We start from the raw sequence: 72,089 nt of genomic DNA, 5'->3' as shown, positions 1-72,089 counted from the left end.
AAGGATAAATAAATTGAAATGAGAGAGAAAAGAAGAGGAAAGAAATGAGCAATTCATAATAGGGAAAACTGTGAAAAATATTTAAACTCACTATTAATAATTTTAAACTACAATAAGATATAATTTTGACCTATCAAGTTAACAAAGATAAATGAAAACACTGAGTTTTAGTAAGAATGAAAACAACCAGAATTCTCATATAGAGCTCATTTTAGTATTGTTTTTAAAAATCCTTAGTCATTGAAAAAGCAGTATAAAACCTGTAATTCTCCTGTCTTATCAAATCCAATTGAAGGGATTTGTACTAAGGGTATATTCAGGGACATACTTTAAAGTAAAATCTTATGCTGGTCTAAATGTCTAATATTAGGGTACTGGTTAAATAAATCATGATACATCTCTGCAACTGAACACTTGGCAATTTGAAGCACATTAAAGATATCTGCAAATCCTTTGCACTCCTCTTTTTAAGAAGTGAGATCTAATTCCCTTCACTTTGAATGTGTGCTGGCCTTGCCTAGTAACTTGCTTGACCAATAAAATGCAGTGGAAGTGGTGTTCTCAGACTCTCAAGGTTGGATAAGGAGAAGCCATTAGCTTTTCCTTGGGTCTCTTGGAATACTTGTTCTTGGAGCCCAACTGCCACATAACAAGACCAAGTCTCCTGGGATTGTCATGCTGGAGAGGCCACGTGGAGAGACCAAATGGAGAGGCCCTGAGACCAAAAGAAGAAAGAGAAAGAGATGCTGGGTTTTTCAAGTCCCCAGTTTTTTCAGTCATCCCAGTTGAGGCCACAGACATCAGGGAATGGTACCCAGTCATCCCTGCCAAGTCTTGCCCAAATTACAAATTCATGAGCAGAAGGAATGGTTCTTCTTTTAAGCCACTAAATTTTGGACTGGTTTGTAAGATAGCAATAAATAAAGAACACAATTCGTTATGTGAAATTGCACTTTTCTAAAGTTAAAAAATGCTTTTTGACTGGGCAGTAGGAAAAAGCTGCAAGTGCCTCAAGTCGACTGTTGGTGGAACCTTGAAGGGCCCCAAGGTGAGGGATTGAAGGACTGTGAAAAAATTGTTTTTGGAGGATGGAAAAAATTGGGACTGATTTTATGCAGTATCAGAAAGTTTGGCAACACTGTTGCCCAAGCCAATGTGAAAAATAGAGAGAGAACCTTCCAGGAAGAATACAGAAAATGCCAACCAGCTTCTTGAAGCAAACCTATGAGAAAATATGAGGAGAAAAAGATGAATTAAAGTAGAAACAGTTATGGTTCTGAATGGAATTTAGAGAAAAATTTAAAAAGCCAAGATTTTCTTTTTTTTTTATTGAGTTATTGATAGGTTACAATCTTGTGAAATTTCAATTGTACATTAATGTTTGTCAGTCATGTTGTAGGTGCACCACTTCACCCTTTGTGCCCACTCCCCATCCCACCTTTCCCCTGGTATCCACTAAACTGTTCTTGGTCCATAGTTTTAAATTCCTCATATGAGTGGAGTCATACACAGATTATCTTTCTCTCGCTAAAAAGCCAAGATTTTCTTGATTTGAAAATAAAACTGTTTGCCATTCTCTCTGAGCAAAAGTTTCTTAAAGTGAGAAATGGTATCAGAGCAAAGATAAAACCCTGAATGCCACCATTAAAATATGGAATCAGGTGATTAAACTCGAGGATGTGACTGTGAAACCATTGGAGACCTCAAATTGATTAAAGGGTATACTTAGTAGGCCTTCTAAGTATCTTAAAAGCATACATTATTGTGTGCCAGTCTCAGCCTATCGATAAGCAATGTTGTGGCTGGACCAGCCATTGCAGTTCTTATCATGACTAAAAGACACCCTCAGCAATAGCCATCAGGAAACTTTGAAAGAGACAAGGTTTATTACTTAAAACCTGGCCACACAGGGAGGTCGTGGGGTGAGATGAGGGGGCAGAGGGAGGGAGAGAGAGAGAGAGAGAAAGAGAGAGAGGGCACAAGCCTTGGGTTCTGCTTTCATTGGGGCTGAGGGTGGGGGATTAGGGTTTCCTGGGTCACTCTTTATTAGTGAATTTAAAACATACGAGCAGGATTTTAAAGCATGGGAAGAGAAAAGACTAACAACGTAAATCGTCACTTATCAAAAACAGCTAAGATCTCTAAAACAAAGTGGGGATGAGGGGCACATGTGGCCTGGTTCTTTACCTAGTCGTGTAACTGGCAATGTGATTATTTGGGCTAGCCATCTTTGCAGTGGATGTCTCTTTGAAATGGACACCTTGGCAACCAAAGCTTAAGCTTGTATTACAAAAAGAAAAGCCAACTATCAGGACTTAGGCTACAATTAAATACCCTCTCAGTTAAATGATAAGAGTTTTAGCATATTAATGCTCCACAACAGTGGCATGAGTGGCCCAAGATAGAAAAGGGACAGTCTTGGAAGGAAATACTGGCTGTGAAGTTGATTGTGACTTGATCCACAAGAAACTCGAAAAGGGAGGCAGCAGATTCACTGAGCAGATACATCTCTGTTCTTTCAATGGACGTTGGTACAACTTTTGGTTAGTAAGAATTCTTACACAAACTTTGTATAGGTGAGCAGAATTTGCTACCCCGAAATGTGTCTCTTTGGCTTGATTATTTTTAAGAACAAAAGACTCAGGAAGAAACTTTGACCTTCCCCGTAACTGCCTAAAAGAATTTAAGATAGAAGGCTTGTTTCAGAGAGGAGCTATCATGATTAATTATAGTATAATATAAACTAGATGTGGTAGACCCAGAGGAACCTAGCAAGGCCACTTTGATCAAAGTCCTCTCCATGTCTCATTGTCTTTGCAAGGCATGACTAATAGTTGTTTACTAAACATTTGCTTTCCCATCTCCATGTGAATTGCCTTCCTCCTCTTTGAAATCCCAAGCCACTATCCCCAACATCCTTCTTTATCTTTAGCTGAAAATGGTATTTAAGGTGGTGCCTTCAACCATTTTGATGAGTTACTCAGTTTTCCTGGGCTTCTTCCATGTAAATATGTTATTAAATTTGTTTAATTTTCTCCTGTTATTCTGTCTCATGTCAATTTAATTCTTAGACCAACCAAAAGAACCTAGAATGGTAGAGCAATATTTCTTCTTCCTCTACATTTGCAAATATTACACATTCCATTTGTTGCAATATATATATATTTGTAATCGTTTGTAAAACATGGCTATGTGTCTTGATGGCTCCTTCTGAAAAACAATATGAATCAGTATAATATGTTAATCCTATATCTTTCCCACCAGGGAGGAGACGTTATTCTTTGAGAAGTGAGAATTATTGGGCTTCAAACCTTCAAGCTTCAAACCTGAAAAGAATGTTGCAAAGAAATCTGTATGGAAGACGGAAGATAATTGGAAGATTACCTCATGAGGTTGAATCAGAGCATGGGAACTTGGTTTGCAATTCCCGTGCCTCCATCTCTAGCCAGTAGATAAAGTTCTTGGCTCAAGGAACTCCCAGCTCTAAACCCTGTAAGGGCACTATCAACCTTTGCCTTCTCAAACTCTCTTTCTTCTTTGTTTCTAATTTATCTTCTTTCTGAGGGACACATCAACCTACAAAAACAGAAACTAGTTTAAAGAGCAAAGCGTTTATTTGGGATCAAAGAATTGCTATTTAGGGAGCACAGATTCCGGTAGAAATCCAAATAGTGTCCCAATTACAGAGTGAAAGAGGATAGATTTTGTTTTTTTGTTTTTGGGGTTTTTTTTGAGGAAGATTACCCCTGAGCTAACTGCTGTCAATCCTCCTCTTTTTGCTGAGGAAGACTGGCCCTGAGCTAACATTCGTGCCCATCTTCCTCTACTTTATATGTGGGATGCCTACCACAGCATGGCTTGCCAAGCGGTGCCATGTCTGCATCCGGGATCCGAACCCATGAACCCCAGGCCGCCGAAGCAGAACGTGCGAACTTAACTGCTGCGCTACCGGCCCAGCCCTGAGGATAGCTTTTTATGGGGAAAGGAAAAGAGTAATTATATGAAAAGAAGAGAAAGAGAAAAAGAAGAGAAAGAAAAAAATTATAAGTGCTAATAAGCTAGGTTATTCTTTAGCTAAACATGAATGGTTACCAGTTGTATCTTCAGAAAGAGAGTCCATAATCATCAGTCTTTGCGGTCAGGATGCCTGCTTTTCTCTTACCTTTATAAACAGTTTGAAAGACAATGTTGGTTTGGCCCAGCCCAAAGGTCTGGCCCAGTTCAAACAGTCCAAAACATCAGGGAGTAAGACATGCAGGCAATTCCTCTGAAATGTCTGCTCCAGCTCTCTTTTAAAATGGCTCCACTTATGTCAACTTTTCAGAGACATGCATTTTTCTTCAGGTAGACTGGAACCATTTATTAAGTTATACCAACTGTCATTCTGGTCTATACACCATTCTTTCTCCTTGAAGTGGTTTTGGATATTCTTGATCTCATTTCTGACAGAAGGATTTTTAGGCTTGAAGAGATGAATGTTTTGGTTCTGATTTCCAAAACTTGGAGGATGACTAATAAAGGAAAGAGCAGAACCACTATTGTGATCATCAAAGTGAGCACAGAGTTTATTGACTGGCCAGGCAAGAGAACATACACCAGTGAAAAAATTCAAAGAGTAGTTTTCTAAAGGGAATACTTTAGGGAATATGATGAGCTAGGAAAGTCGTGGGAGTTCATGGTGGTTATGTTAATTAAGGTGTCGACGAAAATAATCCATAACCAATCTATAAATGAAAATTTGGGTGAGTTTATTCTAAGCCAAAATGTGAGGAACATGACCTGGGGCCTTCCCTCCCAAAGGAAGGAAGGGCACCAAAGAAGTGGGGTGTACAGAGTGGTTATATACCCTCAAAGAGGATGTTTCACATATGATTGAAATGTCCCTTTTACAATAGTCATGAGACTGCTCTGTTGGCACAGTGATTTATGGACACAGCACGTAGTAGGTCTGCTGTCTCGGTGGACACAGCAGAGTGGCAGTTCTGTTATCTCGAGTTGGGTGGTCACAGGTAAGCACAGCAATCAGTTCCCTGTCTAAGGGAAGATGCTTATCCTTAAGGAAATGCCAATGTCGGGGGAAGTTGCACCTTTATCTTAAGGCCATTTGTTCTTGTCTTTGGGACATAGCAAATGCCTAAGCAGATATACAATGCATGCTCAGTGGCCATGTCAGGCCCTTTTGGAAAAACAAAGTCAGGCGGAATTAGGTTTACACCAAATGGCTTTCTCATATGCTTCAATATATCCTATTGCTTGTCATTTCTATTTGTCAAAGGATAGATTTTTACTGTCTGGATAGGCCACAAAGGTATATAAGTCTCTACAAGATGAGTTAAAACAAGCCCCATTGTCCACTGGTCAGCAAAGAGTCTTTCTATTTTGTCTAGTGATGGTTACTCAAAGTTTCCATTCATTTATCAGCTATGGCTGGTGAACACTCAGTGTTCATGATGGCTTAATAGCTTCAGTTGTTTAGAACCATTTGTGGAGAAACAGCATTTAGTCTAAATATATCATAGGCAATTACTGCTGTAAGTTGAAAAATTTTTCTTTTAAGTACCTCATTGTGGCCATAATTTACCAATTACTATAATTATGTCCAAGGCTTATATTCCGTCCTGGTAAGACACTTGAGAGCTCATTTGCATTTGTATTTCATTCACAGCATATAGCACAGTGCCTGGATGTAGTAGACGCTCAATGAAAGTTTACTGGATTACTGAATACTCAAATGAGGCAACTAAAATTTTTTACCACATATTTTGTGTTTTATCAAGATTAATGGATATGTATCATGACTAAAAACTCTGTGTAATAGGCTTTCTTAACATTTTATTAGAGTAAGATACCCTAAAGTATCACATAACATAGTAAAATCCCCATCAATAATAACTTTTCTCTGAAAAGGAGTCATTTCCAATTAGAAGTTTGTTAAAAATAAGATCCACTTATACCTTCATTTCTCTGTGCTTTCAATTAACTGGTAAATTAAATAAATGATAAATGGAATATACACTATTCTGTTCACAGCATTTAATAAATAAGACTAATAAGAAATACACTCCCAAATTCATTTGGCAGAATTGTTTTTCAGGACTGACTGTTTTAAATACATTTCTCAAATCATATAATGGCCTTTATAACTTACGTGACTTGTTTTAGTTAAATGCATATATATATACACACACACATATACATATATAGCATGGAGTTAAAAACAGTAACAATTCATAGTAATTAGCAAAACTGATAAATTAATTGCTTAGCAAATATTAAAGACAAACATTTCTACTAAAAAACAGATATATCACACTCCTTTGTATTTACCCAAAGGAGCTGAAACCTTATGTCTACACAAAACCCTGCACATGGATGTTCATAGCAGCTTTATTCATCATTGCCAAAACGTGGAAGCAACCAAGATGTCCTTCAGTAAGAGAATGGGTAAATAAACTGTGATGCCTGCAGATAATGAAATACTATCCAGTGCTAAAAAGAAATGAGTTATCAAGCCATGAAAAGACATGGAGGAAATTTAAATGCATATTACTAAGTGAAAGAAGCCAGTCTGAAAAGGCTACATACTGTGTGATCCCAACTATACGACACTTTGGAAAATACAAATTTATGGAGACAATACAAAGATGAGTGGTAGCCAGGGGTTGGGGAGAAGAGGGATGAATATGTGAAACACAGAAGATACGGGAAATTTCTGAATCTTCCTCTCAATTTTGCCATGACCTTAAAACCACTGTTAAAAAATAAAGTCTTAAAAAACAGATGCAATTCAAATCTCATTAATAAATATGTTTGGCTACCCTTTTGGTTGCAGAAATAAGAAATTACATGTTATAAACAATTTCTGGCTTTTTTCTTGCCAAAATAAGTATATTATGTACTTTAAATACAATAAAATTATCTCCAAAATCTTCCTTTTACTTTTTATTGCATCAGCGTTTCTATATGGAAATCTCCTGCTAAGCAGGTTTTTAGGCTGTGGATATCATACTATGGTTCTCATAGAATAATCGTTATACTGACAGGCCTTACTGGAAAGGTTGCTTTCTGATTGTTATAGGCAGCATCTTACATGGTTCCCGTTGATCCAGGCATCCTGGTATTCCTGCAATGTACAATACCTTCTCCTGAGTGTAGCTTGGACAAGTAACTTGGATCTAAACAGTGAAATATGTTAAATGTGATGGTGTATTATGGCCGTGATTAAGTTATAAACGATTGTGCCTTCTATCTTGCTAGGACGCTCTATCTATTCCTTCATGGCTTGCACACTTTGGGAGAGGCCCAGGTGGAGTGGAACTGGGGGGTCTCCAGTAAACATACAGGTAGGAAATGAGGTCCTCACTCCAAGAGACAGGATCTGAATGCTGCCAGCAATCACTGAGTGAGTGTGGTAAAGGATCCTTCCCAGCTGGGCCTTCAGATGAGACTCTAGTTCAGATGAGATCCTAGCTCAACACCTCAACCGCAGCCTTTAGGTGGGCTGCGAAGCAGAGGACCCAGTTCAGCCATGCCAGGTCTCTGACCCACAGAAACTATGAGATAAGGGATGTGGGTTGTTCTGTAGCAATAGACAACTAATACATTAACCTTGTCAGTAAAACTGCCTTTACATAAGTTCTGGGTTTTTTTTACTGCTTAAATGAATAAACACTCCTCTTCACAAATATCATGCCAATTTATGCAACTCTCATTTTCTAAGAAAATCAGATAATCCATCTGGCAAGCAAACCAACAGCCATTATAATGTATCCTCTTCTGTCAGATATTCACACTATTTCTTCCTAAATTATTTATCATGACAAAGAATGGAGATGGGAGACATTAGATGCATCCAACAAAACTTACATGATACCAGTGGACCTACAACTCATCTTTTTCTAGAGGGAAGAACAGCATCAAGTTTCTCCACTTAGCCACTGAGCTTTGTCTCAGAGATTTCCCTCGTCCTCATTTCCTGCAAACTTGTAGGCTTACATCCAATAAGCTGCCTGCTTCCTCCTGTTTGATCTCAGGCAATTTACTTAGCTTCTCTGCATCTTACTTTTCTCATCAATAAAATGAAGTTTTTGGACTATATCATGTATAAAAATACCTCCTTTAACTACTGAAACATTGCAAATAAGTGCACCTAAAAAAATGCTACACTCAATGTGGCCACCGCAGTAGCTCTGATGGGACACTATTACCTGTGATACAAAACTGCTGATGCACAGCCTGAACGTGCCAACAATTTCTGCTCATGCATTCTATTACAAACTTTACTGCCATCTGCAGAATTCTTTTGAGTAGAGCCTCTAGGCCTTTTTTCCCCTCTTTTGACAGTTGTTTCCTTTTTTCATGTTCCTAGTGCAACCTTGAAAGTGTTTATTCCTCATATTCTTTACTCTAGATGTGACACTTTCTTTCCATAGGAATAAGAAAGAAAAAGATAAGTTCACAACTGCCAAAGAGAAATAAGCACAAAAGGAAATGTCAATCTCTAAGGTAACTCTCTTTCAAATAAATGAAGACTTATGTGAGGTGTTTAATGAATCTAAAACTAATGATAAAAATCAAAGCAATTAGAATATGACAAATTAAGCAGCACTCTACAAGTAATAGTTCACCTAAAAAGAACAAAAAATGTCAGAGGAGCAAAAAATAAGGCAGGTAAGAAGTGGATGCTAAAGTTATTTTCTAAAAGACAAATGAAGTCACTGAGAAATTAATTCCCTTAAGGAGTAAAAACCTATTTTCCTAGGCATTTGTACACTTAGAAATGCACTCGCCTGGATTATTTGAGTCCTTTAATGCCTGTAATGGACATTTACTGCTCCCCAGTATCCACCTCTTTTTTGGTTTCCTGTCGGCACCTACCTTTTCCTTTGGAGAACATTCTACTGATGTGCTGTGAGAGTTACATGGTTCCGATCAGAAGGACAGCACACCTTCTGGTAGACACATTGTAATAACCAAGGTGTCTTTTATTGCTTCCCCTTGTTTAGCAACTGCTGTACATGTTGAGTTGGAATACTTTTTCAGCTTAAACACTTCTAATCTTATGCTTCCTCGTATTTTCTGAGGATAAAAATTACACATTAATATCCATATTAAATTATTTATAAGTAATTTAACGTTTTATAGCAAAATCTGTCAAACTCTTAATGAAGTTCTCTTCTTAAATGAAATACAGATGCTGACTGACATAGCATTTGGAAGAAGATAGAGCTTTCACAGTGTTACTAGTGAAGATGTGAGCTCCCAAACATATGACAGTCCAAGGAGCACAGCCATTGTTGGGCATTCCCTTGGGGTATGGAAGTTATTAGACTGATGAACTAAGCAGCCAGGCTGTTGGTGCGTGAGCAGCACATCATCTCAGCAGGTCAATGACTTTAAGCATCAAACAGGTCCTGTAACCCCAAACAGTAAAAATAAGATGCCAAAGACAAGTCATTTCAGTTATTTCTAGATCCCTGATTCAGTAAGTTTCACTGAGGAATCTGTGAACCATAGCTTTACTTTTGAGATTTTTCTTTTTTTTAATCATTAAGACCAATATCCCATGAAGTTAGAAAGTAGTTGAACTGGTCTTCATCTGACAAGACCGCCCCAAGAGTCTCAACAGTGCTAAACAAAACTAAATGCTGCCTCTTACCTTGTCTTCTTACTTTTTTAAACCAATAGACAATATCTGTGATGAATGGAAATCAGAGACGAGTTAATACATTTCAAGTGCGAAATAGGAAAATCTTTTTTTACCTTGGGTTAGTAAGAGGCAATCACCTCTTTCACATTCTATACCCTTTTTGAGGCAGACTAATTTTACTTTCTAGTCAAATTTCTTTCTTCTCCTTCCACATTACCACTACCCTCACAAGCTGTCATCATTTATCTCTTAAATCTAACTTATTCCCTGCCTTCAAGCTGCTGTCAGAATGACCTACATGAAACACTCAGTTGCCATTTGACTCTCCCTGCCTAAAACCTTTCTAACCTTGCCATGGCTACAATCACCTGAAACATGAAGTCCATGCTCCTCCTTCTATGGTCTGGCTCCTAATTTCCTTCCCAGTTTCATCTCTTTCTGAACTCTATATTCCCAAAACCTAGAAGTGCTGGAAGTTTCCTGCATGTATCATGACTTTGCTCATGTAGGACCTTCTTTCTGGACCTTCTGCCACCCTCCACTTTCACTTCTCAGCCTATTAAACTTGATTCACCCTTTAACACCCAAGTTAAGGGGTATGACTTTGTGGTCAATGGAATGCCAGTGGTTTTGAAATCTATCAGAGTGGTGTTTGAATGTCCCTTTGCTACATATTATCTGTGTGAATTCAGACAAATTATTTAACCTGCCTAAGCCTCATTTTCTCCATCTGTAAAATAGGAACAACAATACCAATCATAGGATTGTTTGAAAATTAATTGAGTAATATTTATAAAGTACTTAGAAGAGTATGTGGCACATATTAAGTCCTTGTAAGTGTGTATAAACATTATTGTCACCTGCTTTGTGAACACTTTTCTGATACCTCCAGCCCTGATTGTAGAAGTTGCCTTGACTCTGTTCTCCTATAACACAACCATATTTCTATCATAGCAATTACAACATTGTCATACAGTTATCTCTTATATAATGACTTTCTCCTCCTGATGCTGAATCCTTTCAGTACCATAACCATATCTACTTCATTTTTGCATCGCCATGACTTACTACTGTGCTCTACTTACTACTCTGGGGAATTTCTGAAAAATGTAAACACACAGCATACATGCTATTCAGTGACTGTGAGGACTGTTTCTCTCATTTCACAAAAGGGTACCCCAAAGCATGTCGAATTCTGTCGACTATTTTATTTCCTACTCTCTGACTTCAAAAACTCACCCAATACCACAATTTTTATTATGTTTTTATATATGGTTTCCAAAATGCTAGCCTGAACTTTTTCCCAAGCTCCATTTATAACTACCTGTTATATATTGAATATCTAAGTTTCACATTCTGGCAAACATCAATTACATTCTCCAGTCTACTAAAGTTGGAAAATTTGGAGTTATCTTGGACCCCTCCTCCTCTCTCTCCATCAAATTAACCCTGTTAATTCTCTCTCCAAAAATCCTACCAATCACTCCCTTATCCTTTTTCTCTGCCAGTGACTCATTCAGGCCCTTACTGTGTCTCACCTAGATTATTAAAATAGGAGACTTTCCTCTCTCTGTCTGTTTCTCTTTCATCCCTTTATTTGCTTTTGCTTTTGTTTTCAATCCTTTTACACACCACTGTCAGAGTAAGCTTCCTAAAGCAAAAACCTGATGTGTTATTTCCTTGCTTACAATGGCTGCTGCACAGGATAATGGTGAAATGCTAACCAGCAAGACTCTATTCAAAGTCTTTCACAAACTTGGCTGAAATTGTTCTTTCCATAGATAACTTCTGCCACTTTTCTCCTCCTTTCCCCAAGCACTTTCGATTTTGTGTTCCAAAAGTATTTATAAAGCCCTAATTTATGTCTAAAATTTGAAAATATATGAAATTCTAAAAAAATAAATCACAAAAGACTTAAACTGACTTAAAAAACGAATTCTAAGCTGTATTTTCCACTGTAGACACACGGTGGCACCATTTTATCTGCCTAACAGCAGTACCGGAGATCCTTTGTCAATATCGCATGGATAAGCCATAAATTTGTGCATGTGCTTGTGATCACTATTGTGAAGTTTGTTAATGGTATGCTACTGTTAAAAATACTCCAAATATCAATAACTTTGAAACATAATTTAGAGGTGATAAAGTTATTATTCATTTTTACATTTTTATTTATTATTTCCTTTGTTATGGGCTGAACTGTGTCTCCCTCCAAATTAATGTTTTGAAATCTTAACCCCTGATGCACCTCAGAATGTGACTGTATTTGAAAATAAGGTCTTTAAAGAGGTAATTAAGTTAGAAAGATGTCATGAAGGTGGGCCCAAATCCAATATGACTAGTGTCCTTAGAAGAAGAGGAGATTAGAACACCGATTGGTACAGAGGGAAGACCACGTGAAGACACAGTGAGAAGATGGCCATTTACAAGCCAAGGAGAGAGGCCTTAGAAGATACCAACCCTTCCAACACCTTGATCTCAGACTTCTAGGCTCCAGAATTGTGAGAAAAAAAATTTCTGTTGTTTAATTTACCCAGTCTGTGGTACTTCGTTACGGCAGCCCTAGCAAACTAATAAACCCTTCAAATATGTTTAAAAACATAAATTTAACAGTTGTGGATTAATGTGCTATGTAAGAAGGTAATCTATTACACATTTATTCCTAGGGGAAAATGATTCTGATTTATGAGAGTTTTTATTTATGTAAGCTCTTCAGATATCCTTGTCTCAAGTAAAATGCCACTACCCCAAATTATGCCCATTTTCCTCTACTGACCATTAACTCAATGTATCATATGTTTTACTCATTTACTCTTGCTCAGCAGCATATAATGGAATGGTTAAGGATGGACTCTGGAGCCAGACTGCTTGGGCTCACAGCTCACTCCATCACTAACTGTGTGACTCTGAGCAGTTACTTAAAAAACCTGAGCCACATTTTTCTCAGTTATCTGTACCACAGGAACAATCACAAGAATACCTGCCTGAGAGGGCTCCGTAAGGATTAAATTAGTTGATATGTAACAAGTGTGTGTAGACTAGAACTGGGAACACAGTTACAGTAAGTGCGCTTATGCTGGTGATGATGCCTCTACTTCATTAGGCTCCTTGAGAAAGACTCTTATCCTTCAAGGCTCAGAAGAAAAGAGACCTTCACTTTGAAACTGTAGACTCAAACTCCCCTTTCTTCCCAGGTTGAATACTAAATAAAGTCATGCTGTCAAAGATCCTGCAGAGGGATGAGCTTGTTTTCTAGCAATCTGAAGTCAAATATAGATTTTGCCATTTACCTATTATGTGATTTCAGACAATTTGCTTAATTTTTCTGAGTTTCAGCATCTAGTACATTGCCTGACACAGGATGCTTAGTATTTTTCTAATGAATACATATTTTAACTGTTGGCTTGGGCATATAACATCAACCACATAAGATACTGCAGTATTCTCAAAGTGGGGGACTAATGGAGGTATCAAGATGACTTTAAGTGAGAAATAGACATGGCATTAAGGCTATTGAATCATACAAAGAAAATTCTCCTTTCAATACTGCTGATTTGGTGCTGTTTTTAAATTCTTCTCTAGCTCCTGCTAACCTCCAGGTTTTTTGTTTTTGTTTTTGTTTTTTTGTCAGGAAGATTGGCCCTGAGCTAAAATCTGTTGCCAATCTTCCTCTTTTTGCTTGAGGAAGACTGTCCCTGAGCTAACATCTGTGCCAATCTTCCTCTATTTTTTATATGTGGGATGCTGCCACAGCATGGCTTGATGAGTGGTGTGTAGGTCTGCACCTGAGATCCAGGCCCAGGAACCCTGGGCCACTGAAGTAGAGTGCATGAATTTAATCACCATGCCAACCTGCAGCCGCTAATCTCCGTTGTTAATCAAGACAGGTTCGGAGCTTTTAACAGGTGACATCTTAGCTAGAACTGAATCACATTTTTCATTCATTAGTTTTTACTTAGGACAGGTCATAGCGCTTTTTCCACTTATAGTAATGATACAAATTTTTCCTTTAAAAAAGTATAGAAGGGACATTGATTTAAAGAAAAATATTAAATATATAATAGCCATATGAGGATATGTTGAAAATGCAAATTATTGCAGTTTGGGGCAACACTGATTTATATAAACTATTATGAATTATTGTGTTCATTGCATTTCAAGGTAACTGTCAAGTTTGGTCTCTAACAGTAACAGGAGCAATTAATGGTGTATCAAGTACTGTTTTAATTTATAGCAGTCCCAAGAACAAACTAGAAACAATACAATGGTGAATTCAACACAGCTGCTATATCCTTCCTCTGCACCAAACTCTGGATATTCCAGAAAGACCGAAGGGAGAGTAGGAGACAGATACTGGATACGGTCTCATTCCGTATTTCCCACCTTAGTCAGAGTTCTGCCCTCTGCAAGGTGAACATTTGTTGAAGTCGTAGCTTGAAGATGATGGAGACATTAGGGCATTCAGTGTGTAAATTTTTTTCACCTTCACTTCTGGCCGAAACTTTCCTAGGATACATTATTACAGTCAATTTTATGGCCTATTTCCTTTCAGATGTGCTAAACACCGACAGCGTAAGGAATACACTTCGACTTCAGGAGTTTTTTTTTTCAATTGGCGCTTGAGCTAACATCTGTTGCCAATCTTTTTTTCTTCTTTTTCTTTTTCTCCCCAAAGCCCCCCAGTACATAGTTGCATCTTCTAGCTGTGAGTGCTTCTAATTGGCCATGTGGGACACCGCCTCCACATGGCCTGATGCACGGTGCCATGTCCGCGCCCAGGATCGGAACCAGAAAACCCTGGGCCACCAAAGCAGAGCACCCGACCTTAACCACGTGGCCACGGGGCTGCACCCTCAACTTCCAGATCTAACAAGTTACAACAGTATTTTGCCACTTGCCAGGAGGCTAAACCCCGACGTTCTGTTAAAAGCACAGCTAACACGCACGAGAGCGCTTCCCCTCACGTGACTTCCTTACCCCGCACGAAGCGCCATGACGTCACGACATCTGCGACGGGCGGCCGACGAGGCGGGGCGCTGCGTCCCCGGCTCCCCGCCGGCGGCGCTAGTTGGGCGGTACTGTGCGCCGCAGGTTTTTTCTGTGCTCTTGACAGGCTGGTTGACTCCTGCCCGGTGGCGCCCAGTGGGGCGTTCTGGAGAAAGCCGAGCCGCGGGCATGGCGCCGTTGCGTCCCGGGACCCTCGCGTGACGCCTCCGTCGCCCGGGGGGATGTGGACTCTTTCGGGCCGGGGCTGGTGGCGCGGCCGCGCGCTCGCGGCGTGGGCCCCTGGGGCCGCTCATCGGGGCCTTCTTGGGCCTCCCCGACCGACGACCCGCCAGGCTGCACCCGGGTCCAGGGCTCCGAACAGGCTCTCCAGCTCAGCAGAGCGCCAGGTGACCGGCTCTTAGTCTCCGATTAGGCACTTTGTGAAAGGCGGGAGCGACCGCCTTGCGAACTTGGGAACGTGCGGGACTGCGGCGAACGCGGGATGCGGTTCTGTGCAGGGACTGAGCTGAGCGCGGGTTTTGCTCGGGTTTCTGAATCCTTCACCACTCCCCAGTGTGACCTCCGCAGGTCACTTCCTGGGTTTCCTAATTTGTAATGTCAGTAATTGATCCATTGATTGCTTATGTGAAGCACTGCCCTAAGCACTTTGCATGCATTACGGTAATTCTCCTAGAAGCCTACTAAAGAAGCTGTTAACACTCCATTTTCCTGCGACTTGTTTGTCTTGTGCCCTGGGCTAGTTATTTGACCTTTCTGTAACTATTTCTTCTGGTAAATTGAGATAGCAATAGAACACCGAATGGCTTATTTATGAGGATTGCCCGATGTTGGGCATGGAACTTTTTAGTCTAGTACCTAGAATATAAGAAGTGTTGAGTATGCCTTAGCTTATGTTTGTTTCCTTTTACCTCAACCAAAGCGCACTGGTGTAATTCTGCCTCTAGTAGTTGGGGAAGGTGGGGGTTTCAGCAGCTCTGCAAACGACACTATCTGATAACTATGAGGAGAGAGAGTTTAGGCAGAAAAGTGAAGTGCTTGAATGCAAGTTAGGAGTAACTGGGAAAAAGTAAGACTGTATATTAGTCAGTTTTGCCCATTTTTAAAATGCCTGTGGAATTTTAAATGGATTCTGTGGCAATTCAAAGTTGTTAAAAGTGGGGCAGTCCTGTGTATCTTTTGAATTGAATGGCGGAAAAAAATTCTACAGGGCAAACAACTCAGGTTTAGTGTTTTTGCAGAATTTCTTTCAAATATAGTTGCATCCTTATTGTCAGTCTTGTTTTGGAGCACTTATAAAAAGGAAACTTAGGGTCCGGCGCCGTGGCCGAGTGGTTAAGTTTGCCTGCTTGGCTTCGGCGGCCCAGGCCCAGGGTTTTGCTGGTTCCGATCCCTAGCATGGACATGGCACGAGTCGTCAGGCCACGGTGAGGCGCAGTCCCACATGCCACAACTAGTAGGACCCACAACTAAAAAATATACAACTATGTACTGGGGGGGGGGGGGGGGGCGGATTTGGGGGAGAAAAAGTAGGAAAAAAAAAAGGATTGGCAACAGTTGTTAGCTCAGGTGCCAAGCTTTAAAAAAATAAATAAAAAGGAAACTTAAAGCTCATGAGAATTTTGTATTTTATTGTAATTTCTTTTCTTTTTTTTTGGTGAGGAAAATTGTCACTGAGCTAATATCTATTGCCCATCTTCCTCTTTTTGCTTGATGAAGATTGTCATTGAGCTAATGTCTATGCCAGTCCTCCTCTATTTATATGTGGGACACTGCCACAGCGTGACTTGAAGAGCAGTGCTAGGTCTGCACCTGGGATCTGAAGCTGAACCCTGGGCTGCCAAAGTGGAGCCCGCAAGCTTAACCACTATGCCACCTGCTGGCCCTATCTTTTTTTTTTTTTTTTGCTGACTATGAAATACAGATTTGATTGGGAAAATAAAATACAAGAAACTGACATATTTTACTTCAAGACCAATTTTTAGCTGTTTGTGATGACTCTCAGTAAAACATTGAAGAAGTAGTATACAGTAAAAATCAGGAGTTTCGTTTTAAAATATTTTTGAGTTTTAAGTGATAAATAGCGTTTTTCTGGTGATGTGATGTTTTTCTCTCTCTCCAGAGAAGTGCCAAGTAACAAAATTGTATTTAGATTAAATTTGTAGACTCTATTAGGAGCACAGAGTTTTAAATAGATCTGACTCTGGTGATTAAATATATGATAAGGGCAGAGAGTTTCCTTTTTTATTTTCAGCCTGAAGAGGTTTTGTTAGACCAGCTCCTCTAAGGCTGTTCAGGAATTTTAGGTATCTTGTGTTCTCCGTTCATGAAAATAAACTCAGTTCCACATTGGTCCTCTTAGTGGTGGAAATATTATAAGGAACTTTTACTTAGCTGTATCCTCCCCTTTGACAATGAAACTAATGTATTTGGTGAGTCCTCTTGTAATCCATTGCTTGTAATATGAGATTAGCCATACATCTCTTTATTGTTAGAGGAATAATGGAATAATATAAACAATGTAAATTCTATAAATGAAATTGTCTAGAGAAGGCTAAAAGAATATTCTTTGAATTAGTATACTTGTTTCATATTGTACAAAATGTATACTCAAATGTAATATTTCTCCTCTCTTTCTAGGAAAAAATTGACATGTCTAGATTCCCTGTTGAAAATATTAGAAATTTCAGTATCATTGCACATGTGGATCATGGCAAAAGTACTTTAGCTGACAGGCTCCTGGAACTAACAGGTATTTTCGTTTTATATTATATATTTAATGGCAATGAGTAACTGGTAATTACTTTTACCATGCTTGTTAAAATTTTGATTTTAATTTTATGTGCAGTATTGTCTCTTTCTAAAAGCGCATAGAAATATCACGTGTTTCCATTTATAGGGACAATTGATAAAACAAAGAATAATAAGCAAGTTCTTGATAAATTGCAAGTGGAACGAGAAAGAGGAATCACTGTTAAAGCACAGACAGCGTCTCTCTTCTATAATCATGAAGGAAAGCAGTACCTTTTAAATCTCATTGATACACCGGTAAGTTTAATATTAATTTTGTCTCTGTTGTTAAAGTCAGCCTTGTACTAATAGTACAGACAAATTCTTATTTAGTTTTTGAACTGAACATTAAACACTTAACTTTGCTTTTTGTTTTCTCAGTTCCCTTATGTTAGTGTAAGTTGATTCACAAGCGCAGGCTAAAAAAAGAAAGCTACTGATTTTTTATCAGGTGGAATCAGTAGATTTGCCATAATGCCCCTCCCTAGAAAATTTGTTGCTGACATTTAGAGGTATCAATATTTTTTGTTTTTCAGGGCCATGTTGATTTCAGTTATGAAGTATCCAGGTCACTCTCTGCTTGCCAGGGTGTTTTACTTGTGGTTGATGCAAATGAGGTAGGTACTTTTCATTTTATATGATTGACTCTTCTGTTGTTTCAAGATGTTTTCTTTAAAATGTGTTTTAGAAGCAGAATTTTTCTGTTTGGAAAAAATAGGATTTATGTATTACTTAACCAAAATCATATACTTTTTTCAAATAAAATTTGAAGTTTTATTACACTAAAGCATTCTGTGAAATTGACTAGTTCATCTTTTAAAATTTTTAAGCTGATCAGAGGACTTGTTCAAGAGATTGTAGTTTTTACTGAAGTACAATGTCATTCATACATCCTACCAGAAAACTCAATTTTTAGCAGTTCTTAATCAGCAGTTCTCATATCAATTTTCAGCAGAACTTGAAAATAAATCTTTAGTGTGTTTTTTTTTAAAAAAGATTTTATTTTTCCTTTTTCTCCCCAAAGCCCCCCGGTACATAGTTGCATATTTTAGTTGTGGGTCCTTCTAGTTGTGGCATGTGGGATGCTGCCTCAGCATGGCTTGTTGAGCGGTGCCATGTCCGCGCCCAGGTTCTGAACCGGTGAAACCCTGAGCCGCCGAACTGGAGTGCGCGAACTTAACCAACGGGGCCGGCCCCAGATCTTTAGTTTTCAGGTCATTTGGGGTGATTTTAAGGTAATAGTTTGGGAAGTGTTAGGTTTAAAGAACTATGTAGATAATAGTATGAGGTTCTTTTGTGGCATAAACATAATCATAAAAACATATTCAGCAGATGACCATATAAGAGCTATGATACAGTATTTAAAGTAAACTTTTGATTTATTTCAGTTTCTCACAAACTCTTCATTCAAAACCCAAAGGTGTTTTTTTTTTTATTGTGTTAAACTTTCCCTGATCCTATCAGGGAAGGTCAGTCTCTACCTTATATACATGGTAGTGGGCTTTATAAACTGCATCATGTGACTCTGTCCTCTAGTAGGCTTTGATGATCTTAAGAGTTCATGTTTCACTTTTGTGTCTTCAAAGCCTAACATAGTCCTCTTCAAATTAATGCTTCCTCAACTGAAAGAAATTTTCACAGGAAATGATCCAGATGCATGGAAGTATAGACACCGTAGTTTGCTTTATACCTCTGCTTTTGTTGAAGATGTGTGGAATGTTTTTGAGTTACATTTGGGGTTACGCTTCCAAGAATTCAACCAAGCTTGGATTGAAAGGCCTATGATGGTTGTGCATGTACTGAACATCTACAGACTTTCTTTTCTAGTCATTATTCCCTAAATGATACAGTATAACAACTATTTTCATGGTGTTTACATTGTGTTAGGTGTTATAAGTGATTTAGAGATGATTTAAAGCATATGGGAGGATGTGCATAGGTTATATACAAATTCCTTTGGCAGATACCAAAGGACTTGGGCATTCTCGGATTTTAGTATCCCTGGGGGGCAGGTGAGGGGGCGGGTGGAGGTGGTCCAGGAACCAATCAGCAGATACTGAGGGACGACTGTACAAGTTTTGTGATAGACTGGAATGATTATCTCAGTATCTTGTGTCTTGATATTTCCAGGGTATTCAAGCCCAAACTGTAGCAAACTTCTTTCTTGCCTTTGAAGCACAGCTGTCAGTAATTCCAGTTATAAACAAGGTAATTACAATGAGAAAGCAATGCTGTAATTTTATTTTCTAAAAGTATATTTAGTGTTTGGATATCAAGCGTACTTTTTTCGGGGGCGGGGGGTGAAGAAGATTGGCCCTGAGCTAACGTCTGTGCCAATCTTCCTCTATTTTTGTGTGTGGGTTGCTGCCACAGCATGGCTTGATGAGCTATATGTAGGTCTGCACCCAGAATCAGAACTGGTGAACCCCAGGCCGCTGAAGCAGAGCACATGAACTTAACCACTACGCCGCCAGGCCAGCCCCATCAAGGGTACTATTTTTTATATGAGGGATCTTCAACTATTTATTAAATATATTGGTAGAATTTATTTCTTTGAGTTGCCTGTAATAGAATTGCAACTAAACTCCTGTTCCCTTTCATGTCATTGAGAAGATCGTCTCCTTGAATTACATGGAGTGATGGAGGACTCTTTCTCTAGGAAAAGGATGTATGGTGGCCAAAATGTCTGTTATGCTAAACTGTATAACTATGTCTATGAAAAGAAAAGGAGCATATGATCTAAGAGGAAACAATAAAACAACAGTTAAATGCTAAACTGAGCACTGTTTGATAAATTTCAACTTTTACATATTAAAATTAATGAATTAAGAATCTTAATTTAAAAGTCTGTGTTGCATTCAATGATACTTTTGATATTGGAGTTTAAGTTTAAAAGAAGCCAGGTTGCCCTTAGGTAAGTCAGTTTGTTGTTATAAGTTATATCTAATTTATAAAATCAGTTTACCTGGTGTTAATTGATAAACTGTTACTGAACTCTTCTACTGCCTTGAGTAGCTAACTGTCTAAATTTTTTGCATGCTCTGCTTTCTACCCTCTATTTTTCAGTGGCCATGCTTATTAAAATTGTATTGCCCATATGCAGATTATTTTAATACTTTGGGAAAAAAATCATAAGGGGTCACGTTAAAAGCTGGTATGCTTTCAACTATCTCTATATACTATTAATACATACTACAGTCTATATTTTATATTAAGACATAATGAAATTTTTTTTAAGATAGATCTGAAGAATGCTGATCCTGAAAGGGTTGGAAAACAAATTGAAAAGGTGTTTGATATTCCAAGTGATGAATGTATTAAGGTAAATAACTTTATTTTGAAGACTCAGTTATACTTTTAAAAATCTCAGTTAGTCTGTCTATGTGCAATTTCATACTATTTGATAGCTTATTATTATATATTATTTTTATAGTTTTAAAAATTCTTTTTACTAATATTTCATTTGCTCCTCACCAAAAATCCTTTTTATATAGTTAGAACAGATGGGAATTTTTCTTCTGATACAGTTGAGACAAGGAATGCTCAAAGATGTTATCATGTTCTTATGATTACAGATCTAGTTAGCTAATGTGCCAGGACTCAAACATAGGCTTTCTGAAACTAATTGCAGTATTATTTCTTTTATTCTATTTTGCTTCTATGAAAATATTCTTCAAGAGCAGGTTGAAACTGATTTTAAGGCATTTGTATGCATCATTCTTGGAATTGACAAAGAGCTTTTATGTTATGTTTTTTTTTTGTTGTTTTTTTCCTGGTGAGGAAGATTCTCCCTGAGGTAACATCCATCGCCAATCTTCCTCTTTTTCTGCTTGAGGACAATTAGCTTTGAGCTAACATCTGGGCCAGTCTTCCTCTACTTTCCGTATATGGGATGCCTCCACAGCATGGCTGATGAGTGGAGTAGGTCCGTGCCTGGGATCGGAACCTGTGAACCCTGGGCTACCAAAGCAGAGGGTGTGGAACTTTAACCACTCAGCCACGGGGCCAGCCCCGACAAAGCTTTTTAATAAAAGAGCTAGCTATAGTAATAATCTTAGAAAACAATAGTTTTCTTTTTTTTAATATCAGAGTCGATTCTATTTTAAATTTGAGTTTTTTATTTACCTTTTAAAGATAGTTTAGGTGTTAAATAGTCACAGCCAGACTGTGCTGCGTGCTTGTATCGTATGTCACTACAACTATGTAAAGTTTAGTTTCTACTTTCAATCTCGTTTGATTTTTGAAAAAGCAAGTTTCAGGTGATGAACTGCTTTTTTGTTTGTTTGTTTAACCTTAACACCGTGGATGATTACATACAATTTGGTAATAACTGAAAAAGCAATAGTTTTCTTTCTTGGATATATACATAGAATTTAATGGTTATTATTATGAAGAGGGACATCATTTCATAAGGCATTTCTGAAATTACTGTTTCATAACTTAGATTGTGTTGTGTTGAAGTATAATTATTCTGATTTTAATAAGTCTTTACAAAATTTTTCAGATACTTACGTGATATGTGCCAGCTAGGGGCACAGTAGTGAACAGGACAGGCAAGACCCCTTCTCATTGTGTTTATATTCTACTTGGAGAGGTGGTCATTAAATAAGTAAAGAAAAAAGTCAGCATAGTAATTTTTGAATGAGACAGATATTGTCAAGGAAATTCATTCAATGAATTGTATTGTTCTAGGTGGAATACCATACTTAACAAAGAAAAACTCTTTTTTCTCAGAGAGATGCTGTGATGTAGAGTAACTTAGGGAAGTCCTCTTTGATGAACTGAGACCTGAGAGAATGAAGAGTTGGGAGAAACGCATTCCAGGAAGAGGAAAGAGCAAATGTAAAGGCTTGGCATGTTTGGCATGTTCAAGAAACAGAGAGGCAAATTAGATGAGGTGGCTTTGTGGGGTAGGCAGGAATGAAGGCATGCTGGGACTCTTGCTGTGCTAAAGAGTTTGAAAATTATTCTAAAATAACGAAAGAGTTTTAAATGAAGAGAGGAACATAAACTGATCATTCAGGTTCTGTTATAGAGAATGAATTAGAAAAGGATAAGAAGGGATACAGGGAAACCAGCTTGCAGTGATAGCCCAGGTGCAAAATGGTGGTGGCCGAGAAAGTCATGGTGAGGTTGGAGAAGTGGGCAAATTTGCGGTATATTTTGTAGATAACAATACATTTCCTGGTTGGTTACATGTAAGGAAGTGAAATAAAGGGAAGAATCAAGGAGGCTTTGGGTTTGAGCAACTGGTTGATAATATGGAGAGGACTTGGGGAGCAACAGATATGGGAGGAAAATAAAAAGCTCTGTTTTGGACATAGTGGGTTTGCAGTGTCTATTAGACATCCAAAGTCTGGATATTGGATAAATCTACAATTCAGACATTCATGGAGAGGGCTGAGTCAGAGATAGATATTTAGGAGTCTCTATATGTGGTATTGAGGCCAGGGAAGTGGAAGGGGTTTCCTAGGGAGAAAGTGTAGGTAAAAAAGAGGTCCTAGAAGTCACACTATATTGTTGTCAGTTTTTTGGATGTTACGAGTAAGAACTTGAGAAGGATTAGAGGGAATACGATTCGGGATAGAAGCATGGAAGGATTGAATTTTCAAAGTGGGAATAATTCTCGGATGGTAACAAGAGAGAAGGCAAAGAGGTTGTGGGTATAAGTGCAGATATATCTGATATTTGGTTAAGGCAGTGGTTGATGTCTTCTGTTTCCTTCAGAGGCAAAGTCATCAACTGAGAGTGAATTGGCCAGAGGGGAAAATGTGGGAATTGAAAAAGAAAGTGATGTGAAATATCTTACTGAGTGGTAATGTGAATTTACTAGGGGATGTGTTCTGGGACTGCCAGGAAGTGTTAATTGTCCATTGAGATCTGTGGTCATGAATTCACAAGAAACTAAGCAGACGAGTAACTTGACTTTTCTCCTGTAATGTTAAGCTGCTCTGATTACAGGCATAGAAAAAGCACATAGTTGGATGCAGTCACACTTGAAGTTGTACCAGTTGCTTATGATAGGGAGAGAACAGAAAGTAATTGAACAGAGGAATGCCGTATAGTGGACCTTGGAGTCTCATCTATGAGAGGATGAAAAGGAGGAGGCAGGAGTCTAATTGATAGTGACAAAAAGTAGTACGTTCAGTGGATTAGAGGTAGTGATCTTAAAGGATTGTTGCAAAGAAGTCTAGAATCTAGAGCATTGGTTCTCATTAGGGGGTAGTTTTGCCTCACAGGAAACATTTGGCAATGTCTGGAGACATTTTTTGTTGTCACAAATTGGGGTTGGGTGCTACTGGCGTCTTGTGGGTAGATGAGATTCCATGGATGCTGTTACACATCCTACAATGCACACAGCAGCCCCTCACACAAAGAATTCTCCAGCCCAAAATGTCATTAGTGCTGAGCTGAGAAACTGATCCAGAAGGAGTTTGAAGGGTAAGAGCCAGTATTCAGGGAATGGGTTTTGAAATCAGGATTTCAGAGACAGTCCGATTATTGGTGATGACAAAGGTCAGTCATGCACATGTGTTTTCAATCCTTTGGCTTGCTTTTTCACTGAGAACAATAGTCATAACATGCCTTATAGTTACCTGTATGCCATCCATTATATTGTTTATTTTCTCCACACAGCAACCTTAAGATTTAGGCACGGTATGAATAATCACTTCATTTATAAGATGAGGAACTTGAAGCTCAAAAAAATATTTATTGGTCAAAGTCATACACTCCATGCAGAGTCACGATTGTTACCCAGATATTTAGAGCTCTGTACTTTCAATACCATAAGCAGAATGCTTTTCCAATTTAATCCAAGAACAATAAAATCACCTAACTGGACATCCATCAGTATACTGTATGCTTTGTGCTTCCCTTTAGTATGTTCTTCAAACAAATTGATAACTGTTAGAATTCTTTCTTTTTTGTGATCATAAAGCTCAGTCACCAGGACAGAAAAGTAGAGTCTTAACTTGAAATGTTTATTTTTTTCACATATATATTTTTAGATTTCTGCTAAACTTGGAACAAATGTTGAAAGTGTTCTTCAGGCGGTCATCGAAAGAATACCCCCGTAAGTATTTTGCTATTTTTATACTATTTGTTTATCTTTAATAGTAGAAAGACCATAAATTTGATTGTTATTTTAGTTCAGTAGCTATGGCAAATATACACTTGTGGTCAGTGAGAATAAATTTTTTATTTATTTTTAGTAATGAAGGTGAATAAAGTAGAGAAAAACAAAAGACAAAGATGGTAGGGGATTTCTTCTTAAAAATCATCGTAAGAAAGAGACTTGACTGCATTGGCAATTATTGTTCTTTGCTTTAATACTGAACAAATATATTTCATGTTTCATCAGTAATTTTATAGTGGTCATTTATTTAAAACTCAAGGTTGAATTTGAACTGATATACAAATAGGCATCATACCTTATTTTATAGAAAGGTCCTATTTTGGCTGTCAGTTACCAAGCTTTCTCAAGTGCTAGGGTAAGTTAAGTATAATATTTGAGTTAAAAAATAGGCATTTTATTAATTTTTTAATTTGTTCTGAGTGTATATATTTTTTACTTATTTTTAATAGTCCTAAAGTGCATCGAAAAAATCCCTTGAGAGCTTTGGTATTTGACTCCACCTTTGACCAGTATAGGGGTGTGATAGCCAATGTAGCGCTGTTTGATGGAGTGGTTTCCAAAGGAGATAAAGTTGTATCTGCACATACTCAAAAGACATATGATGTTAATGAAGTGGGAATCCTGAATCCTAATGAGCAGCAAACTCATAAACTGTAAGTAATCTGCATTAGTAGTTAAAATACACTTGTATGGGTTTCTCTGCCTTTCTCAACTCAGTATGCTTAGAATGATGCCAATTTAGCAACTTCGAAAAAAACCCATAACCTGGTTATTTAATGCCTCTATAGTGAATGCTCTTTCAGAAGGAATCTCACGTATAGAGGACAGTAGAAATTTGATATTTTTTTTATTCCTTTTGACTAGTCCTAACTAATTTTATGATCTGATGCAGATTGGGTCCTATACTTAATGTATTTGATGAGACAATAAAAGAGACAGTTCCTTCACTCATATCCATATCCCTACTGGATATCAATGTTGACCTTTAATTCTTCTATAATTAGAGTTTTCAACATAAAAGTAGTGAAGAAAATTTGATAATTCTTTAGTGTGGAATTCACACTAAAGGTGGTAAAACTGTAACTAAAATTCATGGCATGTGGGGTAGGCAAGGTAGTATGCATTCCAAAAGCTGAGTTCTGAGTTCACTTATAAAACAAGTATTTATTGTGTGCCTAATCCATCAATACTCCAGGTACTGATGAGATAAATCGCCTGTAGGTACATAGCTGGAGCTTATTAAGGTTTTTGTTTTCTTATCTGTAGAAATTGAGATATTGAACCAGGTGACTATATAAGTCACACTTGATAGTTTAATGTTGTTTTTATGTTTTAAACTAGCACTGTTTTGCTCATTACATTTTTTATTTAATTGTGAGTCAGTCTGTTTTATTTTAATTTTACTCAAATATTTGTAAAGTCTGTCTATTCTGCCACATATATCATATATTGACCATTACTGCATCTTCAGTTAAGATTCTTGTACCTTATCCTAAATGTAAATTGTTTGTTATCATGTAGGAAATTTGCTTTAAAAAAATTAAAACTCTGAAATCTTGGGATTTGCTCTTTTCCTATAAGAGGAACGTCAAAATAGATGTCAGATTTGTTGAGAGTTCATTTTTCTACTTGGTTAAAAATTTATCTTTTTTAAAGCACATTTGTAACAATTCACTAATAAAATAGTCATTACAAGAAGTATTTTGTGTTTCTGTACTTATCAGTTTCTCTGTGTTTACATTATATTTTAGAAGCTATTGTGTAAAATGCAAAGGGGGGCAGAGCCATGAAGAAGGCCTTGGGCTTGTGTTGTAGAGGCCCTTGGTAAAGGATTGTAAAGCATGGTATGTTCTGCTGACAGTCCTTAGAGTTGAGCGTTGATATGTAGCACTTACTTTCAGTCTGGTGAGGTTTTATTTGGAAAGGGTGATCATTTCCTGGAAAGGTCAAACTGATTGTGAGTGTGCACTTGAAACGTTAAAGCAGTAAATATTTCCATATGACAATTTTATTTAGATATGCAGGACAGGTGGGCTATCTGATTGCTGGGATGAAAGATGTCACTGAAGCACAAATAGGAGACACATTATATTTACATAAACAACCAGTGGAGCCCTTGCCTGGGTTTAAATCAGCGAAACCAATGGTATTTGCAGGTGAGGAGCTCACAAATTCAGAGGATGAGGGCCAATTGATTGTGTAAATTAAAATATAAATTACTGGAAATACTTATTTTAAATAAGAGCTAATTCCAGAATACTGTTTGTTTTTTTGTGTGCTATTTAATATCAGTATGCTGAAATTTTATGTGGGAGATCATTTTCTACATTTTTTTAAGACATTTAAGTAATAAGCTATTAAGAAACAAGCTCCTTGATACATAGAAGAGCATAGTAATATGAACTTCCTTCGTGTTTCCCTAGAGAGTAGGTCATTATATTTGAAATAGTTTTCTAAATAAGATGGTTTTATTACCAGTTATCAGTGGACATTTACTGAGTGCCTTCCTCTTTGCTGGTCTTTCTTTAATATTGTACTAGTGTAGACATGGCAGAGAATAGTGTCACCTCACGTGTGTGTAACTTCACAGCCTTTTTCTTCCGTGTGGTATTACAGACATTTGAAAGAGGAACACCTAATTGAAGGTCATCCAGTTTTTCTGTGCTGAGTATCCAGCCAGTCCTCATTTTTCTCCCTTTAGTATCTCCCATTGGGAATTATGAACTTGGTTTACCCTCCAGTTTAGGCAAAGTCATTCATTTGGATTTTGGAAGACTTGAGAAGAAAGAATCTGATGAGTCAGTAACTTCTTAGTTTTTGTCAGTGAATTGAAAAAAGCAGAATTTATATTTGATTTTAATGGATAATCTGCTCTAGAGAATTAAGAATTCAGTGTAGTTTTCATTTCTACTGTTGTTTATCTACTGATACAGTTTCATTTGTGGATGTGGAATGTCTTGCACTTTTGTTTCTTGAACTAAACACAATGTATTTTCCTAATAGACCTAATTCCCATGCCTCTTTTTGTTTTCTCTGTATTTTTGCAAAAGCATAAAAATGTCACTTGGGGTGTGAATCTAGATTCACACTTAAATTTATTAAGGCTATGAAACTTGCAAGATACTTTGAAGCCAGTGTAACTTAATATTCATAGCCTTTTAAGCAAGCCAGTATTTTGGTCAGTGAAATATAGGAAAGTAATTCAAAAGCTAGATGATTAATTTTGAACTGGGCATCATTATATATTAACTTAGTTCTGTAGGCAACTTTTCACATGTGATAATTAGAAATCATTGTGTCCCCAGGAATGTACCCTGTAGATCAATCTGAATATAATAATCTGAAGAGTGCTGTAGACAAACTGACTTTAAATGATTCCAGTGTGACAGTTCATCGGGATAGTAGCCTTGCCCTAGGTGCTGGCTGGAGGTAAGATTCAGTTGCATAGTAGGGTCCCATTTTTATTGAAAAGTAAAGTTTAAATGATTTATTGCTCTTGAACATTTCTGAAGATAAATTCATATTAGTATAACGTGAACTAAAACAATTAATGTCTGTCTGTTTCACACTATAGATTCATATTTTATGGGTAAGTTTTATAGTGATTTTAAATAGAATCCAAATGGAAGAATTGTATCTTTCTCAGTGAAATTATGCTAGCATTTAATTATGATGTGAATGCTCAAAGACTTTCAATTCCACCTCTCCCCTACAAAGTAACAATATATTTATCAAAGAAAATAGAGCCCATGGGACATAAATATTTTGGAGTTTGGCTTTTTCTCCCCCAGGTTGGGATTTCTTGGACTTCTGCATATGGAAGTTTTCAACCAGCGACTAGAGCAGGAATATAATGCTTCTGTTATCTTGACAACCCCTACTGTTCCATATAAAGCTGTTCTTTCATCAGCAAAATTGATAAAGGTACTGTTGTGAACCAGCATACAAGGGAAAAATAAATGTGTGTGTACATGTATGCAAAATGCAAGAGAAACTTTTTAGTATACAAGTAGCTGACTGGCTACTAAAACTAAATATGTCTTGATTAGTCATAGTAAAAGTTGAATTACCTTATGAATAATGATGGAGAAGCTACTTGAGAACTAATTTATGCAATATTTTTCTGAACCAGGTAAAATCTCCACATTATCAATACTTGTCTGTTACTGAGGGTAAAAAATAGAGTTAGTACTGAAAATACTGTTCTACATCCAGCAGAGAGATGAAGAATATAGTTTTGGTTATAAATAATTTATCTTATGAAAAGTAAAGCTTTCATTCCTACATGGCTGTAGGAGATTTTTCAGATTTCAAGTTAATGATAGAGACCATATTCCCTCTAAGTGGCAGTCTATTCATTTTAAACAAGTATTAACTTTGGGACTGTAAATATTTTCCAACAAAATTAATTTAGGAAACTAATTATAATCCCTTATAAGGGGCAGATTAAAATGTATTCTTAGGTCATACTATTTTTAAATGGTACATGAAATGGGTTTAGTAAACGTCAATAACCAGAATACATTACTTATTAATAAATGTTAAATGATTATAATTGGAGAGTTTTCTTAATCAAAAGCATGTTAAGATAGTATTCTAACCTTTCAGAATTCTTTTGTTTTTATTCCAACAAATTTAGTAACAATAAATTCTAGCATGTACTATAAATTAAAGGAAATTTAAAAACATGGTAATAATTAAGACTTCTTTTTAACTATTGGTGTCTTTTCATATTTTTAGGAATATAGAGAAAAGGAAATTACAATCATCAATCCTGCACAATTCCCTGATAAGTCAAAAGTAACAGAATATTTGGAGCCAGTTGTTTTGGGCACCATTATCACACCAGATGAATATACTGGAAAAATAATGATGCTTTGCCAGGTATAAATATAATACAATTTAATACAAAAGTAAGTTTTAGTTCTCTCAAACAGTGCTTCCCAGCTCAGGTTTTGAAAGATTTCTCTCTGCAGAGCACATCGAATTTAATAAGAAATTGTCATAAAGATCTATACATTTGGAGAGAGAAAGAGATCTATGTCTGTACCTGTAGATGTCGACACACAGACTTTTAAAAATTATTTTGATTTTAAATAAGAAAAATAGAGCCAGAATTTTTGATCATCTGTGTTAGTTTACTGCATTGATATTTTAGCCCAAAGGAAAGAAACTGGATGCTTATTTATCCTGAATAGCTAAAGTGTAATTTGTTTTAGCCTTTTTGAGTAGTTGAAGTTCAATATAGTTTGAAAGGTAATTATAATACTTCAGAGACCTTTGATTGAAGGATATTCCCCGTTGTGCTTTAGGTTTTGCCACACTGTAATAATGATTTAATCCACAAATCAGATATAATCATATTCCTCAAAAAACACCTATTTGAAATACTCTGACACACACTGGAAAGAACCCTCAAATGATGACTAATAGACTTGAATTTTAATTCTGTTACCACAAGCTAGATTATTACTTTACTCAATCATTTAGTTTCGCTGGACCTAATTTCTTTACTTGTAAAACAAGAAATTACAACTTTGACTTTATCTGTAGTTAAATTTAATTTATTGTTAAATGAAAAACTGTATAATTAAAAAAGATAACATTATTAGATAAAGACAAAAGATTAAAAGCTTTGGTAGCAAGTATTCTGTAATTGAACTACGAAATGGTTCTCTCTGTATTAGGAATTGCTCGCAAGTTTTTACTAGACCATTAAAGAAATATTCCTTCGTTTTGCCCAGTCTTTATTAGAATTTGTAAGGAAATTTTAAAGTTTAATATCTGTATTCATTTTTAAATCATTATTTGACTAGATTATCATTAAACATATTTTTCTTTCCTTTTTAGGCTCGAAGGGCAGTTGAGAAGGATATGATGTTTATTGATCAAAATAGAGTTATGCTTAAATATCTCTTCCCTTTGAATGAAATTGTGGTGGATTTTTATGATTCACTGAAATCCTTGTCTTCTGGATATGCTAGGTAAAAATTTAATGGGAAACTCGGATACCTGGACAATATTTTTGAAATATTGACCATCAAGAGTGCACTAATAACTTCACTTATTTAACAATCTCAGCTCTCTTGAAGATAGTTGAGAATCACACTCTAAGGCTAGAAGGCTTGGAGCAACATTACAAGTTTTACAGAGTGCTTGCAATTTGCTTATGGGAGAATGAGTTCCTTTGATTCATCAAACTCTTACCCTCTTAATGAAAAAATTTTAGTGCCCTCTTCACAAAAAGAGTTGTATTCCTCCTGTCTGTTGATTAAGAATTAGACATAATTTCAAAAAGCTACTCTGACCTCAGTGGCACTTTTAAAATGTATTCATATGTTATGTAATCCTGGGAGCATCTGTATACCTTTGAAAAATAGAAGTACATACTTTGTATGTAAAAAATGCTTAGTTGTGCCCCTTATGTTTGAACACTTTAATAACTCAGTCTTGCCAGGAATAAGTGGTCCACATCATGAAAACTATTGTCTTATCCCATAGGAGTACATGGAGGAACAGCCTAATAAAAGTGAAGGAAGAGTTAATATTAAATAACAAATAAGGAACTTGGTGCATAGATTTGGGGATTATTTTTTCTTGGTGTAAATGACTTGATACCCTTAGTATCCTAAAGTCTATTACTGGATGGCATATAATAGAGTATAAAGGAGATATAAAACACACTGAGGAAGTGAAGGAGGAATGAGCATTCATGTCAGTAGAACGCACACATGTATGTGCACAGGTGTTTAAACTGAACATTCGAAGAAAAATTCCAATGTTTAAAGAGTATGCTACAGTATCTGGAAGATTATTAGCTTTATGAAATTAACTTTTCAGTGAAGAGGGCATAAATCTTTTTCTTTTCTTTTTTTTCTTTTAAAAGATTGGCACCTGAGCTAACATCTGTTGTCAATCTTTCTTTCCTTCTTCTTCTCCTGAAAGTCCCCCAGCACCTAGTTGTATCTTCTAGTTGTGGTATGTGGGACGCCGCCTCAGCGTGGCCTGATGAGCAGCGCTAGGTCCGCACCCAGGATCCGAACCAGCAAACCCCGGGCTACTGAAGCAGAACACGCGAACTTAACCACTCAGCCGTGGGGCCTGCCTCTGTAACTCTTGATACCAAGGAATTTTACATTTGTTTCTTTTGAGAATTTATTTTTTCTGCTTTGTCACTCATTTTTTCCTTCTGTGTCTTCTTTCAGAAAAAGTGGCAATGGAATTTAAAGTAAAATGAATTGAGGCAGCTTGTTGTTAAACAGTTACTATAGACAAAAGAATGATTACTAAGCTGAATGTTTATGAACATTTTTAACAAAAGTCTGTCGATTGTAGTTTGCTTTTGGGGACCACTTTCTCAGTTAAGTGGTCTTGAAGTCTTTTAGCTTGGAAACTTTGATATATTTCAAATTAAATGAGAGAACATGGTTTACTTTGAACTATGTAAAAATAAAATAATTCCAGCTTCCAAAATTAAGGTTCTTTTGTTCTTACATTCAAGATGGATGTTTTTCATATGCAGTCAATTCCTAACAAAACTTCATCGTAGTCCATGGCCTTCTAACCTAGGCCGTAGATCTTTCATGGATTGAGATCAGGAACAATTTCCCTGATCCTAAATGGCAAGAATCTACTGCAGCTGGGTCGGAAGGGGGATTCCTGTGTTATATAAAGACTGTAGTGAGGCTGCTTCTGTTACTTAACCAATAGAGCTGTTTGCCCTCAATCCCCCAGTAGCCTTTTGGAGTTCTGAAGGTCTTCCCTGCATTTGAAGTACCCTGGAATGCTCGTGTTTTGAATAGAGGTTAGGTTTCCGTTGGGCTGGCTTGGAAACACAAAATTTTGGAGCGCAAAACATACTAAAGCTGTAAACAAGGTGAAAGTCTAGGGACTATGTTTTAGCTCTCTTTGTATTCTGCATAATACTTGATACGATGTCTTTCAGATAGTAAGTGCTTAATGATGTTTGTTGAAGAAAGAATGGATTTTAGCAACTTTAGGCAGTAATCTGGTTTTAGAGAGCATTGGTATCACTTCGTGACCTTCCTGCTGAAAACCTTTAGAAACCAAACGTATCTGCAACTCTAGGCACCAGTTTGTTTTAAAATTAAGAAAATAGGAATACACATGTTCTTGTCCATAATCGAGAAGACATGTAAGCATAACTGAAATTTCCTTTCTCATTAGACTTTAGGTTTGTAAATTAAACTCTCGTTAAACATGTCTGTTTTAATTTCATTGTAAGCTTTGATCATATTGTTACTAGTAATAGCTGACACTAGGTGTTTGTATGTGCTAGACTAGGATCTCTATTTACTAGGCACAGGTCAAGTGCTTTACATGCATGAACTCATTTTATCCTCAAAAAAGCACTGTGAAGGTTCAAACTGAAGAGCTATATATGAAATCCAAAAATCTCACTTATTAATGGCTGTTTATCAATGCCATAGCATTTATTTAGCTGGTAATAAAAAACTGAATAGAAACCCAACTCATGAATCTGAGAATGAGTAGTTAGTATATACTACTTTATGCGGTCAGCCAGCTGCTGGGAGGGGACAGTAGGAAGGTGACATTTGCCTTCAGTGATCCATTTTTGTAGACGGTGTACTAGTTTCTTTTCCTTCCTTCTATAGAGCATGTTCCAGTTGCTTTTGCCTCTCATTTCATAAATATAAAAAGATGAGGAAGTTGCTTTCTTACTGTGGTCACTTAGATCCATTCACCTGAAATGTACATGGACTGTTTTGATGGAAATAAAATAGGGGGGTATAGAACCGGGTAGCAAAGATTTGCAAAGAAAGAAAAATGTAATCTCTTGAGAAGTATAATGTTTATCTAACACTTGGACATTTTTCCCGTTCAGTTTTGATTACGAAGATGCTGGCTACCAGACTGCAGACCTTGTAAAAATGGATATTCTACTGAACGGAAATCTTGTAGAGGAGCTAGTAACTGTCGTACACAAGTAAGTTGAATAGAAACTAATCATGGAGTATGAAAGGAACGACTTTTGACATGTTTTTATTTAACTATTGGTTGCTCATTTTTATTTGACAGCTACATTTTGAAAACTTTTAAAGGTAATTGATTAAATTTCCCTTTACTAGTTTTTCCTTCCATTCTTTTTCCATGCTTCTCTTTCCAAACTATAAAAATATGAAAGGAGAATAGAATTATGATAGCCAGAAAGAATAATGTCATGGAAAGGAATGTTGCCCTTAAAATGTTGCCCTTGCTCATACAGGTAAGACAAAAGAAAATGGGTTTTAAACTTTATGTGAGATCTAGAATTGAGAAAATGTTTTTTATCTTCATAAAAAAATTTATAATAATGAAAAATGAAATACCCTACATGTTCAAGAAATAGCAGATTGGTTAAAATAAATTATGGAGCACCTGGATAATAATCTGTTATTTTAAACCATTAAAACTGTACTGTAGAGTAATACTTGGTGACTTAAAAAATGTTTGTTAACACCATGTCTTCCCAGACAAGGGAAACAATAGAAAGAATAAACAAATGGGACTTCATCGGACTAAAGAGCTTCTTCAAGGCAAGGGAAAACAGGATTGAAACAAAAAAACAACCCACTAACTGGGAAAAAATATTTACAAGTCATATATCTGACAAAGGGTTAATCTCCATAATATATAAAGGACTCACACAACTCAACAACAAAAAATCAAACAGCCCGATCAAAGAATGGGCAGGGGACATGAACAGTCATTTCTTCAAAGAAGGTATATGGATGGCCACTAGGCACATGAAGAGATCCTTATCATCAGTGATCATCAGAGAAATGCAGATCAAAACTACACTAAGATATCACCTTACACCCATTAGAATGGCAAAAATAACACAAACAAAAAGTAACAAATGTTGGCGAGGTTGTGGAGAAAAAGGAACCCTCATACACTGCTGGTGGGAATGCAAGCTGGTGCAGTCACTATGGAAAACAGTATGGAGATTTCCCAAAAAATTAAAAATAGAAATACCGTATGACCCAGCCATCCCACTACTGGGTATCTTCCCAAAGAACTTGAAATCAGCAATTCCAAAAGTCCCGTGCACCCCTATGTTCATTGCAGCATTATTTACAATAGCCAAGACATGGAAGCAACCTAAGTGCCCATCAACTGATGATTGGATAAAGAAGATATAGTATATATATACAATGGAATACTAAGCCAGAAAAAAGGATAAAATCACCCCTTCACAACAACATGGGTGGATCTTGAGGGAATTATGTTAAGTGAAATAAGCCAGATAGAGGAAGACAATCTACGTATGACTCCACTCATATGTGGAAGTTAAACATGTAGACGAAGAAAACAGATTAGTGGTTACCAGGGGAAAGGGGGGTAGGGGGTGGGCACAAAGGGTGAAGTGGTGCACCCACAACACGACTGACAAACATTAATGTACAACTGAAATTTCACAAGGTTGTAAACTATGATAATCTTAATAAAAAGTAAAAAAAAAAATCTATTAAATAAAAAGGTAGAATATATCATATACACTATGATCCAAACTGTAAAAAACATATAAATATGTATGCAGGAAAATAACTAGAAGGATATATGTTTAACATAAACATTCTAAAATGTTTAATAGTTGGTTTTATATGGCTGAGGGGAAGGGCATCAAGAATGGGTTTTCTGGGACTGGCCTGGTGGCACAGCAATTAAGTTCACGTTCTGCTTCTCGGTGGCCCAGGGTTCACCAGTTCGGATCCCAGGTGTGGACATGGCACTGCATGGCACGCCATGCTGTGGTAGGTGTCCCATATAAAAAGTAGAGGAAGATGGGCATGTATGTTAGCTCAGGGCCAGCCTTCCTCAGAGAAAAGAGGATTGGCAGTAGTTAGCTCAGGGCTAATCTTCCTCAAAAAAAATAAATAAAGGAATGGTTTTTCTTTTCAAATGTTTTTTTGTTCTAGATTTTCTATAATAGACCATGTTATTTTTGCAATCAGAAAAGTCATACATGATTCAGAGTAAGTGATATTGATGATAAATGTGTTCCATTTGAACCTCCTTAAGAAATCACCTTTATATTGATTATGCATATGGACTAGAAAGCTACTTTAAACATTCTTATTTATGATATGTAAATACTTGGATTTTGTCTGTCTCAGAGATAAAGCACACTCTGTTGGCAAAGCCATATGTGAACGTCTGAAGGATTCTCTTCCTAGGCAGCTATTTGAGATAGCAGTTCAAGCTGCTGTCGGAAGTAAAATCATTGCAAGAGAAACGTGAGTTGAAATTCATTCTTGTTCCTGGGTTGGTTTTAGAAATGATATACCTACAAAATGAAAGAATATTGAAAAATATAACTTAACATTGGCCTAAGCTTTATTCCTACTTGTAGAACCACTAATCTGACTCTTAATTCCATTAATTTAATTGATTGTTACTTTGAATTATGTAACACTTTTGGGTGATATTATTTATGGTTATTAATATAATGTATATGGTTTTGAGGAATTGCTTTTTTTCCACCCATTTATTGAATGGCTGTACTGAATTTCCTGGGTAAGGAATTTCTGTAAAGTTTTTATGGTTTTATACCTTCAAGTAGATTATAAGCTAATAGGAACTGAAACAAAAGGTTTTGGAGATATTCTTCCAAAAGACAAAATTAAACTGTGATTTTTACTTAAAGCATTTAATCTCACTTTCTCAGGGCTAGTGAGGTTGTAAATCAGAAAGGTGAGAGAGTAATGCTATTATCATGTTAGGCTTTGCATTCTAGATTAGGGACCTCACGTGATATAGTAGACTTGGAACATAGGCTAATTTGTGTAGGAAATGGGTCCTTTTCCTAAACTGTATAAGTCAGAACATCGAATAAGCTGCTCTGTAACTAATAATATGTGTAGGAAGTATCCTGCAGCATTTCCCATTTCCTTTCCTTGATGAGCTTAAAACTTCTGGGAAATCAGAAGTATCTCCTCAGTTGGAAATTGCTGTTCAATTCTAGCTTAACCCAAACCTAATGTATCTGTAGCAGTGAAATACAACAATCATTTTCATAAAGTCTTGAGATAAAGTTTATGCCTAGATGTGCAATGAATTTCATTTCTTAATACTGTCTTGCTTTAGTAATTTTGTGTTTCATGAATACATCTTCTTAAGGACTACATAATAATGGAGCTATTTTTGAATTTCTGATCGTCCACATTTCTCTGAAACATGAATGAAATAGATTAGTTTATACCTGTTTGGATGGATATATTAAAATTATTTACCCTGAATTCAGTTTACCCTGAAATGGGTTTTATAAAAGTAATATATTCTTTATATTCCTAGATACTCTTGACCCACACTCGGAGGAGTTAGTAATAAGATAACAACCATCTTTAATTTTTTTGGAAGTAGTAGTGGTAGTATTTTTAGGTTGAGCCAGAAATGACCTTATATAATTCTGGTAATCAAGGTCACACCATGCTTGAGTTTGGCCTAATCAAGACTACCCACAAGACTTAAGCCTTGACCTTTTATTCTTAATAAAATTTATGTTGATATTCCTGTTGAATCGATTTTCTGTTTTATCTCAAATACTTTCAAATACAAGAGCATTTGAGCTAGTTATTTGCTTATGGCGGTTTTACACAGGTATGACACGATCATTTAAATCTTTAGTAAAGGGGAGATTGTGAAAATAAAGTACTTTTGAATAGTATATTGAACTTATGTACTGATATGAAATTTCCTCTTTTACAGTGTGAAAGCTTATAGGAAAAATGTTTTGGCAAAATGTGTATGTATCTACCTATATTCTACTTTTTAATGATATATCTATTTTATGAGTTTAAAATCAAAAGGGGGTATAAGTATCTTGGTTTCTATTGTTGGTGTTTATAATGTCCTTTCATATCCAAATTTTCTTTTTAAATACGTAAATTTTAGCTTGACTATGATAGCGTATTCATTTTGATCCTAGTCTTAAATGTTTTTCCATCTTATAAAAATTCCTTTATGTGTAAGTAATACCTAAGAAAGTATTTTATATAAGTTATGGCCAGGATAACATGTTTTGTTGATCTAATTTATAAGGAAAGATTTTGAAGACCATGGCTTTGTCTTACAGTGGGAAAAGGGTGGGAATTGAAATCCACCTCTCCTGTGTTGCTTTGCCAAGTTTGCTGGTGTCATCTATTAACAAACGTAATATTCTTAACTGTTATTATATTAAGTGATAAGTGGTTTCTCTCAGTCCTTAGCATAGGGACTGGAACATTTATGCCCATGTGAGTTTCAGTATAGACTACAGCTATATAATCCAAAATTTCAAGCCTTGAATCAATAAGGAGATTGATAATTCTTCCTTGACATGCACAATGTAGTACTAGGTTTCCTTGGAGATGTTCATTTCCATACGAAAAAATAAGCCTTTATCATTCTTTCAGAAGGTAGAAAAACTAGGATCTGCTAGGAAGGGGATTAGAGAGGTAACTTTGGAGATGTCTACCTCCATGGATAATAAGTGTAAGGTGGTTGTAGTTGTGTTGATGTCTTATGTAATTGTATGATTATGTTTCTGTGGAGTGATTTGGTCTTCCAATTTTTAAAAATATGTTTCAGTATGGCGGTGATATTACCCGAAAGATGAAACTTTTGAGGAGACAAGCAGAAGGAAAGAAAAAACTCAGAAAAGTTGGCAACGTTGAAGTTCCAAAAGATGCTTTTATAAAAGTTCTGAAAAAACAATCTGATAAATAATTGGTGGGCAAATATAAGGAATTTTCATAAATTAAAAACTGTGTATCCTTTTTCTTAGTAGTTTGTTTTTTAGTATAATATATAATTTATAATATTATTTATAACATGAATGAAAATTATAAAATTTGCTTGGTACTTTCAGGGTTTTCAGGTTTACATAACCTATTGGCTTTTCTTTGAAAGGAAGTAGTGGATGGATGAGAGCTTGGTTCTGAGGCCCTATTTCCTGTTTCAAATTTCTGTTCCACTACTTACTAGCAAGGTGAGCTTGGCCAAATTACTTACACTCTCTATTTACTATTTAGTAAAATCAGGATTATACTATTACTTATCTCCACAGGTTGTTGTGAAATTAAATGAGATATGTTTAAAATATTCAGAAGAGTGCATGACACATAATAAGTGCTCACTGAATTTTAACTATTTTGTTTTCATGCATATTTTTCTTACCAACACAGGCCCCATACTTAAGATTCTGCCTAGTTCAAGCCCAAAATAAAGTATTTTCAAAATCACCTTAAGTATCAATCTGTTAGCTGAATTTAGATGATATATATGAATGTTATTTAATAAAAGTCAGATAACATACTCTATAGACATGTGCTCTAGTTTTTAATAAAATTTTTACAAATGTTAGTTTGAAACCAGACAGTTTATATCTACATCTAAATTAAAATCATGGTGGGGGCTGTCCTATTTCTGATAATTAAAATGCATTTGTGCAAAGTGATAGGTATTTGGTATTAGCAGAAGCTGTTATTAATGACAGTTCAGTAATTATTGTCTAGATTTCATAATTAAGGAGACTGTACTTTAGAGTAGTTAAGTAACTTTCCTGAGGTCACAAAGCCAGTAAAATGGCTGTCTTACTCCAAAGCATGTTTACTCAGTGAACAAACCAGAGGGCAGACTGTTTTACAGTAAGCTTTATATTTTATAATTTAGCCATTGATTTTTGTCCGCTATCTTGAATGAACCGAATGAAGTAAATGTCTTTTAGGGATAAGACTATCAATGATGAATTTTATACTAAGGTTATTATGAGATGATTTTAATTATAAATTAAGATAGTGGGAACTGACTTAAAATTGTTTATAGAGGTTAAATAACCTTAGTCCTAGTTTTATAAATTAATCTTAAGTAACCTGTTAGTCCTAGTTATATAAATTAATCAGCTCATATCTTCCCTACCTCTTCTAGCTCTAATAGAACAGATGAAATGTGAGACTCCACACAATAGTATTTTGGAAAATGGCAGTATATTTGAAACTAGAAAAACATTTTAATATAATTTCTAAAACAAAATATTCTGTTCTACCATTATTGCCAGGGGAAAGTTACAAGTTGGTACCTGGCACACAGTATGCACTATATGTCTACACTATGTGTCTACTATTTAATATTTGTGCTTAATTAGTATGCTTGCAGTATGGACCCAATTAAATTTCTTCCTTTAACCTCTGACTTTTCAGGAAACAGTTTCTTTAGTAATCTAACAGTACAGAAAAGTATTTTTCCAATATTTAAGCGTAAGCATAAGTTCTCTCCCTGGCCACTCTCCCCAACAGGTGATTTTCATGATTTAGAGTTGTATATCTCCTAATATATCCCCTAGAGGACCTTTCATTACTAAAATTTTTGCAAACTTTTAAAATAATGTCAACTGTAAGATTAGCATAGTCACTATTGAGTTTAATATGTGACAGCCAGTGTGCTGAGTGCAAGTCATTCCCTCATTCAAGCTACACAACAGCTGAGGTATAGGTGCTGTTACCATCCCATTCTATAGGGGAAGCAGCTCAGACTTATGTATTGCCCAGTGTCAGTTACTGACAGAGCTGGGATACACGCTGGCTTCTCTCTCCAAACCCCAATTCCTAGCTACTACGCTTTATTGCCTCTTGTGGAAATGCCTTCAATAGGCTTCTTAGTTCTTTCCCTAACAGCAGTTTAGCTCCTGACTTAGGGAGCTAAAGTGGCCAGAAATCAGTTTGCTGAGGAGCTTGAGTACATGGACCTAAACTAGCCTCTCAACATGAAGGGCAGTTATGGAAAGATCTTTAGACACTGTTTCAGCTAGCACATTTAAAGCACAGAAATAACTGGTGAACCATGCACTGCAACAGGTATCTTTAGTTTTTTCACTATGATACTATATGACCCTTCTAAGGTAGTAAAGTTAGTTTGCAGTAACTAATACTTTATTACCAGGAGTGTGACTGGAAAATGATACTGATTCATTCACTAGTCATTTAAAAACCATTTATAACGCTTAAGGCTATTAAAACTTCATTAACTGGAATTAAAGCAGCATATTTTATCTAATGGTTTTATTTATTTTTATTTATTTGCTATTTAAATATTTTAAGGAACTTAACCATAAATACATTTCAATCACATAGGCAGTTAAGCAGGTATATAAGTAATGCTTCTACCAGGTGGGCTTGTAAGATGCAAAACATGCAGACTAAAGAAAACATTTTTTATTCCCCAAGGAGCAAGACTAAGAAATTATAGACAGAGATACTGTCTTTTGACTTAAATCTCCTAATTGTATGATGGCAACAGACAAACAGTAAATGCAGGCTCACAGCTACTATTAATTGTTGGACTCTCTCAGATGCATGTATTCAGTTTCACTTCTAGAAATAAAATTTAGATAACATTTGTTATTATAAACTTTATTTGAATTAAAGATAGAAAACAATATACTTTTATTTGCAGTTTAATGATGCAAGTTATGACAATCTAAAATAGTTTATAGTAATTCCTTTTGTATGTACACTTCATCATATTATCCTTTTAGACATATATGTAAGAAATAAAACTAATTTATGAAGTTTAACAATAATCAGAAAATTTTCTTCAAAAGAATTTCCTTAAGAGTGTTGCTAGGTATAAAGCTCATAACTGCCAAAATATTTATACGAAAAGCATGAACCCAAGTCATTAAATAAGAGCACATTTGTAAAAAAGTGCTATAGAAGAAGGTGCACAGAAATCATGCACTTAGACATACCTTCCCAAAGGACATAAACTGTGCTTTTAGGCACTGTCATCTCTAGATTTTGTGTACCAACAATACATAGCAGGACTTCTGATGTCCAGATGCTATTGCAGGAAGATGACTAAGGCAACCACGTGCAGAAAGCTTGTGTATAATGCCCCCAAAATACAAAGGTAGCGTTCCAAAAGTAAAGGTTTGCCGTGATAGTTGTTTGATACCTGAAAGGCTTGGAGTGTGATTAAAAAATAAAAATGTACTTGATGTACAGAATCTCCACCTTTAAAATGTTTAAACAGGCAGACATTTCATTTCTGTGCTGTTTTATAGAATGTCTAGGTGGTTTATATACTTAATAAACGGCCAGTTAATTGAGAGCCAACTACTTCTCCTAAACCCTAGTATAAAATGGACATATCCTAAATATGGAATGTTTAACATATAGATATTGGACTTGAAAAATGATGCTCTTCAAAAACTCCCCATGTTTTATATCATATTGCATAGCTGAAAGTTCATATACTACTTATAAAAGTGTTCTGTTCAGTCAAGCAGAATTTTGCTCCAATCTCCTTCATTTTCCTTCTTTCATACTGTATAGTGGATCCACAAGTTTATTGTGCACATGCATTAAACCTTAAAGGAAAAAAGCACAGTTCTAATTGTATTTTTAGTTTTGAACTATTTCTCATTTACTTTAGAAAACACAAGATTTTATGAGATACAGTAAGTACATTTGTTCCCATCTGATACAAAATAGGTTTATTGAAAAAATGCAAAATGTTTCAGAATGTTTAGTTTTAACTACCTAGCAAATACCCATTTACAATTATTTATGAATCTGTAGATCGAGAATGTGGACAGGTTCTTTGGGAGTAACTGGAAGGAGCAGTTTTTGTCTTCAGAGCTTCAGAATGACAAGATGACAGATGTGAATACTGACTTAGTTAAGACATTTTAATTATATCTAAAAGCCTGTTGAGTTTGATCCTCTGGCAGTTCCTCCACCAGACTCCAGCAAGGGGCTCAGAATTGTTGTTACACTAGGATAGCTTTAATGCTCCAATATGTTACCCTATCCATTCATCTGGCAAATTATTTTCCATTGTGACTTGTGTATTTACAATAGGGGTTGATGACAATCCACACTGAGGGAGGTTTATGACAACAATACAGAAGATAACCTATATTAGTAATTTCTAAGTAGACAAATTTCATCTCATAATTGGTATACCAGTAAATTGTTCTTACTTATTAAAGCTTCTTGGAAAATATCTTCCAGTTACTCATATGTCTTAATGCATACGTACTATGTTTCCTTGAGGGAAAAAAAGATTGTCCCAATTAATAAATTAAAGATTTTTTATTCTGGAGGTTAAAGAAATGAGTTAAATTTTTCAGGTTGTTAAGAACGTGGAGGGTGGGCTGGGGAAAGGGACTCAAACTGTGTTTCTCTCTGGAAATGTGCTTACTGGATTGGGGGCACAGGGTACTTGTTAATAAGCAGATGTTCCTTGTCTGGAAGGCTGCAAAAGCACTCTAGAATCCAAACTGTGAGGAGGACCATTTTTAAGAGATAAGCAAAGAAGGAGACGTGCAAAGAGCACTGAAGAGTTGATGTAGTAGGAGAAAAACCGAAGTGTAAGAGCCTTAAAAGGAGAGGAGAGAGTAACATAGACTAGTGCCAACTGAAAGAGAAAATGCTCAAGTGCCTACTTCAGCGTCTAATCAGCACCTCAGACTTAACAAGGTCCAGACCCACTGTTTCCCTTCCAAAGCATTTCTTTGAGAATCTTGGTATATGGTGTTTATCCTTCAATAAACTGCTAAAGCCAGACAACTAAAATTCACTGATTTTTTTTCTTTCCTTTAATTCAGCAGCAAGACCAGTTGGCAGGACTTTCAAAATATATCCCAAACTAGCCACAGTTCTTTATCTCCATGGCTACCACCCCAGGTGAAGCCACTGTCATCTCTAATCTGACTACTTCCAACTCAACACTCCACCACTCACTCATTTCCCCATCCCATAATACAATTCCTGCATAGCAGGCAACATAGTATTTTTAAAAACAGAAACTGGATTATACCATTTCCCCACTGAAAATTCCCGAATTGCTCTGGTCACTTAGAACATAATGTAGATTTTATTCTGTCGTCTTTGTTTACCCTTCAGACCTCATGTTCTCTCTCTTCCCTATTATGCTGTACTCAACTCTGGGTCTGTTGCTGTTACTTCAGAAAGCCTACGCTTGGCTCCAGGGCAGGGTCTTCATGCTTCCTCTCTCATTCAGCCTGGAATGCTCCTCTCCCTGAGCAAAGCAAGACTGCCTCTTTTGTTTATTAGGCCTCAGCCCAAAAGCTGCCTTAAAATGAATTGTAATTTCACTTTCTTTAGGGCAATTTTCACTCTTAGAAAATGTTTTTGTACCATGTCTCCAACTATAAACTATGGGCCAGGACCTTATATTCACTGTTCTAAGTTCTGCTCTATAAAGGTCATGGCACATGGTGGAAGCACAATAAATAGTTTAAAAAGTGTGAAGGTTCAGTGAGACAGTGGTATCTAGAAACTTTTTTTTTCCTTTGAGGAAGGTTAGCCCCTGAGCTAACATCTGCCGCTGATCCTCCTCTTTTTTGCTGAGGAAGACTGGCCCTGAGCTAACATCTGTGCCCATCTTCCTTTACTTTATACGTGGGATGCCTGCTACAGCATGGCTTGACAAGCAGTGCATAGCTCCACACCCAGGATCTGAACTGGCAAACCCCAGGCTGCCAAAGCAGAACGTGCAAATTGAACCTGCTGAAGCAGAACGTGCGAATTTAACTACTGCACCACCAGGCCAGCCCCCTAGAAGCTTCTTTTAATTTATAAATTCACAAAGTATACTGATAATAAAGAGGCAGTAGAAAAGGAGAGGATGGAGACAGAGAAGATTCTGTAGTTCAAGGTCCTTAAGTTAGGACAGAAAAGGATCAAGGGCATTGGCAGAATGGCTAGACCTGAAAGGAAAGGATGCTTGAAGATTAGGATAAATTTGGAAATCTTAGACGTAGGTTATGCAGGGACATAAATTACGCCTTCCATGCAGCTGGAGGGAAAGAACGATCAAAAGGTCAAAATGAGTAATGGGAAAAGTGTGAAAACAGCAAAACTTGGAACAAGAACTAACCAAGGATATAAAAGGATTTATTTTCTTTCTTTCTTGTTTTTGTGAGGAAGATTGGCCCTGAGCTAACATCTGTTGTCAATCTTCCTCTTTTTGTTTGATGAAGACTGTCATTGAGCTAACATCTGTGGCAATCTTCCTGTTTTTTTGTATGTGGGACACTGCCAAAGCATGGCTTGACGAGTGGTGTGTAGGTCCGTGCCCAGGCTCTGAACTTGTGAACCCTGGGCCGCCAAAGCAAAGCATGCAAATTTAACCACTACGCCACTGGGAGGGCCCCTAAAAGGATTTTTGTATAAAAAGTACTAAAGTAAGTATAAAGGCACTTGATTAGTTCCTCCTCCACCTCAGGTATATGGCAGCCACTTAGCTATCCAGCTTTATAAAATGGAGTAATCTCAGCTCAAAAATCCAAAACAGCAGTGTACTCAACATATTGCATAACAGTCTTATAATGATGTTTGGGTTAGATATGTCTTAGATAATGTAATCTCTAATACTTCAATGTTTCTACAGTGATAGTTCCTATAAAGTTGTACAACCCCCACCCCGTGCTTCCCAGCACTTTGAAGACAAAAAAGCATGTAATAAAAATCCATAAATGTGAGTACAAACCAATGGAGTATTTCATTCATTAGACTGTTATATAAAGCTGTCCCTGAAGCTGGCTTTGAAATATACTGACTTACTGGCATTTGTTCTTTGCTCAAAAAAATGTTAATATGTAAGAATATTTTTCTCAGAGTAATGCCCTCCCTCCCAAACGCCATACCCTTTGGTGCTATAAAGGCTGCTGCAGTTAATTTTACACCTTCATAGGAAAGAGATGTGCTCTTGGATGTTCAAATACAAGAGTTCTGAGGGAAGGCAGAGCAGAACTAATCCACAAGCATTCTGTCAATGAACATTCTGTGTTCTTCATGGGGGCTGGTATTAAACCACACTAGCCCTGTGGCCTTGGCTTACATTCTAATATTGGGATTTTCAAGGTTAAAAAAAAATCCAAGGTACCATTGTTATTAAAAAAGTTAAACACACCATATTTAAACATAACAAAAGAGTTAAACTTGGAATGCAGGGGAAAATAGAGCAATGAATACTGAACCATTTCTGACTTCCAGACTGACGACAATTAGAAGCTGTCCACCTGATAGAAATCAAGTAAAGCATCAACTCTTAACCTGGAGTCCTAGGATATAACAGAGTTAGAGAAGGTTCAGAGAGTCCTTGAATCCTGAACTAATATACAGACTTACGTGTACGCACACGTGTGTGTGCGTGTGCACACATTCTCAAAGTGGTCCATGACCCAAAAAAGGTGAAGAGCCACTGACACATGAGCCCTGGTTTGCTTTTTGGCTCTTAAACTATACATTCCCTTTGTTTTTAAAGTACACTCTAGCCCCATTTTATTCATACATTTTGTTCTGTATTCTATTAACAGGAACTTTTTCTGCTACTATGTTAGCTCATCCTTACATCTGTGCTGTTGCTTGAGCCATTTCCTTTCAATTTAAATGCCACCTGTCTTGCAGAGCCCACCATCCCATCAAAGTTTTCTTCAACTATTTATAAATCTCCCCCTTATTTAATATCTATTCGACTTAAGAGTGTGATTTACATAATTTAGCACTTAAACGGAAATGCTTTCAGTCGTGTTCATCCATCCTTCTACCTGCCCAACAACCCTCACAACTGATCCAAGTGCCTCCAATGTACCAGGCACACTTTTAGACTGAAATAATTTAGTGAACAAAACTAAAGTCTCTACCTCCGTGGAACTCTTATTTTAATACAATATATTACATTTTATTGTATCAAATCACTTAATGAGTCAGCTTTTTATGAAGAATGCCAACTACTTTCAGGCAGGGATACTTACTGTGACTAACATCATATGAGACAATGTAGCTGAAGGTACTTTAACTCATGTTCTTGGCTGATGACACTAACTGGAAAATATGCATTTACCAAAAATATCCATTAAAGACTAATTTTTGGGGGCTGGTCCTGTGGCTGAGTAGTTAAGTTTGTGTGCTCAGCTTCGGTGGCCCAGGGTTTCGCCGGTTCAGAGCCTGGGCACGGACCTAGCACCGCTCATCAAGACATGCCAAGGCGGCGTCCCACATAGCAGAAGTGGAAGGACCTACAACTAGAATACACAACTATGTACTGGGGGGCTTTGGGGAGAAGAAAAAAAAAAAAGACTGGCAAGAGATGTTAGCTCAGAGTCAATCTTTTAAAAAAAAAAAATTTATAGTACAAAAGAAATATTTGCTAAGGGAAAAGATTTACCAGATGATATCTCCAAACAGAACCAATCCTATCTAAACAGGATCTAAGTGAAAAGTTTAATCCATTTTCAACAACCAGTACCTGAAGAGCTGTAAACTGGAGACTGGAGAGACCCAAGGGTGGGGGGGGGCAACAAAGATAATGGCCATTCCAGCCAGGTGGTTTACAATATGTTATCGTCTTCTAGAGGACCTCTTTTAGAGGATCATTCTACTTGACAGAATTCATCTGTCATTTGCTTATAGCTTTGATCGTGGAAAGAATATATGAGAGCTTTAAAATACAACTTAGAAGATTGGGATAAAAATTCAACTCATTTATAAAGTTTTTTTAACTGTACATTGACTATACCTTTAATACATAAGATAAGGCTGCTTCCGAACTATAAATTTTGAAAATTTTATTACTTGCTTTTTGGATAATCAAGAATTTACTATGACTTAAGATAAAAATTGACAACTTTCTACACAAGAATTTGATAAAAATAAGTAACTTCTACTTAAATCATAAACAGAAATAAGTAAGTTATTCTAATAAGTATTGATAAAAATGCAGACTTATGGACATACTACCAAAAGAAGAAAAGTTAAATATAGACCATAAATGTCCTTTTTATGGTTTTGGCTCAATTTGAACTCATTTAACCTCTGTCAGGCTATCGGAGTACAGTCTAAAAAGGATGAAACAGAAAAAAAAATGTTCATGATGATGGTATCTTGAAAATATATATCTCAAGGACATAAAACAAGTTTTACTTTAAAAAAGCGAAAACAAAAAACTAGAACTAATAATATTAAACTGTGTTTCCCAGTGATTTACTTTTATCTTTCAAAAGGTATATACTGAAATAAACTTCCATTTACTAATAATTCTTACTGTTTTAGATGTAGTTAACCTAGATTTTCTTCAGGAGCTCATTAATTAGAATCCTTTAAGATTCCTGTTGGCACTTTTTAGTGATGGCAGAAGAAAAGGTAGTGATGTGAATGGAATTTGAAGAATTACAGATGATAACTACAGGATTCATATCCTCCAGTACATCTTGAAGTGATATAATAACTCAATGAGGATGTGGCAAATGTATAAAATTACATTTATAATATGTTTAAATTTCTGAATACTCAATTATTCTACCCTATAACAAAAATACCTTACTATAAAATGAGGTCCATATATGGCCCAGAACAAAATCTCAGTTCCATTTTTCTCCATATTGAAGGAGGCATCCTGACAGGCTGATATCCTGAACCTCTTCAGAAATACATACTCTCCAAAGTGGAAAATATAGTGTCCTCAAAAAGGCAATGCAGCGAGTCTTTTATGAATAGTCTGCACTTCAAAATGTTTCAGAAGAGCTTAGAGAACTAAATACATATAATCATCTACTTCCTTTCTATTTTATATTTTCTTTAACATACCTAACCTTTTTGGAAGCAATTATTATGGTATGAAGAAAACAGAAATATGGTTCAGATCATAAATCATAGCCAGTGTTTACTCTTCTTCTATAAGGCAGTAAAACAGTGGACAGAAGCCCAGACTCCAGACAAGCCTAGTTTGACTTAGCAGCTCTGCTCACATATAAGCTGTGTGGCGTTGGTTGGGTAAGGGAGTTAACATCTCTATGAAAGCCTGTTAACTCATCTATAAATGGGATTATAAGAGTAGCTACTTTAAAGAACTGTGAAAATTAAGTAAATCAGTAAGTATAATGTATTTAGAATAGCGCCTGGTCATAAAAGTATTGGTTATTATTAAATATCTTATTAAAATCAACTCCACTACAATGTAAAAATTTTCTGTTAGAAACCAAATTGACAAAATCAGACAAGTAGAGAGGTTTATCTGGGGATCGCTGGTACTAGAAAATGGCAATGTTAAATGAATCTCTCGTAAAACTGCCATTAAAATATGTGGATATGAGGATTCCTTCTGTTAACTTTTTTAAGGAATCTAATATTTTTTATGAAATCTGAAGGACTCTATGGAAATATATGTGTAGAACACCATCAAAGAGCTCTGTCTTATTCACAACTCATCACTAAGATAGTCTCTGCTTCTATCTGTCAACTTACTAAGAGGCTAACAATTTTTCAGTTTAATTTGATATATTTTGGCTTGGTAGAAAACTGGTAATTTAACTGATAAAAACATAAACGACTGGAAATAATCTAAGTATTTAACAATTAGCAAATGTTTGAGTAAATTATGATATGTCTACTTGACTATTATATAGCCATTAAAAATGCTTTTGAAGAATAGTAAGAAAGGAAAATGCTTACAACATATAAGTGAAAATACAAAACTATATACACATGATCAAAATTTTGTATTAAAAATTAGACTATTTTTGCTGTTTGCCAAACTTCAATCATTTGTGTATCACCTTCAAGATTTCTACCATAATCACACATTTACATGAACTATAACTTACTGGTTTCCTTTAAACTAATTTTTTTTTTTTTTAGGAAGGTTAGCCCTGAGCTAACATCTGCCGCCAATCCTCCTCTTTTTTGCTGAGGAAGACTGGCCCTGAACTAACATCTGTGCCCATCTTCCTCTACTTTATATGTGGGACACCTGCCACAGCATGGCTCAACAAACGGTGCGTAGGTCTGCACCTGGGATCTGAACGGTGAACCCCAGGCCACCAAAGCGGAACATGTGAACTTAACCACTCTGCCACTGGGCTGGCCCCGACTGATAATTTTTAAGTTTATATACTACAATTCATGAATATGAGATGCTGAAGACTGTAACACACACCATTATTTTATGTACCACAAGAAAAAATGCTACCAGGGCTGGCCCAGTGGTGTAGTGGTTAAGTTCGCATGTTCTGCTTCTGCGACCCGGGGTTTGCAGGTTTGGATCCCAGGCGCAGACATAGCACCACTTGTCAAGCCACACTGTGGTGGCATCTCACATAAAAAAAAATAGAGGAAGACTGGAACAGATGTTAGTTCAGTGACAATTTTCCTAAAGCAAAAAGAGGAAGATTGGCAACAGATGTTAGCTCAGGGCCAATCTTCATCACACAGAAACACACACACAAAAATGCTACCAGATAAGCTATGACACCAATTTTAAACAAGTCCCAATTTCAGATAAATGTGAATAAAGATATGTCTTAGAAGCAATAAAATATGGTAACATCTTTAAACTTGTCAAAGCATTAATATCCATGAAATACAGGTTTGACTGGTTCAGTATGTTTTTTCTAATACATGTTAAACTCCTAGTTACTAGACCAAAAAGATTAAAATATATATTGATTCATGTAATATCAGTAGTACACATACTGCATACTTTGTGAATTACTGACCTAGATATTTGACTAATTACATAATGTTTTCATATCTGCTGTATGAACACAGGTGTTTTATAAAGAGTACCCCATTGGACAGCTTGTTTATGTGTGTGTATTTATATGTGGAGTTGACTCTTAAGCAGGGAATGGGTTCTAAACTGAGTGTAGTCACACTTTCCTTGAAAGTGTCTTAAATCACCCATTACATCAAGCAGAAGTGGTTTTATATATACAACCTGGTACGGTAAGGTTTAAGAATTATTGAACTAGGTTGCAGGAAGAAGCAAAAGGAAATACATATGCAGAAGTCTGGGCAATCAAACTCTTGATTACTTACAGAGTTTATTCTACACTGTTTTTGACATTTAGGCATTATAACTTTAAATATGGGAATAATTTGTTTGAAATTGTTAAGATTAAATGAGATAGTGAGTGACCCATCTTATCCTCTGATTAGGTTCTAAACATAGCTTGGAGATGGGGGTGAGACAGGTAAACAATGAAAAGAAAATCATAAGACATATTCATTTCGTTTTGGGTTATTTAATCTTGTATATTCAATATGAAAGTAAAATATTTTATTAAATTTTGGATTTCAAGAAAAATCTTGTTCACTGAAAATATGGATTGAAGAGATTCTCTTCAAGAAAAAAAACAGGAAACTACTCTGAAAACTACTATTATCTGAGGTGAGACATTTCTATTCCCTTGAAAGAACTGGCAGCTGTCTCAGCACATGCCAGTTTTCAATAGGCCACAGGGCAGCATAACTCCACAGTTATATTAAGTTTTAAAATTGTCATCTACAATAGAACATTCTCACAGTCTGCTTTTGAAATTTCAGTGCTCACCTTTAAAGTATTTCACAGTTTTAACTCTTAATTCTAAAGTAGCATCTTCATCACACACAAAAATAGTTCGAGGATGCTGCTGGAAAGCTGAAACAGTCCACATGTGGTTGACTCCTTCTTCTATTGCTTTGTAGAGAGCAAATGCCTTGTGTGCACCTGTTATGAGGATCATTACCTGAAAAGTTATGAACATTACTTGTTAATTCTTAAAACATGTTCCAAATGGCTAAGAAGCTCTCTTTTTTTTCTTTTTTAAAAACAAGGTCTCTGGCACCAGTATTCTCCTGGAGGTCAAATAAAAATTAACAGCTCCATATTTCTTCACAGTTCAAGGTATTTATTTCTACTCTTTAAGGTAACAGGCAAGCACAAAGTTTCTCTCTTCTGGTTTAACAAAGTAAAATAGTATCTTGTTATGGAGTATTACTGAATATAGAATAGTGCCTAAGATTATTAACATATTAAATAATGATGTACCGAAGAGACCTGGGAGAATGAAGAAAAAGAAACAGAAGGGCTGTTTTTCAAAATCAGAATTACATGTCAACAAAGAATTTTATACAACCAGGAATGATACACCAAATTGCTCTAGTCCAGATAAGCAATAGATATTACTTTGGAAAAGCAAAAGACTGTAAAATAATGCATATTTAAAGAGTAATCTACAAAAAGAAACTTTAAGACTGTTTCACTGAATATGTGCTAATCTACAGTTGTCCTGGAACAAAAACTAGATTTAAAGAAGGAGTCAGGGTCTACTTAAATGCCATTAAGCACACGTGACTCAGGATATCCTTATGAACTATAGAAAATCCAAGTTCTTGGTCCAAAATCCCTAACAGCCTATGAGATAATTCAAAGAACATGTGCAAATGTGAGTAAGTATATATGTGTCAGAATGAGTCTTTATCATTTTTAGCAGTAAATCTATCCTATTTTACAAGTTAATCTAAACAGTTTATGTACTAAATCTTTAAACATGATTTTTTTCTCATTACAATTGTTACAATTGTTAACTAAAAAATGAATGTTAAGGTGGTTGTAATTCTAAAATATTTATAACAATATAAAAATTCTGAATTGCATATTTTATAACCAGACTTTCTTAAAGAGGGAGGAAATTAAAGATTAATGAACCAGATATTACTGTATATCTTTTATTAAGATTCACTACTTGTTTTCCATTTTGACATCTTGATTAATATCAAAGCCCATGGATGCATTAGAATATATATGAATTTCTACGCATGTTTTTATTGATACTTCTTGTTCTAAAGTATGAGGATCTATCAGTGAAGAATTTAATATGCCATCACATATAACTAAAAGCATCTGATGTTTAAAACAAAAATTAATCATGTTTGATATAGTAAGGTAAGCACAACACTGATTAATGGATTTGGTAATTAGTTTCCCTTGCTGGACATTATAGCAATTTTATTTTTAAGACTGATCCATGTGTTACAGAGGAGTTTTTAAAAAAAACAAAAAACATTCAGGTTGTTTGCTTTATCCTGTCTTCTAATCCAGAATCTTTGGAGTTAGAACCCAGGAATCAGGTCCCTTGAGTGATTATTATGCAATCTGGCAGAAGTTCTTGGACAAGCACTTGTAAAGTCTCTATAAAGCTACTTTAACACACACTGAATCAAATGAAAATATGTGGTGATTGCTGCATGATGGATATGTTCTGAAGTTTAATTTATTTAAGGAGTTTTAACATACGATTTGGTGGTTTCAAAGTTAAACACTGAACTTAGTTAGCACTTTCCTTAAATTATCTCATTTAACTCTTTAAAACAACACTATGAGATAAATACTATTCTTATTCACATTTTACAGATAAGAAAACCGAGATACTCTGTAACTTGCCCAAGGTCTTGGTAAGGCTATGCTACGAACAAGAGACCTGATTCCAGGGTCCACATCCTTCACTATATTATATTGTCTCTTGAGAGACAGAAACTGTTAAAAAGTCCACCAATTAGACAGTATGAGCTAAGTCTTTCATTACTGAAGCAAATATTATAAAAGGTAATGGGAGAGGTGGCAACAAATTTTAACATCAAACGTATACTAAGAAAAAAAATGACAAGACAATCAAACACTTATTGTTGAGAAACAGAAATACATAGTGAGGCTAGCATTAGCATTATGAAGGGAGTGGAAGGAAAGGAGGCTAGTAGAAGTTTGGGGTGGGATGAAGAATTAGTGTATGTGCATGCCTAAGACATGTACAACCTCTGAGAATTAAGAAGAAATATCTGGAAAAGCAGAAATTGAAAAAAAATTGCTCTCAGAATATGTGGTTACTTCTAATCTACCTGTTCCACCATTCTCAAGGAGAGTATTTCTCATATGGAAAAGTTTTAGAGTAGCTCCTATGTGAAACCAAGTCTTAAGGATAAGCAAAAAAGCTCCACATGGGGGCATTTCAGACAGTTACGGAGTGGTCAATAAAAAGCTAGAAATTTGGTAAGGCTGGAGTATAGGGAATTAAAAAGAAATAGTTGTAAACTGGCTGAAATCTGAAATGCAGAGCCTTTTTATGACAAACAGAGGCTAGGCCTCATCTTGTGATGGAATAATAGGGAATCAGACTCTTAATTAGATAGATGAATAATAACTGAACTGTTTTTGAAAAAAATAATTCAGGCTATAACATAGAGAATAGATAGGTAAAGAATGGAGATAGCCATGATTTAGGATGGATTTGCAATAATCTTTGAAAAAACTGATAGAGACTTTAAGGCAGTTGTGATGCAGAGCTGGATCCTTATTTATCTCTAAGTTATCCGTGAAATGGTCAGGATTTGGTGACTGATTAGACATGGAGAAGCAGCAGCTAAGAATGGCACACGTCAGTTTAGAAATAAGATTGCTCTGAAATATTTTTTTCAACTTACTATGAAATTTCAGTCCTTGAAAGGTCTTTTTTAATATACCAATGACTTTTAGAAGAAAAACTACATTTTGAATGACAGTTCTATTTGTATGTTCAATTAGAGGTATTTATGTTAAAATCAATTACTTATTCCTCATACCTTGTCTGTACTCCTTCCTCTGAACCTCTCCCATCCTGATGCCAAAAAGGAATGGAGTTTTGGGTTTCCATATAATTTAACCACTTATAATCATAAGCTGACTATAATTTGTTCTGTTATTCTCAGGAAAGGAAATCACAGCCCAATTAAAAATTTAAAAATGAGGCAGGGTCTACTGTTCAGAGGTCTTGCCTTCTTAAATATATCAGTTACACTAGATCCAGCCCTAGTTGGCTTCTTTTTCTGCTGGAAACCAACTGGGCTATCCTCCTACAGTCAAGAAGCATATTAGATTATCCTGAGTCTCCAAAAGCAGTTTAGTGTTAACTAGCACTGCATCTTTGTCCCAATAGTCCTTTCATAAGACTATTACACTTAAAAACAGACCATATGATCAGTACGATTTTAGGACCTCAAATTGTGAAGCAGGAACAGGCAAGTGAAGTAGTACCCTAAAAGGGGTGGTGGCTAATTCTTCCTTTACAGCTCCAAAAGACTTAATTTAGTTGAGTTCTAAACATGGCAGTGAGACTGACAGAACTTACTGAAAGCTAGACAATTTATATTGAAAATAGGATGCAACCAAAATATCACTTATTTGGTGCCATAATTCCTCCAAAATCTATAGACATCAAAGGGAAAACATCAAAGAACATTTAATTCTTACTTCTCTAGCATCCATCACTGTTCCCACACCAACTGTTAGAGCCATAGTTGGCACCTTTGATAAATCTCCGTCAAAATATTTAGCATTTGCCAAAATGGTGTCCATTGCTAGTGTCTTTAATCTTGTCCTTGATACTAAACTGGATCCTGGCTCATTGAAAGCGATATGACCATCTGGACCGATTCCTTTCAAAAGAAATATACATACACACACATATACACATGAAATAAATAAGGTTGCTCACATAAGTAAGGTTTCTCAAAGTTCAACATGTTTTTAAGTGCAAAGAAATAGTCATAAACACACTTACCTTGTTTTATTTGATAGCTGAGTTTCTAATGCTGCATTAAAATATTTGTTCCTGTATTTGATTCAACAAGTATTTCAATTTTTTCCATAAGCTTAGCAATGAACTTGCATGATTCTAATAGCAGTAGAATTAAGTATCACCTTATATTAGAATAACACTTTACAGTTTATAAAGCATTTTCACATACATCATCTCAACAACAGATCTATTTAACAATCTTGTGAGATAGTCAGATTAGGCATATCTATTTCTTTCATCTCCCCCACCTGTTTTTAAGCTCAAAAGAAAACTCTGATGCTCAGGGATAACATGTGATTTGTTTTGTCACATATTGTTTGAGGTAACAGTTTAGTAAACATGGAGACAAGACTCAAATCTAAATCTTCTGATTCCTAACTCAGTGGTCTTTATATTAACACTTTAACTTCCTTGGTTCTGGTTTAGATGGCTCATTTAACTACTGGACCTCCCTGTAGTATAGTATCCTTACTTATAAAAATGTTTAGATTGGGGCCAGCCCCGTGGCCAAGTGGTTAAGTTTGAACGCTCCACTTCGGTGGCCCAGGGCTTTGCCGGTTTGGATCCTGGGCACTCATCAAGCCATGCTGAGGCGGCGTCCCACAAAGCAGAACCAGAAGAACCTACAACTAGAATACACAACTCTGTACTGGGGGGCCTTGGGGAGGAGAAGAAAAAAAAAAGATTGGCAACAGATGTTAGCTCAGGTGCCAATCTAAAAAACAAAAATGCTTAATGGAAGAATTTAAAAAAAAATTCTTCCATTTAAAAAAAAATGTCTAGGGGCTGGCCCCGTGGCTGAGTGGTTGAGTTCGCGCGCTCTGCTGCAGGCGGCCCAGTGTTTCATTGGTTCGAGTCCTGGGCGCGGACATGGCACTGCTCGTCAGACCACGCTGAGGCAGCGTCCCACATGCCACAACTAGAAGAACCCACAACGAAGAATACACAACTATGTACCGGGGGGCTTTGGGGAGAAAAAGGAAAAAATAAAATCTTTAAAAAAAAATGTCTAGATTGGACAAGAATAGTATCTAAGGCAGTAGTTTTCTTCAAACCTTTTTGACTGTAACCTACTGTAAGAAATACATTTGAGACTGCAATCTAGTACACACATACACACAAATACAATAAAAACAAGAATTGCATGAAACAATACTTACCCTTACTAGTAGCCATACAAACTACTTTTGATTACATTCCATTTCATTAACAAAACAAACAGAAGGGAACTGCTAGAGGTGACTGACTATACTGATTTTATGACCTAATAATGGGTGACAACCACAATTTGAAAACACTGTTTTAAGGAGCCCTCCTGCCAGCTCTAATATTCTAGGATTGCCTTTAAAATATAGATCAGAATATGACATTCCATACTTGAAGGAAATTGGAGGTAAATCTTCATAAAATCAAGAATCTTTCCATGGCATAAATAAATCAAGTTTTATATACATATACCTTACTAGCTAGTCAGATTTCTGGCAACTTCAATCAAAAAATAAACCCACAAGTTCGCTGAGGCAAGATATCTGTTACATTTATATCCTGCACATTTACTTTAATGATAGATAAGTGTATTTTACTGACTCAACATACAATCCTAACAAATTGTTCCCAGGCTACAACAAAGTAAAATATAACAGAGTAACCTGATTTTGAAGGAAGAAAGAAATGAAAACCTTCAGCAGCAGATATAAACTACCAAAGCACAACAATCTAGGAATTTTTAATGCAGAGACATAAAGCCAGACCAACATGTGGTTAATATGTATGGATTGTTTCCACTATTAAGTATGTTTCTGCTTGTAACTATAAGTTTTAAATTATAGATATGCATTTCTTTCTATATTTGTAAAACTGTTATGTTTCTCTGAAGTACACATCTGACCAAATATTTATATTTCTCTATGTATGTATAAAGAGGAAAGGATGGAACCAGGAAAATAAAAGTTCCAGAAAAAATAGTAAGTCCGCAAACATCAACACTAGTGGCTCTTTTGATTTGGGTCGTCTAAAAGTGTATAGCAAAGCCAAAATTATCAGCAATTGTTCATGATGGAGAGGGATCAATACATTCTCCTACTGACCATGAATATCTATCAAATATTGAGCTTCCTCATATAAAATTTATTTTAAAAAATGTTCAGAATGTTTTACAAAGCTTTATAAAACTTTCTTAAAAATAATTATGAAATCTAAAAATCATGGCTAATTCTTATTCAATCTTTAAGTCTAAACTAAGATATCAGCATCTTTATGAAACATCTCTAAAACCTCAGAGTCTGGATTATATATCTTTCCTGTGTTCCTATAGTTCTGTGGGGTAGAATGCAAACTTCATGAGAGTAAGAACTTTGTCTTCTTCACTACCATATCCTTACCATTTAGAATAACACGATATGTAGGAGGCCCTCAATAAATAACGGCTGAATAAAGGCATGGATAACTGCTAATCTTAGGTATGCTCAGTATAGTTTTTTCTTCCTTCCCCTACCCTACTCTGCTCCCCCACAACAGGCACTAGAACAATCATAACACCTTATCTCTCTTTTAGGCAGAATAATTGTGGTCTAGGGATAAGTACTTGTCCCAAGCTGAAACAATCAGAATTTCTCTCCAGAAATTCTCAAACTTGACCAGGGATACAGAAAGAAAGAAGGCATCTAGAGCAGAGACATTTGATGGTTAGCATGCAGGAGAGGGTCGATGAGTTCTTGCTTTGGAGATCTGAGGCTCCCCGGTTCTTTTTCTTCTGAAGACTTGGTTGTTTCAACTCTTCTATCAATTCTGTGAGTTACCCCAGAATCATTGCAAGTAATTCACTTTTGGTCCCATTAGTAGATTACTGTTACTTGCAAACCAAAGAATCTAGTCATGTAACCAAAAGAGTGGGTTAAAGTTTTCCCCATTGCCTTACTTTTACTTTTGAAAAACAAATTATCTTAAGATAATTGTAAAGTTAATAACGCCTTTGGAATCTACTTAGAAAACTCCATGTTTGTGTAACTGGGGTGAGTCACGAATTGCATGATACACCTTACTCCTTCTCTCAACACTTTTACCATCAGAGGAAGACTGAGAATGTTTAAGAGTATATATATCCTCCTTTCTCTTTTCTACCGAGGGAAGGGAACTCCTGCTCCATTTCCCAGGAGTGAGCAATCGTGGATTAATATTCTTGAGCTCTTCTTGTCCTACTATTTCCAATTCAGAGGGGAGAAATAGGAAACCCCATTCTGGCCTCAAGCCCAACCTGCAATCTCTAATCCAACTTTACCTTTAATAAAGCTGATATTTTGATCCCATTTGGCTCAGTTCTTAGTGTTTTTATTAACCAAACCCTGGAACAAAAGAAGGGTAAGTGGTAAGACCCAGATACCAAGCCTCATCTTGAAAATCCAATGATAACAAACCAAGATCAACAAAGGCAAAGAATCAGTGAGATTCTTTCATGAGTACACATCCAATAACAGGATATCCCCACAAGGAAACAGTTCAAGGAAAAGGCAATAAGCTAACCTTTCTCTCCCTATACACAGAGGAATTATGTCCTTTGGATAACATAAAATGTCAGACCCTGGATCATCACATGACTACAGTGAAGATGTTAATGGAAGAGGCAAGGAAAATCTCTTAAATTTTTTGTGGACGGAGAACTACAGAAAGCTCAAGACAAAAATTTGTAAAACACCAAGTTCTTTTTAGTAGTGAGAGTCAGTGATAAACATAAATAATTATAATTTATGCTCCATCTATTTCAAAGGGAGAACTAAGGTGGCTTATAGTGAGGAAATGTACCAAAAAACTTCAGGTAAAAAGTAATGAGAAGTGACTTAACGCTATGGCGAAAGAAGAAAGTTCTACTAGAAATCTTTGATAAGGGAGATTCAGCCTTAAACACTACATTAAGCTATAAATGCTTTCTGGAAAGCAGGAAAAACGACAAAATGGAGTTAAAGAGTTCTTATCAGTACCCCCCGCCCCCCCCCAACTAAATTCTACTTGCTGGCATTGAGTCCCCAAGGGATTTGTCACATGGCTCCTTATGTTAGGTCAATAAATTAACCAGAAAAAAAAGTCCTCAAATGAAGAGGTAAAAAAGGCATTTTTCATGCAGCCATTTTTAATAACAAACCTCTAATAACTACCATGCCTTTCTGTATACCAGTAAATGAATGAAAATATTTCTTGATATAACTAAGATAAATAGTTTAGGTATATTATATTATAGTACAGTCATGTGCCACATAATGACGTTTCAGTTGACAACAGACCATATATATGACAGTGTCCATAAGATTGGTACCATATAGCCTAGGTGTGTAGTAGGCTACACCATGTAGGTTTATATAAGCACACTCTATGATGTTCTCATAATGACAAAATGGTCTAACAATACATTTCTCAGAACATGTCCCTGTCGTTAAGTGATACATGACTGTAATTCTACTTGATTTTGGTATAAAGTTTAGAAAGTTTAAAGAATGCATGGGTAGTACACTCTTTAAATGTTCTCAAATATCTATTGCCCTTTGCCTTGATTTTGGCAGGCGCAAATGGTAATTATCTCAGAATTGAGTGATATGGACAAAAATGGAGTGCAAATGTTTTCCAGGAATACTGAAGTAATATTAGCAAATTTTATTTAAAACATAGATAACTTTCTATCTTAAAAAGCAAAATAGCCTAACTTGTATTCTTGTTCAGATAAAAACCATCCCATCTACACAAGAAAGTAATTGATATTGATTCTGCCAGGGAGAGATAGAAATTTCCTCAAAGAGAAAATTTCAGTCTCACTGGATACCCTTAGAGGTAATTCAGTTAAAAAAGCAGAAATTTCAAGGATCTAAGGAACAATTATTTCAGCATCTACAGTTCAGAAATAAGGAGAAGACTGAAGTAACACTTAATGGAGTATGAACTACATACCACCCACTGTACAAGGCATTTTATACAGGTTGTAATGCAATTAATTTTCACAAATTTTGGAATGATTAATATTAAACCTGTTTTATAAATTATACTGAACTTGAATGAATTTCCCAGGGTCATATAGATAGTAAGTGGCCAAAACAGGATGCAAATTTATCTCTGACTCTAAAACCCAATTTTTCCCAGGGGCAACCAACTACCTCAACCATACCTGGCCACCTCTACCATAAATTAACCTCAGTTCAGCAATACTGAAGATTGAAATTCATGTAATTTTGAGCAGTCTTCTAAGAAATTAATTATAAGATATATCCAGAAAACTTAATTTAGAGCTTTAGTATGTTTAGTTGAATACTAAAGAATCTGGCAAATACAAATTTTGGCTTCAGTTTAGTTGATATTATACTATTCTGATGGTAATTAATTAGCTGTTTTGGATGCTTCATACTGATGTCAGAAAACCATGTTGTCATTATAAAGGAAGAAACTCTTCCTCCTATTTTAAATGGTAGATTATGTACACACATATATATATTATAAATTTCACGTGTAATTTAGTCAAATACTTATACACTTTGGAGCTTATTAAGACAATTATACAACTTAATTCATATTAACTAAAGGCTGATGATAAATAAAGTCTTATACAATTAAGCAATTTAACTGTTCAGTACAGAAATGCTAAAATCCACCTGTTCCACATGCAAACTCTGAGAGAGTTAACCCTGTAATTGGGTAAGAAGGCTGGGTTAGAGTTTTAAAGAAACAGTAAAAGGAGAAGAATATCATTTAGGAAAAGAAATACATCACTCTTTTTCTAAGATATGCTAAACTGTCAATTCTAAAGAGGCAATTAGAAGAGTTTAGCAGGGATTTGGACCTGTTTCTCAAAACATAATTTAAACAATTCCAACTTGCAACCTTAAGATTATATTTTGATGAAAATATAGTAAAGTATAAATCAGTAGCTCAATAAATTGGTATTACAGATAGTCATGGGTGTTCTTTACATACTGATAAGATTTGTTTTTTTTATTTAAAGCATTTAATTCAAATATTAACAAATGATTAATGACAAAATGTTTTACATACCTCCAACAAAAAGATCAATTCCTCCAGCTTCCTTTATTTTCTTTTCAAATGCATCACATTCTGCTTGTAAATCTGCAGCATTCCCATCAAGGATATGAGCATTATTAGGATCTATATCAATATGCTTAAAAAAGTTATTCCACATATATGAATGGTAGCTTTCAGGATGATTTCTAGGAAGTCCTAAATATAAAGTTAATAAATAAAAATGTAACTATTTTCAGAAATAAACCTGAAGTTTACTTTTCTAAGACTTAAATGTTATTTAAAATATATAACCTTTCTATACCACATTCAAATTAAAAGCATTTTTATGTGGAATATATGCTTATTATATGCCAGGCATTACTTTAACCACTGTATATGCATGTATTAACTCAATTAATTTGTACAACCTCTATGGAAATACTAGTATCATCCTATTTTATAGGTGAACAAAAGCACAGAAAAGTTAAGTAACTTTCCCAAGGTCACATAGCTCACAGAGGGGCTGAAATTCAAATACAGAAGCCTGGTTCATGTGCAATTTAATCACTATACTCGACTTCTCACACAAATTTTAACCAATGGAATTGATTTATATGTTAAGCTCAACATAAATTAATTAGCCACACGACTGAAATGTTAGCCCATGTTCCTCCTCTATTCTTCATACACGCATGCAAAGAATATTGAATCATAACAGTTTTTTGGCTATAACTTAGACTACAAATAAGAATGTATTCCTATATTTAAATTTTAACACAGAGTTTAGACGCATCACAGATCTTTCCAGTTAAGTAAGTTAACAATAAATTATAAAAGCTTAATGGCTAGAAATACAGTAATGAGCCACGTAGTGACATTTTGGTCAACGATGGACAGTATATACAATGGCGGGCCTATAAGATTAGTACCATATGGCCCAGATGTGTAGTAGGCTATACCTTCTAGGTTTAAGTACACTCTATGATGTTTGCACAATGACAAATCACCTGAGAACAACAAATTTCTCAGAATGTATCCCTGTTGTGAAGCAAAGCATGACTGTATAAATAGCCTTATATTTGAAAAGTCTTTATTTTACTAATTACTTTTACATACATTTTACTTAATTTATCTCCACAACAACACTGGTTTTAACTTCGCCTTTAAGGAAAAAAAGAGGGGCCAGCCCAGTGGCGCAGGGGTTAAATTCACATGTTCTGCTTTGGCAGCCCGGGGTTTGCTGGTTCAGATCCCGGATGCGGACCTACGCACCGCTTATCAAGCCATGCTGTGGCAGGCGTCCCACATATAAAATGGAGAAAGATGGGCACGGATGTTAGCTCAGGGCCAGTCTTCCCCAGCAAAAAGAGGAGGATTGGTGGCAGATGTTAGCTCAGGGCTAATCTTCCTCAAAAAAGAAAAAAAAAAGAGAATGAGAAATGTGAATGGACTGGCTCAAAGTTACATGACTGGTAAGTGGCAGTGCCCAAGATGAATGCAGGTATTCTGATTTCTGATTTCCAGTTCCATATTCCTTCCACTATAGATTCTTTTTTATATAAACTCTCAACCTCATCACAAGGCAGTATACTACAGAAATATATTCACATTATATTTGAAACATAAATTCAAATAATATTAATTTTCTCAACATATATTCATTTTATTTAAAATATAAAATATAACATATCCAAATAATATAGCTTACCTACATATTCATCCATGTTAAAGGTCTTCACATATTTAAAAGAAAGGTCTCCATTCTTGTGATATTCTATTAGTTTTTTATAACATCCTAAAGGTGTACTCCCTAAAACAGATAAAGATTCAATTTTCTAACATAACTTGAAAATCTGTTCTTAAAAAAGTTTATATTATCTTTATCTCTTCTTACATAATGATATTCTACGTTTCTAATGTATTAGGCAAACAATTCTTAATTCAAATACATATTCAATTAACAAATCTAATTTGAATTAGTCTCTTTACAAGGTACCGTGAAATTTTAGTAAACTAGAATTGTTGAATAAAACTGGAAATCAGTCATTAGAAATTAGTTTTTCTTGAGTTGTTGAGTATTTGGAATTAATGTTGAATATTCCAAGATTGCAAACTTCTAGAGAGCACATCTGAATTAAAAGAAAAATAAACATCCCAACTTTTGAGAAAAATCTTTATTATTTAGAGAAGGATTTGTAAAATAAATGATACATAAATAGGTCAAGTGTTGACTATTTAATGAAATCAAAAGGGAAACTAGAGCTAGATTTAAATATTGCCCCTACTTTCAAAATAGACTCTGAAATTGTCAAGGATTAAGTGAGGAACCTTAGCCTTTAAGTTTTTAACTAGAGCTCCTGTTTCTCACTTTGTGTTAGCTTCAGCATGTATCAGCTAAAATGTATAAAGTAAAATGACTTTAGGAAATGGGATGTTGGCTTTGCATACTTCATCTGAGTTCTTGATTTTATTGTTTTATAAATGTGATTCGCATACATGTTTTATAAAATTAAGATCTGTTTGAGAGCACTTCATGATATGGCACAATAAAGACAAATGAATTTAGCCACTTGAAGATGGCCTCCTTTTGTTTTCTAAACTTGCTATATTTTTTTTATTTTAACTACAAACTGGAAGGCTAGATTGACTGTATTCTTACAAAAAGTGACCAGGTCCTCCCAATCCTAATTGAAGTAGTGATTCCTAATCTACCCACCATTACAAAATGACACAAAACACCTGCGCAAAAAATTTCCACTTAAGCACCAGTCAGAAGTATGACAGAACTCAGTCTCTGGCAAAAAAAAAAAAAATACAAAGGAAATTCTAGAGTAGTAAAAGATGACTCTCAATTGAAATGACAGAATTACAGAAGTTGCTAAAAATAATAAATATCACATAGGTTCAGAAAACAGAAGTGTAAGAGATTTTCTCAAAGTTAAGCACACATATTGTTTTAAATTGCAATTAATAATTCAAAATTTATATGGTCAAATTTTACAATTCCTTCTCAAAAAACTACAGCCTACTAACATGAAACCAGGCTAAAAGATGGATAAATATGCTTTTCCTTCTTTCTGCCCAGAAGCATAAACAAATCTTCTGTGTCTATCAGTGTCCAGAGAATAGAGATAGGACTCCCTCCTAATTTAAGGATATATGCATAAAAACAGTGAGAAGTTGTCACAATGGTGATAACAAAAAACATATTCATTTTCTACATTTTAATCAAGGTGGCTGAAGAAAAGAAAACAATGAAAGATACAGTACAGGGTGACATGGTTAAAGTAACTTCATTTTAATATCTGCTTTGCAATACTCATTTACTAATATTTACCAAGTGCTTACTATGATTCAGATAAAACAAAGATTAAGACGTTTCTATCCCAGAAGAACTCACAAGATAGGAACAGGCAAGTACAAAATAACCACAATACAAGGAAAAATATTATAAATGACTTATAAGAAGTCTGGAGAACAGCAGTGAATCAAAGAAGAAAAGATTGTAGTCTTCCTTGTCTGAGGAAGAACCAAAGATGTCATTTCAATTGACTCTTGAAGAAGGGGTGGAATTCCAACAGTCAAAGATGGGGTAAGTTGTAGTTGAGAATAGAAAAAAGACGGGGGAGGAGGTTCAGAGATGACATTTGTATGCCTATGTTCTAGATGCTATGCTGGTGTTTTTTACATTAGATCATGTAAATCTCACGACCTTGGAAAATTGGTATTATCTTTCCCATTTTGAAGATGGAAGAACTGGGTCAAAAAGATTAAGGAATTTGCCACATATCACATGGCAGTGAAGCCAGATTTTTGAGAGATTTTTGAGAGATTCTGTCCAGAGCTCATAGTTTTCATATACACTAGCAACACGAGTAAGAGTGAAGCCAGCCAGTTCAGGCCTATTCTTTGAACCAGCAGCAGTGTAATCTGCCTGTCATGATTCAGTGTCTATCATAGTGAGAATAAGTAAGGGAGGCAGGTCAGGCCCTCAGTGTGCAGGCCTGTAAAAGTCAAGCTTGTTAAGATCACTTTAATAAATATATACTGATATACATTCCCCAGAAACTGTACTTGGTGGAGGGATAATTACAATACAGCATATTGAGTGCAATTACAGAAATGTATGTTCAAATTTCAAAAGCTTGGGAGGGCGAGGCATGATTAACACTGTCAGTAGTCAATGAGGGAGAAAAGTGGAAAACATCAACAAAGGTTTTTCAGAGATACACCCTTGGCAGGTGTATTACTAGGCAGTTATACTATCCAAAATAAAACAAAAGTTGAGGATCTAAATACACAAAAACATATTTAGCACTGCTGACATTTATGACTCTAATGCCTTTCTGCCCTCACACTCAAATTACTGTTTATTTCTACAGCATAATTAAGACAGAGTGATTAAGGCAGCTAGTCTGAGTGTAGCCACATAGGAGAACCTTAACTTTATATAGTTTGTACAGTATACAGGGGACTTGTACAAAGGCTATCTTATTTGAACCTCAAAACAGCACTGTAAACTATTATTATCCTTAACTTTCTTAAAGGTAAGGAAACCACAGATTAGAAATACAGAATAAATGCCTTGAAGTCACCAAGAAAGGAGCAGCTCTGATTCCAGGCCCAATAGTCCTTCCTGCAGAAGTCAACCTTATCTAATAAAGTGCCATGAGATCAATGACACTATTTGGTTATTTTTGAAGAAAAACCTTAACAGAGAACTACATTCAATAAAATACGTAATTAATATTTATGTTTGTTCTGTCATGAAGACATACATGTCTTCAATTCTTACTTACAATACTTCTAAGATAGAAAATAAACCTAGTAAAGGGCTAATAAGATAGAATATGAGGCAGGTGAGGTGAAACTAAGTGGCAACAGTACACACTTTAGGTACCTCTTACTGATTAATAAGAAGGCTAATCTACCAAGAAATTATATGAATAGTGAAAGCAACATCTCTAAAAACAAACAAAAGACTAGTAGAAAAAGGTACAAAAGATACTATGACCACTTAAGTTGGGATATTTCCTTTTGCACTTTGGAGTGGTATGTAAGATAGAATTTTAACATAGTAACTATTTCGATCAGCAATATGGCAAGAAATAAATACGAAATATTTTACTAAGGGAAACACTTCACTGCTACAACATTCCGTATCTAAAATGGAAAAATATGGTGTATTACCTGTTGGTAAACCCAGTGTAAAATATCTGTCCTGTCCAGGTTTGAACTGAATGATGCGATTACAGATGTATTTGGCTGCCCATTCACTAGCCAAGTCATAGTTATCAAGAATTACAAGCCTCATTATGGGGATGTGCAGCTTCCAGGACCAGAAGTTCAAACCTGAGAAAATTTCATTGTAGAGCACTTTAAGCAATTTACAGACAAACAGGTATAACGCACTGATGATTTTAAAACGACTTTACTTAAGAAAGATACGCACGTATACAAATACAATCTGTACTTTTAAAATAGTAGTAATAGCTGTTCTCCTTTGAACAGACCTTGGGTTCTAGGCAGTGGGCTAGATTATTTAAGCACATATATTAATCCTTACAATAATCTTCTGAAGTAAATATAGTGCCCAGTTTTAGATGAGGAGGGGGACTCAGTGTGACTGAGGTCACAAAGTTAATTAATGACAAAGCCAGAATTCATATCAAGGAAAACTTACTAAAGACACCATACTGCACTCTCTCCAGGGATACTGTATAAAACAACATACAACAAAACTAAAGGCAAACAAAATAGTACTCATTTCCTGACTGGGAGTTAATGGTAGCAACGATTACTCAGCAACTTCTGGGTTACTTACTAAAATACAGAACTCTCCCTATAAATAATGTAATAACCCAACCTCCCTTTCAAACAATGTTAAATAATGTTTTTATAAAAATGATACCCACACTTTTAAAAAGTTTCAATCAATACAGAAAGGTACAAAGAAGTTTAAAGAAAAATCGTCCCAAATCCTATCACTCAGAAATAATTCCCATTATTCTTAGGTATAGATCATTCCAGATATCTATCTAATGCATACATATAAGCAGGATGTATAGAAATAATTTTGAACAATGGGATCATATTAAACATGCTATTTTTAATAAAAAGCATAACATTCAATTCTTCCTGCATTCAACAGAAGAAAAAGTGAACTAGAAAAACCGCTGATCTCTGGGGAAAAAAAACTTTCTTCACAAAAAGCAATTTTAGTTCCTAAAAGAGTACTCTAAGGTTAAGAAAAACATTCTACAGACATTTAAAAATCAGAGTCATTTAAAAACATTATAGGATTCCATTTTAGAAAATGCAGTTTGAACTAGTACCATGAAAGATGTGAAAATTTCATTCCTACACTTCCTCACACCCTGATTTCTGTAATATGCATTATTTTTATATTGTCAAGATTTATAACATTTACATTATTTAATAACCATAATTCCTAGATTTTAATTCTTAGTTTATACTTAAATGAATCCATCACCCACACCAATTCTTTTACAATGGTTTCAGCAGTCCCGAATTCTGGACCCACATGCTTTACATACAGTAATACGTCAAATTTGTTAAATTAATGGGAGTAGTAGGTCTTATTACAGTGAATATATGGGCTCTAAATGAATATAATCCAAATGAATGGAAATTCAGATGGAATCTAAATTCTTAAGAATACAGTGATTTAGAATTCTGGCATAAGATAACAACATAAAATTATGATCACCATGATTTGGAATTCTGGCACAGTAACAAGAAATAAATAGCATTTACAGACAATAATTTACACAGTGAGTCATAAATTCAGTCCAACAAATGGACTTGGCCTCCATTTAAATTCATTAATAATCCAATGCCAGAAACAATTTCAAAGTTACACCAAAGAATCAGAGCATTTCCTGGCTGTTATGACCATCAAGAGATATTCTTCTAAGAAGAAGATTCAGCAAGCTGATTATTGATAAAAATTAAAAAAAAAAAAAACCAACTGTAATTAGGCAAGGAGGAGGAAGGGCATTAGAGCTTTCCAAGCGTCTTCTGTGTTGTGGGCATGCTCTCTCTTTTCTCAGTTTAACACACTTCTGAAGACCTATTAAATGTCAAGCACCTAAGGTGGGTTCTGCAGACAGAAAATGATTAAGATTAAGGACCCTACTTAAAGGGCTTAGAATCACTTAACGGTCTCTGCAGTAGAAATTACCAGCCTCATTTTTCAGACAAGGAAAATGACAACTCAGAAGTTTCTTGTTGAAGTTACAAAACTATCATGTGGTGGAGGGTCTATTTGACTGAAAGATACATGCTCCAAACACGTCTTGTAAGAACCACTTAGGATGCTTGCTAAAGATAGAGATTTCCGGGCCCCTCTCCCTGAACATAGTGTTTCAAGAGATCTGAAATGGGGTCCAGGGAATCTGCACTTTTACAAATATCACAGGTGACTATTACAATCAGGATAAATTGGGAAAAGAGTACCATACATGGTGACTTTATTGCAAAGAGCAAGTATGTCCCTCAGACCAGTTACCAATAAGTTCTGCTTGTTTTTTTAAACTCTCTGGAGAGCTCCGAGTTCACTTCCAAAAGTCGCAAATGTAAGGTTAAAGCAGAATGTTTTTACCACATGTATTCAGATTAAAAAAGTGTGTTCCTGTCAATCCCCGGAGATCCAACCTGCCGTGGCCCAGGGCAATGCTCTGGCATCACGACCAGAAAGCCCTCAAAAGATGACACAGCAGCACCCCTTCCCTGATCCTCCTCTGGTGCTGATTCATTTTGGATGCGCCTAACTTGGAGAAAAGGCTGCCGAATACAGGTCTCAGAACTCTGAGAGCTGAAAGGGAACTTCTACACGGCTGAGGTTCCAGTTAGGCTAGAATCTATACTAGAATCGAGAATCTGGACTTCCCGAATCCCCGCTCCGAGCTGTTCCCTCCACCTCGCTACACCTGACCTCAGAAGGGCTCTGAAGCTCCGACCCGGCGGGGGCGCGCACGGCCGGGAGGCCGCATCCTCGGCAGTACGAGCAGCAGAGACGCCTGTGGTCCCTGCCCGGGAGGCGAGGGCTGCAAACCCACCGCACCGCGGCTACTGGGCCCAGGCACTTGGCAAACTAGAACGAACGCAAATGAGTACGACTGTTCCAAATTCTTAACGACTGTCGGGAGAAAGCCACCGCAGAACAGGGAACGGGGAAGTCCCCTCCCGGAGGCCTAGTTCCGAAGAGGACGACCAGCCAAGTTTGAGAGGGGCCCCGCGCAACCGCGCCTCGGGGCTCCCAAGACCTCGGTCCGTCCCGGGCCCCGCGTCTCCAAACAGGCAATAAGCCCACCCGAGGGAGCAATGACTAGCCGGGTCCCCGCCCGACTCCCCTTCTTGGTCCCCACCCCCGGACTCACGGGCGGAAGACTGGCTTCCCCGGCGCTGGAACAGCTGGCACAATCCACACCAGTAACCCCAGACCGACCCGGCCGGGGAGCGAAGCGCACAGCCCAAAGACCCGGATGCAAACCGCGGCGCCGGAGGCACGGCAGCGCGGCCTGCAGGTGCTGCGCATGCGCGTCCGTCGGACTCCCTAGGGATGAGCCGCGTAGAGGTCGGTCCGAGTTGCGTGCGGCGGGACCGATCTCCGACGTGGGAATATCCAGTTTCCAGGCCGTCATCTTGCTGCTACTCTTTTTCTTCGTCACTTAGAGGTTGAGTTGTCCATTGTTTGGGTTTATGAAATTTAGCATGAAGGACTGCAATGCTCACACATAAGCATTACTTTAGTTGTACTGGCGATATGCATTCATCTCTCTCTCTGTCTCTACCCCTGCCGGTTTGCAAGCACAATGACATCAATAAGCTCATCAAAGTTAAGTTTGTTACGTGCTGCAGAAAGGCAAAGTGTATACTATGGGAAACCTTGGAGCGGCTCAGTAAGAGTAAACCAAAAGAAGGTTTTAATGCGATATGGACTTGTGCTGAATGATTCTAAGAAAGGGGTAGAGGAAGCAGAATCACAGATCTTTGCTCAGGACGGAGAAGGAAGGAAACAGGGCTGGGAAAGTTATTGTTTAAGAAAGCAGCAATGACTCAAAAGAAGGGTTGAATGGCCTCACTGTGTCCGGTTAGAACACTGTTTAGAGTTCCCTTAGGAACAGTACAATCTGAATGCCACTATGGGCTGACGGGCAGACTCAAGGCCCTGTTTCCTTGGACACTAGAAAATTAAGATAAATGTAACATGTAGTTTCCCCAAACACCTTATCTGAAGTTCTCCACCTGAGTTGTAAATCCAGCCTGCTTCTCTGGGTCAAGTGGTCCCCCTTGCTTGCATTCTTTGGGCAACAGTAGGAGGTTCTATTCTCAATGATATGACTTCAAACAGCAAAGTTTCTCATAAACCGATCTTAGAGGACAAGGTTTCTTGGCACTATAGCCTTGGGTTAGTTTACAAAGGCAGTTTTTAACACCTTCCCAGTATTGCAATTTATCATCTAACGAAAACCTATCGTTCATCTACTGTGGTCACAAAGATCTGCAAGTAATAAAAAGAGCTTTCCAGAGAATATTATTGGAGTGTAGAGGGATATTTGTGAAACATGTTCTTTCTCAATGGTTTTACTACTTCTTCGTGAGTTTCTGACACTAGACAAATAAGTTCTGCCCCTGCTGTAAGTGCTGACTGTGGTTAACTCTGCTTTGATTACACTATATCCTGTTCTGTCATCTTTCTCTCTCTCAAGTTGGTATTTCTCACCTCCTGCAATCCATATGGCGTGCTTTTTCTACCAAGATTAAAGCAAGAAGTTACTGCTATCAAAAGGAAGATATTTAATACTAAACAGAAAAATTGTTTTTGACAAGGGCAGGGACATGTAAGCCAAGTCATTCATTTGTCCATTCAGTAAATATTTAAGAGAGCCTGTTATGTGCCAGACACAAACCTGAGTAAAGCAGACACGGGTCCCTGCCCTCAGTTAACTAAGAGTCTTGTGAGGATGCAGACATCACCCAGTAAATCCTGATAAGGCAAAGTCGTCTCAGTCATGAGACTCTAATTGAAATATTCCTTTATGTTTGGGCATGACTTGAGCATAGAAAGGACTAGTGTCTTGTCCTCCAAATAAAGCCCTAAGGAATGGCAATATTCACAGAAAGTTCCCCTGCGCCAAGGTTTTGGATGACGAGTTGGTAGGCAAGTTTTAACAGGCTGTCACCCAGGGAAGGTGACAGATTTACAGAGGCATAGGAGCAGTGCAGTAGAGGTGGCTATGTAGGTGACAGAAAAATATGCCTGATGACAGCCCTGATCTACTACAGGTTACTGAGAGAAGCATCAGACAGCAGTCATACCCTGTGATCCTGAGTAGCTGACATAGAGCTGAAGTTAGCTGACAGAGAGCCTGAGGTAGTGTTTCAGTCAACATGTATCAAACTGTAGGGGAGGAAGACATTTCCTCTTCCCAAATGTGGGTTCGTCTGGCCGGAGAACGAATTAAATTCACATGAAGCAGAATAGCAAGAGAAAATTAAACAAAGCTTTATGAGGAACCATGGCCTGGGGACTTTCTTCCCGAAGGAAGAAAGGGCACTGAAGAAGTGGGGTACACGGAGTGGTTATATACCGCCAAACAGGGTGTTTCACATATGATTGAAATGTCCCTTTTACAACAGTCATGAGGCTGCTCTGTCAGCACAGCACTTGATGGAGGCAGATAGGTCTGCTGTCTCAGTGAACGCCGCGGGGTGGCAGGTGTGTTGCCTCGGGCTGGGGGGTCACAGATGAGCGCTGCAATCAGTTCCCAGCCCAAAGAAAGATGCCCAATCCTCAAGGAGATGCCAATGTTGGGAGGGGGAGGGAAGTCAGCTACAGGAGGCCACCAGACAAGCACAATAAAATGCAGATTTAAGTCCTTGCCTTTGGTATTGATTAAGAGTTTCTAGAGAGAAGGTCACCTCCCCTCCTCTTCCTGGTACAGAGAGGGAGGCACCACTTACAGATAGAGATTTACCTTACAAATGTAAATGTGTCCTAACAAAGGGCAAGTCCCATTCCTCAGAGCCTCCTTCTCTGTCCCAGTCTATCAAAAGCAATCAGCCTGAAACAATCCCGATTCCAAAGA

The 72,089-nt window shown here is 36.4% G+C and overlaps 2 protein-coding genes across 4 annotated transcripts; one reads left to right on the top strand and one right to left on the bottom strand.

Moving 5' to 3' along the window:
• Window positions 1–14,689: 14,689 nt before the first annotated feature.
• Window positions 14,690–38,827, top strand: LOC124232955 (translation factor GUF1, mitochondrial). Of its 2 annotated transcripts, XM_046649917.1 has the most exons (18): window positions 14,690–15,042; window positions 17,294–17,405; window positions 17,553–17,701; window positions 17,980–18,060; window positions 19,574–19,651; window positions 20,682–20,765; window positions 24,454–24,518; window positions 25,031–25,234; window positions 26,598–26,737; window positions 27,887–28,010; window positions 28,373–28,505; window positions 29,322–29,465; window positions 30,432–30,565; window positions 33,448–33,549; window positions 35,723–35,842; window positions 37,314–37,350; window positions 38,175–38,315; window positions 38,455–38,827. In XM_046649917.1, exons 1-17 carry the CDS (start codon window positions 14,878–14,880, stop codon window positions 38,310–38,312), a joined length of 2,010 nt encoding a protein of 669 aa, XP_046505873.1. In that variant the 5' UTR covers window positions 14,690–14,877; the 3' UTR covers window positions 38,313–38,315; window positions 38,455–38,827. The 2 variants fall into 2 exon arrangements, with proteins under 2 accessions (XP_046505873.1, XP_046505872.1); XM_046649916.1 differs by lacking the exon at window positions 38,455–38,827 and having other exon boundaries at window positions 38,175–38,365.
• Window positions 38,828–38,953: 126 nt separating this feature from the next.
• LOC124232956 (glucosamine-6-phosphate isomerase 2) lies at window positions 38,954–69,508 on the bottom strand. 2 transcript variants are annotated; one of them, XM_046649918.1, is made up of 7 exons: window positions 69,378–69,508; window positions 66,166–66,327; window positions 62,684–62,785; window positions 61,009–61,191; window positions 54,654–54,838; window positions 50,943–51,117; window positions 38,954–41,952 (listed from the first exon to the last, which is right to left on the bottom strand). In XM_046649918.1, exons 2-7 carry the CDS (start codon window positions 66,287–66,289, stop codon window positions 41,891–41,893), a joined length of 831 nt encoding a protein of 276 aa, XP_046505874.1. In that variant the 5' UTR covers window positions 66,290–66,327; window positions 69,378–69,508; the 3' UTR covers window positions 38,954–41,890. The 2 variants fall into 2 exon arrangements, with proteins under 2 accessions (XP_046505874.1, XP_046505875.1); XM_046649919.1 differs by lacking the exon at window positions 66,166–66,327 and having other exon boundaries at window positions 69,378–69,499.
• Between the last annotated feature and the right edge of the window lie 2,581 nt (window positions 69,509–72,089).

Source organism: Equus quagga, unplaced genomic scaffold (genome assembly GCF_021613505.1).
Source record: "Equus quagga isolate Etosha38 unplaced genomic scaffold, UCLA_HA_Equagga_1.0 146_RagTag, whole genome shotgun sequence".
In the NCBI taxonomy this organism is placed as follows: domain Eukaryota; kingdom Metazoa; phylum Chordata; class Mammalia; order Perissodactyla; family Equidae; genus Equus; species Equus quagga.
The sequence above is the reverse complement of the archived record's forward strand: the minus strand, read 5'-3'. Positions and strand labels throughout refer to the sequence as shown.

Bases quoted from the DNA above. Each gene is read 5' to 3' on its own strand.
- LOC124232955 (XM_046649917.1), top strand. From the start codon at position 14,878: ATGTGGACTCTTTCGGGCCGGGGCTGGTGGCGCGGCCGCGCGCTCGCG. The intron at 15,043-17,293 runs GTGACCGGCTCT...CTCTCTTTCTAG, and splicing joins CCAGCTCAGCAGAGCGCCAG to GAAAAAATTGACATGTCTAG. The intron at 29,466-30,431 runs GTATAAATATAA...TTTCCTTTTTAG, and splicing joins AAATAATGATGCTTTGCCAG to GCTCGAAGGGCAGTTGAGAA.
- LOC124232956 (XM_046649918.1), bottom strand. From the start codon at position 66,289: ATGAGGCTTGTAATTCTTGATAACTATGACTTGGCTAGTGAATGGGCA. The intron at 61,192-62,683 runs GTAAGCTATATT...CTTTATATTTAG, and splicing joins TAACATGGATGAATATGTAG to GACTTCCTAGAAATCATCCT. The intron at 41,953-50,942 runs GTGAGCACTGAA...TTTTCCTTTAAG, and splicing joins AACTGTGAAATACTTTAAAG to GTTTAATGCATGTGCACAAT.